The sequence below is a fragment of the Zingiber officinale genome, chromosome 11A (assembly GCF_018446385.1).
Source record: "Zingiber officinale cultivar Zhangliang chromosome 11A, Zo_v1.1, whole genome shotgun sequence".
In the NCBI taxonomy this organism is placed as follows: domain Eukaryota; kingdom Viridiplantae; phylum Streptophyta; class Magnoliopsida; order Zingiberales; family Zingiberaceae; genus Zingiber; species Zingiber officinale.
The window spans coordinates 16,735,308-16,797,650 of NC_056006.1; the positions used below are offsets into that span (position 1 = coordinate 16,735,308).

Below are 62,343 nucleotides of genomic sequence, written 5' to 3' on the forward strand. Positions count from 1 at the left end.
ATGCCGTTATATCAAATGTATCACTTAAGGTTTTATATTTACAAAAAGAAAACGAATTTACTAAAGACACTCTATTCCCAAAATATTCTTATAATTTTCTGTATATTTGTAAAACTTTTAAAATATTTTGATGATATTTTAGTGATCAAAATCAACAAGTAGGGGGCACAGATAGAATATTATTTTAAATTTTTAATCACCAAAAGACCTCAAATGCATTTCTTTCACATTCTTTTTGAAAATTTGAAAACTAAAGACCATTAACATATGAATGTATTTGGCTTGGCCCTTCTTAATATATTAAAGTTAGTCATGTGTTTGCCTCTTCTAATATATTATAAATAAAATTATAATTAATAATAAAAATATTTAGAGGAACAATAAAAGAATTAAAACTGAATTATAAATTGCATGATATTTTAAAAGTCAATTTATTTATAAATGTTGATATTATAGATTTATTTGATAGATCAATTAAACAAACATCAGAATTAATCGATTGAAGAAAATAAAATTGTTGAATACTCAAAGGGCCAAACTATAGGACTGTCCGCATGGTATAACTCCTTGCGCCATCTGGTGCTCCTACTCAGTCAGATCCCGTAGTCTTTACTTCTCCTTCCCTTTCAGCGTCTCAATCGAGGAGAGAGGAGGAGGAGGAGATGTTCAAGTTTTTGAAGGGAGTGGTGGGCGGATCTGGGACGGGCATCAAGGATCTTCCCTACAACATCGGTGAGCCCTACCCCTCCTCCTGGGGCTCATGGACTCACTCTCGCGGCACTTCCAAGGTTCCGTATTTAATTTTGTCGACTCTGCTCTTCGAATTCCTATCTTGATGCCATTTAGCTGCTCTTGCTGATTATTTACCTTCGTAGTTTAATTGGGAACTGTTTGGTTACGATCTGGGACTGGGAGGAGGTTAAAATTGTTTGATCTATTATCTTCTGGAATAATGTATTATTTTATTCATTTTCCTTTTAAGTTTTGCGCTTTGGGTGAATCTAATGGAGTTGATCACTTCTCTTCTCTTCCTCTCGTACTTCCGTTTATGAAATAGGATATTAGTGTCTAAATTTAAATAGATGGCCAATCTTTTGCACTAAGTAATAAAAATTCTAGAACAAGTTTAGTAAACGTGTATCTTATTGTATAACATTGTAACTGAGAAACCCGATGTAAACAATCTGAGTAAATAGCAGAAACAATTGGAGAAAAGATGAAATACATTGTATTTAGAGAAAAACGAAACATTACATATGCACTAAACACTTCCCAGCTAACCGTGAGTAGCAAAACTACAAAACGAACCTTATGAAGGACACATAAAGGTTTTACGATCTAAACCAATCTTTAGTAAGTTCAAATCCAAGTTACCATTGATTTGATCGAAACTAACAAAAAGCTATTGTATCAATTGCTTATGTTGATTAAAATGTATTTAACTATATTTTGTTTCTTATGGTATTGGATTGCTTAGTTTGTGTAAATATTTTAACATGGAATTATGGATTGCTAAGATTAATTAGTTGATAGTTTACGTTATTATGTATACATTTTATAAATGTACGAATTGCTTGTTGATTAGTTTGATATCTTATAATGTAGATGTAAACATATACATTTTTTTTTTGTTTTTTGTCAATATTAGTTAACAAAAATGAATATTTCTCTGATATGGGCGATATATGTACCGGTATATATGTTTCCATATTGCCTCCATGTGCCGATGAAATTCTTGCTTGTTTCCATCCTTCAGCACAGTACAAGCACCCTTCCTCTTCATCAAGAAAAAATCTAGGACATATTTATGTGTAGTATTTTGTACAACCTACTTGGAGTATACTAGAATCCTATCAACGACAATTGACTAACTTGCCTTTACTCATTTTCTTTTGGTTATGATAGGTTAAATCACAACAAGCTAATTCACATTATGTACTCATATTTAGCACTACTAATTAATACATCACTAGCATAAAAAACATACCCACATCAAAGAAAAAGCTTCTTGACTAATTTCTTGCAAGGATAAGGCTATGCCTACCATCTCAAACCTTGTATTTGTTGATTGTGTCCTTAGTCTAGTTGAAGTTACCTAAGTTTGTAAGGCTTTTTAGGTCAGTAACACTTTGTATTTTGAGCCCTGCCATGCTGTCACTTTAACGATTTTGCAGAGAAGACAACTCGAATTAGGAAAGCAGTATCGATTCTTACCCTCATTGTTCCTATTTTGTTAGCATAGAAAAACCATCAAAACATTCTCTGTTAACTGTTTGTTTTCAATTTGTTTTTGTTATAGTATTTATGTCCCATTCTAAAATTTGTTAGTTTTCCTTCTGGCTTTGTTGGTTCATAGCTTTGTTGGTTGTGTTTCCAGGAAGATGGATCGGCAGTATCAATTTTTCTTCTTTCAGGAAGCAGTAGTCAAGATGGTCACTTGGTAGCAGGTCGTAATGGTGTTAAACGCTTGCGGACAGTATGCACTTATATGAAGCTTCCACTTGTAGATTTATGTTGCAAATCCTTTTTCTTTTGATCAGAATGATATAATATGTTTCACTTTTCTTACGTATAAAGGATGAGAATTCTTAGATGGGAATTCTTAGTTCCTTTTCTGAAACTTCTCCTTGTTCACTTGAATTACTTCTTCCTTTTTGCATAATACTGTTTTGCTGAAAATTACTCTGCTGCAATTCATGGCATCATGTTTTCACTTTAATTTGATTGGACTATTTTTTTTTTTTTTGCCATATTTCTGTCATGTCAATTGAATGTGTCAATGTCATGTTCTCCATAATCATTTTTCATGCACTCTTTGCACACATTCGAGTTATAGTTCGCAAAGTTTATGTGGTTTCTTTCAGGTTAGGCATCCGAATATACTATCCTTCCTACACAGCACTGAGGCTGAGGTTTCAGATGGATCTACTATGAAACATACTATTTACATTGTGACAGAGCCAGTTATGCCTCTCTTAGAAAAGATCAAGGAATTAAATTTAAATGGTACACAGAGGTAAGTGATTTTTCTGATGGGTTGTCTGAAAATATTGTTGTTGACACGAAATATTTATGCAAATATACCTATTTAGATTCTGCTACTATACTCTCTTGGCTAGTAGGTAACTCTTTTTTTGAGGCAATATTTTCTTCTAATGGCCTGTTCTATAATCAACTTAATACAACTTTATTCTTTTTAACAATAACCTAATAATAAGATAATTGTTAAGATAGAAGATGGCGAGTTATCTAAAAATGAGAGTTTTAAGTACTTATGACCATTTTTGCAAAAGGATAGAGGGATTGAGAGATGTCTTACATAAAATAGAAACAAGATGGTTGAAATGAAGGCAAGTTCATGTGTTCCTTGTGATCGTAAAGTACGTCTAAGAAATAAAGGAAAGTTTTACAAAATAATGGTTAGACATCTTATGCTATATGGAGCTGAATATTTTGTAAAAAATAATGGTTAGACATCTTATGCTATATGGAGCTGAATATTGGGCTACAACTCGAGCACATGAGTAAAAAATTAGAGTTGCAGAGATGAGGATATTAAGGTGGATGTGTGTACATACAAGGATGGACATGATAAGAAATGAAAATATTAGAGAAAAAGTCGATATTGCACCTATTGAGGGAAAACTCTTGAAAATATGTTTAAAATGGTATGGATATGTACTTAACTAATAAATGTTCCAATTAAGCGATGTGAAATTATAACAAATGTGCACATCTAACAAGGATAAGGAAGATCATAAAAGACATGGTTACAATTATAAAATAAGATAAAATTTATTTAAATATAAATAATGATATAGTAGGGGATAGAGCTCAATGGCGTAGAAGAATTCATATAGTCGACCCCACCTAGTCGGATAAGACTTGGTTGTTGACAATAACCTAATAATGCATATTCAATAAGATACACATTATTTTTACTAAATACTAATATCACTTACTTGAATCTAGAAAATTAATAAATATTTTTTTGTACAATTTTGATTTTTCAATAGAATAAATAATATATTGACTTAGGTCCTAAAAAATTTGTTTTATTCCTGCATTTCTTTATTTGACAGTTTTCGTGTGTGATATTTTAGTAATTTTTTATGTTACTTCCAAGTTGCAACTATGACACATGACCTATTCAAGCATGATTATTAAAATCAGTATCAATTTTGGACTATCAAAAAACTTAAGTTTTGTCTATATTACATCAGTAAGATCGATTGATTAATTTTAAAAATAGGTTGCTAGTAGTTCTCGGAAGTACTACTACAAGAACATATAACTTATAAGCTATTCGAAGCAACAAAATGATTATAAGTGGACTACTTATTGCATATATTACTTACATCTATCTATTTGTTGCCTCCTATAAGAATACTAGATGGTAAAGATTTATGTACCGACCAAAAATAATCAGGCCATCATGACTTTTTTTGTGAGATTTTTTTTCTTTTCACATTGACTATGAGTTTTTGCATGTAGTGTTGTCAACACATTACTTCAGGATACACCTTTTTTTAAAAATGTGTTACTTGGTTGATAAATAATGCTTGTATTTGTAACTATAGAAGTCATGCATGGACCATCACTGCTTTGTTAATGAATATCCTTTGATGTATATGCCTGATTGATTGCAACCAATTATCTCATGGATTACGACTGCTGGTTCCAACTTTGCCATGAGATTGGTATCTGAGCAACATAAATGATACTTGACATTTTTGTGTGTTGCTCGATAAGTGATGATAATGGTTTGTGAAGCTCCATAAAAGTGATCAAAATACATGGGCTATGAAGCTCCATAGTAATGATATAAAATTTAATAAAGGCAATAGGAAGCTCAATATGGTGATAGGAAGTTTTGTACCCACAATGCAAAAATGTTTGGTAGAAAATTGATGACTCAAATTCAAATGAAAATTCAATGTGCATTTTTCAGGGTTTTAAAATAAAATTTCAAGTTGGTTTATGCCTTCTGAAATGTGATATTCAGTTCCAGATTAACATTTTCGCCTATTAGGTATTTATAGGAAAACTTGAAAACCTAAAACTTAACCTTGTTATGTACTATATGCAGAATGAAATATATATCATATATATATCTTACTATTTTATTAAAAATCTCCCCCCTTTATTAACTAACTTTGGTGAAGTCTAAAATGAATTTACGTTAATATCCTTTTTTCTATTCACACTAAAAATAATTCCAAGATTTATTAGTAATTTCACAAGCGAAACAATCAGTGATCTAGAGTTCGAGACTCAGCTGCAGCATATTATTATGAATTTTTCTCATCATTAATTTTCTCTAGTTGTTTTATATAAAAAAATATAGTTTTCTTTAGTCTCACATCTTAGAATTGACAACACTATGATCAAAGAAGCTTCTATAAATATTTTAGGCCGACAATGTTAAAAAATATACTTTTCTTAATTTTTTTTGCTAAGATAAGTATAATATTAAATTAAATTAATTTTTTTCATAGGGAAGCCATAAGGGTGACGCTCGAAAATCCAAACACTTCGGATTTTCAAAGACCCAAATAATTCAGATTTTCAAAAGTCGGGTACTTTACCCTAATAACTCTACTAATGACTCTACTTTAGTATTTTAATACTAAAATGCTTTAATTAATATAATTTCATTATAAAGGGTCAATATGATTTCAATGTATTATATTACACACGCGACGCGTGTGCACGATCACTAGTATATATAAAATTTCAAATCAATTTGAGTTGGATTTGCAAAAAATAAGTCCACACAGTCAAATTAGTTCCAAACAATATCATGTATTGATATGTGACCGGACTACCACTGGAATTGAAATTGAGATGCATTATAAAAAGGGTAATTTTCCTTTCCATATCTAGAATTTACCTATTTGAGTTTTGATGCATTAGAAGGATGAGATTTATAAAATTGAGGTTTAAGAGAGTATTATTTTCTTACCTTTCAAGTGAATTTAGCCATCTGAATTTTTGTCTTATGACTTTGTCTTTGGTGCCATTGAACTTTGTGTTTTTACCAAGTTATGTTGTTTTTCTTCCCTTTTTTCTTCACCTGAAAGCCTTTTCATGCAGGGGTGAGTATTTCGCATGGGTATACATCTTGTTTTTCTTCCCTTTTTTCTTCACCTGAAAGTCTTTTCATGCAGGGATGAATATTTTGCATGGGGTCTACATCAGATATCTAAAGCTGTGAGCTTTCTGAATAATGATTGTAAGCTTGTACGTAGTCTCTTACATCTTAGACCTGAGAAATTCAGTCTATTTTAAGCTTGAATCTCAAGACATAATTCTATTATTTTCTTATCTAAATTGCTATAATTGATCATTCCGCTGCTTTCTTCTCTGTCAAATTCTTTGCATTCCATGCTTATTGTTTACAAGTTTGTTCCATATGATTTTTTTTCAAGATATTTCAGGGCTGTCTTCATTACCATGAGAAAATGTAGCTGCTAATTATTTGTAATCGACACAGTTATCTTCTTGTGATGGATTATGAGCTATTATTCATAAACTTAGAAAGTTTGTGAAAACTAAAAAACACCATTGTGTTCTTATGTGGTAAACAACATAAGTTTTTTTTACCATTTATTTTATGCTTGGTTATCAAGTTTTTTCCCCAGAAGAAGAGAATATTTTATTAAGTGCTCCATTGACTATGCAGAAAGATTCTTTATTGTGAATCAATCTAGGATGAGCAGGAAAGTTGCTCTTCAAATTTCTGGTGCACTGGTCCTTATGTCTTGTAAAATTAGTAAAATATATACACTTGAATCTGGACTCCTGACATTATGATCTATGTATTGGACAATGCTGTTTCTTTTACAAAACTGTGAGATCATGATACTAATGATTTTCTTGATATACTTATTTTATTCCAGGTTCATGGTAATGTGTGCATGGCCAGTGTTGTGGTGACTCCAACTTTAGACTGGAAGCTACATGCCCTTGATGTGCTATCAGAATTTGATGGGAGCAGCGAAGTTTCTAACAGTGCAATGCTGGTATTTGAATCCTACCTTTTTCACTAGATTCTATTTCCGATGATTTTCTTTAGTTATAAATTATTAGTTGATCTTGGAACATGCTAGTTTGTACAACAAACTTGAAAATCATGTCTACAACAACTATTTAGCATATTTATTCTTATTATAGTTAAACTAAAGCATTTTCACAAGAGAAGTGATCTTAGGTAGATTATCGTTGGAGTTATACAAATTGAAGTATTTGCAAAGTTCATTTGCAAGAACGGATCCATCTGACATAAATTAGATTTAGGCCTGTTTTTGTGTGAGGTTTTATGGTCTATAATGACATCTAGTCCTTGTAGATTACAGAAAGTGATCTTTGTACGGGAAATGTTTTTTTGAAGCAAAAGACATGGGAAATATTAAAGCTTAAACCTGCCAAACTCGGGCAAATATCAAAGCTTAATCCCGCCAACCCAGATAGTCCGAAAATCCTTGTTTTCAGACTCAGGCAAAGTATCAAAGTCCAATCATGCCAAGCTAAACTAAAGTACCAAACTAAAACAAATCCTGGACCACAAACGGACAAGTTACATTAATTACTATTGAAGCAATCTCTTCATCTCTGTACATAGTTCGAGATGGAAGCGAGAAGTTCAAGAGTGATGTTAGTCTTAGTAGTCTAGGAGATAAAAGTTGACTCCTATAGTTCTCACTTGTTGCCATTTACTGAGATCAAGGAACTTTTGAAGTTATTCAGGACTTATCTTCTGTAGAACTGTTAATAATTTTCTACTTTATGAATTGTTTAAACACAATCCATCTTATTCTGAGTTCCCAATTATCACACCTAAACTACCACATGAACAGAAATGAACAAGATAAAATGAATTGGTAAGTTTAAGACTATTAGGGAAAGTTTGAGTCCTAGCATTTTTTGACATTTTTAACCTTGAAAAAAAGAATGGTTTACAAAGAATGTTTGTTGACCATTGTGTTACAAACAAGACAACTATTAGGTTTCTATTCCCAGAGTAGATGACGTGTTAGATTTGTTAATAGGATTACATTATGATTTCTTCAATGTAGGTCACTAAATCAGAATTAGGATACGTAGATACGATTTCTTGCAAATCACTAAATCAGATTAGGATTCTTGATGAATACAAGATCATTTTTAAAACACAAGATAAGCCATATGAATGACTGGTCATGCCCTTGGTATTTTCAAATACTTTAAGTGCACTCATAAGGGAGATGAATTAGGTTCTTTGATCAAGTTGTTAGTAGTTTACTTCAGATGTCAGTTTGATAGGCATCAAGAGATATGATAGCAACCTGAAGCATTTACAACTTGGACTTGGAACTTGGAAGCATTCTGAACCAAAAAATTTGTTTGTAATCAAGACATTTTTTTTTCACAACTTAGGTCCTGTTTCTTGAGTTCATTATGTTTGTCCTAGGTATTTTCATGAATTGTGACAAAATTAGAGAAATTAATGATTGACTCAACCCAATTACATCAAAAACATGAAGTTTTCAAGATTTGTCTATTTTAATGCCTTTCATTTAGGATTTATGTACAATTATGTTTAGACAAATTGACTCATATCAATTTGTCTAGGAGAGCCCCTCAGAGTTCCATTGGACTATGTTTGAATCTGCAACCTTTTTGATAATGCTCATGATGCATTAGGAGTAAAGGTTGGGTGCATTGTTGTCTGATTCAGTATCGGAATCACGATCAAATGGTGTAAACTATTTCATTGGCTCAGTAGAATCAATGAAATTGAAAAAAAAAAAACAAAAATGAGAAAGACATAATCAAATTATTTCACAAAACAGATTGCAAAGAAGATTATAAATTCTTACAAAGAATATATATTATATGTCAATACACATATTCCATTACATGTTATTACATATCCAATTATTAATAATTGAATTTAAAAATAAAATCATATTTATTAATATAGTTAATAAATAATAAAATAATTCATAGAAGATAATAAAATCATATGAACTTACTAACACTTGAGTGTGTATATATACACACACACATACAACAACAACCATGTCTTTATACTACTAAGTGGGGTCGGCTATATAGATCTTTTTGTCTCATTGGGTTCAATTCCCTATTATATTCTCATTTACAGTTAAATGAACTTTATCATGTTTTATCGTTGCTAACCAAATCTTCTTTGGCCTCTCTCTTCTTTGCTTATTATGTGTATTTATTATGGTCTCATTTCGCCTAATTGGGACATTTATTGGTCGTCTAAGTATATATCTTTACCATCTTAGATATGTCTCTGGGAATTTTCTCTCAATAGCTGCAATTCCGACTTTCTATCTAATAGTTTCATTTCTTATCTATTTATGCACATCCATTTTAACATCTTCATCTATGCAACTCTCATCATCTTCTTCTTCTTTTCTCAATTCATAACCTAAGTAATGTTCATATCATCTTAAACGTGTCTTTTGGAGTTTCACTCAATAGGTACAATCTTAATTTTTTATTTAATATTCTCATTTCTTATCATATCCATCCTCGTATGTCCGCACATCCTCATTAACATCTTCATTTTGCGACTCTCATCTTCTACTTGTGTGCTCGATTCATATCCTGACATTCAGCTCCATATAATATAGCAGGTTTAATCGTCATTTTATAAAACTTATCTTTGAGCTTTAGAGGTAGCTTACGATTATAAAGAACACCTGACACCCTTCTCTATTTCAACCATGCTACATATATTCTATGAAAAACATCTCTATCAATTCCTTCATCCTTTTGCAAAAACGATTCTAGATATTTAAAGCTCTCAGTTATATGAATTCGTCATCTCATATTTTAACAATTTTCTTCTTACGTCTAATGCTACTAAACTTAAATTCCTTATAGTTGGTCTTTACTCGACTAAACTTAAAACCTTTTACTTTTTCCGCCAAGATTCAAACTTAACATTTACTCCTTCACGTGTCATTGGTTAGAAGAATGTCATCTATAAACAACATGCACCATGCTAACATGTCTTGGATATGTTTAGTGAGTCCATGACTAGTGTAAAAAGATATAAACTTAGCGTCGATCCTTGAAAAGCAAGCCCATGCTTTCAGACAACAACTTTTGAAAAGGATGAAAAGGTCATTTTGTCACTGGCCCTTCCTCTTCCTATTTAGTGTTGGATAATAAATGGTCATTATGTGATATATAGTACTTTGTATTATGTTTGATAAGAAATGATGTTTGGATGAAGAGTATTTCTAATTTTTCACTGCATGATTACAAAAGATTAAAAGTTCTTCTTTACGGGTTAGTCTTCATGGAATCAAGAATCTCTCTTATATCTGTTTACACCAAAATAATGCATCTGAAATCATATTTTTCTGCATTATTTTCTTTCCATAATGACATTTTGTGCTCCTGTATAATTACAGTAAAGTATAGTATTTCATACATCTTATCCTTACAATGCAGCAATATGAATGGCTGGTTGGATCACAGTATAAGTCAATGGAGTTGGCAAAGTCAGATTGGACAACTATTAGGAAGTCACCTCCTTGGGCTATTGACTCATGGGGAATGGGTGAGTGAAGTTTACAACTAAAAACGTTTCTATTTTTTTTCCCTGTGCATGCTGAATGATCTCATTGATGTACTTCTAGAAACTATGGAGTGTTTGATTAAAGAAAGGCTTTCTGAAAACTTACTTCATAATGCCGTTTTTATGTACCTACCATTAATGAACTATGGATTCATTGTTAGCATAATGCATAGAATGCATTATTATGCTACTGCAAGTGCACGTCTACATCGTCAGTAATAAAAAATATCGAACTCACATGGATTGGGCATAAGCACTAGAGACTTAGCACAACGAATTAGCTAAATGATCAAGAGTTGTGAATTTACACACTTAAAGGGAGAAGTAAGAGAAGAGAGAGTAAGAAAAGAGAGTTGGTTGGAGAAACTTGGTATAGGGGAGCATTCTAAGAGTTCGGTTTAGTTGTGATGCTAATTAACATACTAAGAATTGCCCATATTTAATCCTCTATCTTTATGCACATGTAGGAAGTCTAACTCAATACCAACACTGCCCCTCGACGGTTCTGCTGGTCTATTGATATCCAATGCTACTAAGTAGATGTGGTTACCTAGGAAGTCTGGTTGAAGGGATACCCTTGTCGCTAGGCTCCCCGGTCATACGTTCACTAGGATACACAAGACACCTTCTAATATAGGATTAAAAATAGCCCATTAAGCCTAATTCAATGCTTCCTTATAGAGAATGGTTCTCCCTTTCGAGGCAATATTCTAGATATTTGGTTAAAGGGATACCCTTGTCACTAGGACCCCTAGTTATACGATTTAGAGCATCTCCTTTACAAGGCGAACAAATCAATACAATCATTCATTCAAACATGAGATCTAGCACAAATACTTCACACATAAATTCAATCAAATAGATACAAGGCATAAACATGTCACACGGATAGGAAATTGGCGAATTCAAAGAGTATACATCAATTACACTTCATAACTACTCCCTTAATCCTAGAACAAGAGAATCTACTCCATAACAAGAGGAGATGAATCCAAAGACATTGAAATTGCAAGCTTAAAAACCAAATCTAAGAAGAAGAGGAATAAAAGCTTAGCCAAGACGACAAGAGGTCTTCGGATCTAATCTTATTCTTCTAGAGATGAAGGAGAGGGCGAAAACATCTTCAGATCGTCAATCAGAGTGCGAAGAATCAATAGATCTAGATTAAGTTCAGTCCTCCCAAAGGGAAGACCTTTCTCCTCTTGAAAAGGGGAAGAACTCTCCTTTTATAGAGCAGGGCACGACCCGGGCACGGGTTGTGTCACGACCTTGCCTTTTAGCACGACCAGCACTTGAAGAGCCTCTGGAAGTAGTATACGGCTGTGTGCTTTCACACGGCTTGGGTTTGATTGATCTCTGGACGAGAGACACGACCATGTGAAACTACATAGCCAGGACTTGACCAAGCTCTGTTTGGAGGACACGACCATGTGAAACCGCACGACTGGGACTTGATTGAGCTCTGGTGAAGGAGCACGATCGAGCTCTGCTTGCCCACGGGTGGGGAGACACGACCATGCCAGGGGCACGACCGGGCTCTTTTTTTATTCTAGGGTTGTTCCACAACACGTCTTAACTCTGGAATTACATCCTATCAACAACAAAACGAGCACGAGCAGATCTCCGACAAACAGAGTAATTATGATGAAAATATGATAAAAAATGAGTGTAATGACATAGAACATACTCAATGAAAACAAATGAATGTGCGTCAAAGTATGCATAAAAGTGTATGAAATCTACTCATATCACACCCCCAGACTTAAAACTTTGCTTGTCCTTAAGTAAAATTCCACAATCCAAATTCATGTGCTAATATAGTGCATTATAATCTCTAGTGAGACATTCTAACTTTGTCAACTAGTTTCATTGGTGAGCATGATCATGGAGTAACCCAAATGTGGCCTAAATGTAAGTCCTCATGCGCAGTGCAATGAGTGACCTAACGTTTTCAAGTTTCAATCTCTAATCATAGTCAAGTCGTTATCTAACTGAATTCCTTATGTTCCCACGCTTGGTTCATCTTTTGTAATCTACCCAAGGTCTCAAAGGTGTGCCCAATATCAAGAGAAATAGTATTTATTTCCTCAGTAACTTAACTAGGTCTTAAAGGGGTAATTTGCTAGTTTTCACTTGTGAAACTATTTTTTTATATCTCTTATTCTGTTTTTTTTTTCTTCTCAAAGTAATTGCATTCTACAATACTTGAATTTCATTCATTTTTTTTTGGTGCTTTAGATGTAGCCCTAACAAATGTAGGGATATTTTGATTTTTCCAAACAAGCTTAAATGACACGAGCATCATCCAGTAACCAAGATGTAGTCTAAGAAATCACTATAAAAACCCAAGTACTAAACAAGTTTGATAAATCATGACTAATCTCAGAGTTATCTATTATTCAAACTTAGGCAAGTGAAATGAGATCCTTAAAATTAGGCCACAACTCAAATTTTTCTCGATACAACATATTGCTTACTTCGTGCTACCAGAGATAGAGAAAAGAAGTTCACTAAACATACTAGCACTATTCCTCACAACAACATGAATCAAGAAATGAATGTGTTAACAATTTTGCTATTGGACAAGTCAAAGGGTAAGATTGATGTTCTCAAGTGCCTCAGAGACAACTATTCTAAACAAGCCAAACAATCAAAGCAACTGAAGATCAAAGAAAATGAAGAAAATTGCATTCAAATTGGAAACTAACATGAAAACAAACAACATACAACTGAAATGAACTAAAAAGTCAAGAAACTAAGTCTATGTATAACTCCCCAGACTTAAACTTTTCATCGTCCCGATAAAATCAATATGGTGGAGGAGGGGGAGGTGGAGGACCTTGTGGTGGAGGGTAGGGGTAAGGAGGTAAACTATAAAACGAGGAGAGTGTGGCCGAGGAGGGAATCTAGGCACTCCAGGAAGATGACTAATATGCTCGTGGTACTGGAAAAGAGTGGCTACCCGCTATCTGGTAATGTCTATAGAACACCTAAAGTCCTCCATTCTTTCCTGATCATTGGTATAGTCAGACATAAATTTAGTCAATTATCTTTGGAAGTTCCTCGTGAATTAAAAATGATCACGAATATCTTGGAATTAGTTGTCAAACATTTGAAAGTGACTCTCCAACATTTGTTGTTGGGCACTTTGCTTCTCATGAAGAGAATCCAAAGAAACCCGAAAATCTGAAAAATCGAATCTAAAGGGACCTGTGCCATCAGAAAATGAATGCATAGCTAGATCTGGATGGCCTGTCGGCTTCGAGTTTCTAGAAGACAAGGGTTTAGAGTGCAGAGTGGAGGCAAACTTAGGAGCAATGTCCCTAATAATCCAGTTTCCCGGGGTTGCGAACTGTGGTTCGTTCGGGATTGGGTAGAGGGAGTGGGAATCCATCCTTCTTAGGAAAGGCAAAGTCGTTCTCATCCCGACAGATCATTCTCATAGCAAGGCAAGTATCAATATCAATTTTGGAATTGCCATGAATAACATTCAAACCATAGAGTTCGCATTATAAATTTAAATCTATTTGGGTAATCAACCTGCCAAGGACTATTGATCCCGTAGTTGTCTTCCCAGATTTTATAAGAGTTTGTAAAAAGTAGAACCCTGAGTCAAAGTCAATTTTATTTAACATCGCTCAAAACAAGTAAAGCTTCGCCTTTCTAACCACCCTGTCACTTTCTCGTCTATCGAAAATGATTTTACTTATTCCCCGGTGGAGGTATCGAAATATGGTGTTTTGCATGCTTGAAGCTTTAGATCGAGAGGGGTCGTAGGGTTTATTTAAACTAGTAATTGAATTCTAAAAAATATTGCTATTGAAATTATATGCGAATCTGTGAGATCCCCCTTAGGTAGGCCGAAGCAATTGTTAAAGTCATATAGAGTCCACCAAAAATCTTGATTCATTAACTGAAACCAGATTTTACCATCATAATCTGACAAAGTTAGTGAACTCAAAAACTCTAGGGTAATGTGGGGATAAGTTGGTGTGAGTACGTCATGTCATTCCAATCGAAAGCACTAATTAACCAGTCTATATCATCCTTAATCCCTCATACTTCCATAGTAGTAGGATCTAAATATCTAGTGCAATCCAATTTGCGAGTAACGAGAAAGTCAAATCTAGCTTTTTGTTCATTATTTCGAAAGATAATACCAAATTTATTGTCGTTACCTTTGTCACGTGCAATCTATTTGTTTTTGTCCTTGGAAGAAGCCTTCCCTTTGCCTTTGTTTTTCCCCGGGTCATTTCCTCCACTTGATCCTCCACTTCCACGTCAAATCCTCTTCAAAATGTTAGACATGGTTGAAAGAAAAGTAGGGGAGAGCGATTATTGAAGACAAAAGAGTGTGTTCTTAAAGAAGGAAAGAGGGATCTTGAGAGAGAGAGAGAGAGAGAGGAGAAGATCTTGAAGAGGAGTGGAGCTCTGGGAGAAAAAAGGAAGAGGAGAGCTCTTAAATCTAGATCTAGGTCTTAGAAAGAAGAGATCTTAGACATAAGGAGGTCTTGGAGAAGAAATTCGAGATGGAGACACTGAGGGAGAAGAAGGTTGTGGAATCTTACTTAGGGATGAGGAAAGAGGAAATACGGTCGTACCTTATAGGCACGACCAAGCCAAGCCGTGTTGAGCTTGGTTAGTCAAATGACATGGCCGCAACATGAACACCCTCTGCCAGTATCACAAGGTCGTGTCAAATGATATGATCACCTTGAACCTTCTCGGCTAAATTTACACGACTGTGTCAAATGACACGACCGTAGCTTGAATGCCCACAGTCTTGCACGGCCATGTCAAATGGCACGACCAGTGTCTTCTTAGGAGAGAAGGCACGACCGTGTTAAATGACACGGTCATGTCGTGAGGTGTGTGCTTCGTCTAGTTTCTCTACGACATTCCTCCTTTCCGTCTTTAAGGGTGCTTCCACGCCCATGGGAGGGTCATGGCTAGCTCGTGGAGGTCACAATAAACCTGAAAATAAAATTAAAAAAGTGCATTAGACTCGATGAAAAAGAAAAATTAAGACAAATGAAAAAGAAATTTTTGGGTTGCCTTCCAAGCAGCGCTTGTTTTAGGTCTTTAACTGGGCCTTGTCTCATTCTAACTCAGAGCTATGCCCTTAGAGGGATGGTTTTCCCCTCCAATGATGGACATTTCTTGTTTTTCCATCATCTTTGCTCTCGTCGGACAGATGTATTTTTCATTTTTTTAGTTGGGGGCCTCGTTTCATTATTTGTTGGACTAGGGACAAACATCCGGCAGCCTCCTGTGTGGGTGAAACATCATTGCATCTTGTTAGAATTCATCCAATCTGTTACAACTGCTTTTTAGACAAGTCAAATTCTAGCATTTCCTCACCTATCACCAAGGATAATTTATGATTTTTCACATCAATTAAAGTTCCTGCAGTGGCGAAGAATGACCTTCCCAGAATTATTGGGATCTTTAGATCTTCTTCCGTGTCTAACACGACAAAGTCGGTGGAGATGATGTAGTCCCCCACCTCCACTGGCACATCTTCAATGATACCCATTGGGTATCTACAAAATTGGTCCACAAGTTGCAATGTCATAGTGGTTAACTTAAAGTTTTTTTGAGACCCAGCTTATTACAAATTGAAAAAGGAATGAGGCTAATACTAGCTCCCAAATCACAAAATGCTTTATCATTGACTACAGTTCCTATCTTGCAAAGAATCGAAAAACTTCCTGATCTTGGAGCTTTGGAGGTACGGTGTCCAACAATAGAGCACTGCACTCCTCGGTCAATGCCACGGTCTCATAGCCTTCTTTCTTTTGTTAGACATGATTTCTTTCAGAAATTTAGCAAATTTCGGCATTTGATACAATGCATCTATCAAAGAAATTTCGATGTAGAGTTCTTTGATTTTCTCAAAAAAAAAAATTACCAAATTCTTTGTCCTTCTTGATGTTGGCAAGTCTGTGGGTGTAAAGAATTGCTTGACTTTGGATTATTGGTGGAGGAAGCTCTTCAACCTGAACAGTACTCTCCTCCTTTTCTTGAGTGCCACCTAAGTGAGATGAAGAAGGAGAGGGCTCTCCATGAGTGTTAATTCCTTTCTTAGAAGTAGTCACTTGGGGATCTCCCAAGGTTCACCCGTTTCGAAGCTCGATTCTATTACAATGCTCAACAGGATTTACATCTAGCTTTCCCGAAAAACCCCGGGTGCTCTTGAGGGATGAAGCTGTCTGTGCCACCTAACTATCAAGCATTTTCAAATGTTTTTTTAGATTTTTTTTTTAAACTTTGATTAAGTTGCTTGATGTCATTTTTGATCTCCAATTGTGTAGCTAGAATCTCCTCAAGAAATTTATTTGTTCGGAAGGGTTAATAGTTGGGTTGTGTTTCTTGCGGTGGATAACTCTGTTGTTGTCCCGGTTGATAACTTTGACATTGCCCAATGGGTTGCCTTGATCTTGGTTATTTTTTAGGAGAAGTTGGGGTGATTCTTTCAACCCAGATTATATGTATTAGAGTATGAGTTATTCTGTCGTGTGTTGAAGTTGTCAATAGCGTCACATTGTTCAATTTGAGCTAATTGAACAAAAATAGCTCCAAGTGGGCAAACTTCTTGAGCATGTTTCTGTTAGTGCAGGGAGCACAGACGATTGAACCTGTGCTTTGATAATGACAAAGGAGTTCAAAGTTAAGTTGTCTTGTTGTCTAACAAGTTGAACTAAGTGTGCAAGAAAGTCTTAAGCGATCTTAGGTAAAGGAAAGTTCTAGCTGCGGTTAGACAAGTAGAAAGTTCTAGTTGCAGTTAGGCAATGAAGTTCTGGTTTAGGGGACTGGGCGAAGTATTGGCTGGTCGAGGACTTTGGGTAAAATCCTAAAATCGAGGACTCTAGGTGAAAATCTTGGGGGTCGTGGACACCAGGTGGAAGACTGGACGGGTCGTGGATCCGACATTCAGCTTAAAGTCCTTAAGTCTCACAAACTGAGAAAAAGTCCATATGGTCTAGAGGATCGTTCTGGCAAAAGGTAATTTCTCCTGAGAGGAGTAGGTGAGGACGTGTTCTCTGAAGAGGAACAGTAGACATTGTCCGACCTAGAGCGAAACTCAAAGTCAGGACTGGACAATCCGAAGGCTGTCAAATCTTGCATTCTTTACATATTATTTGCCTGAACTAACTCTTTTTTGCAGGAAAGAGAAGTGCGAAAAAGGGGAGTCCGGGCGCTCGGAGCTGGTCCGGGTGCCGTAGGCACCCGGGCGGTCCGAGCGCTCGGACCAGAAAAGTTATCTCGAAGATGAGTTGGAGTGCGACGACTGACCGAATCCACGTCAAGGGTCTAGGCAACCGGAGGGGTTCTAAGCACCCGGAATGGGCTATAAAAAGAGGCTTCGACCAGTGGCTCAAAAACATTAATCCAAAAAAGTTCTTCTCTTGCGCATTGCTTAGAAAAAGCTTCCGCAACGCCTGAAAGTTGCTCCGATGATGACTATGCTGAAGATTTCATTCTCCAAAGTCGTCTGTATTTTTATTGTTCAAATTACTTGTAATCATTCGAAATTATACTTATACTCTTTACGATTGATTAGTGATTGCCCATTGAAAGCACTCTCACTTGCGAGCCTTGGAGTAGGAGTCGTCACAGGCGCTGAACCAAGTAATTCTTGGTTGTGTTAGCGATTGGATTGTTTTTCTCTTTCTGTCTTTATTCCACCGCCTTTACTCCGATTGATTATAAACGAGCGCTATTCACCTCTCCTCTAGCGCGTCTCGATACTACAGTTTTGTGCTTCCACATGATTCGATACTCCTACAATTGTGTTCATCATGTTGGTCCCTATGGACTCAAGCTTCTTTGTTAAGACATCTATTTTTGCTGATATTAGACTTAAAGCATTAACGTCATATTTACTAGGTACCTTAATTGGATTTCCAGGGAAAGAACTTCCACTTTTTTCTGAAGCCCATTGATGATGGTTAATAGGTACACTTTTAATTATTTCTTCGGCTTCATCAAGACTCTTGTTTATAAGTGCTCCTCTGACCGCAAAGTCGTGATACCTTTATATGATAATTGATTCCATTATAGAATGTGTGGATCACAAACCATTTTTCCTAGTCATGGTGTGGGCATAATCTGAGCATATTTTTGAATTTATCCCATGCTTCATAGAGAGATTCGGTGTCAAACTGTCTGAAGCTAGCAATTAAATTCCGTATATGCGCTGTCTTGCTTGGTGGGTAGAATTTATCAAGGAATAATTGCTCACATTGTTCCCGAGATGTAATGTTGTTGGCAGTAGTGAAGAGAGCCACAGTTTAACTCTATCCCTTAAAGAAAAGCCGAATAAGAGAAGTCTAACCACTTCAGCTGGTACTCCATTTATTTTTATGGTTCCATATATTTCATAGAAAACCTCTAGGTGCTGATTGGGATCCTCGTGCGGTCCTCCAAACTGATGTTGTTGCACCATAGTAATTATGACAGATTTTATCTCAAAATTATTGGCTTCGATAAACGGTCTTGTAATGCTAGACCGAAGTCCTCGAGCATAAGGTGCTGCGTAATCTTTAAGAGGTTTGTTTGTCATCTCCGTTTTTGCTTGTTCTTGTTACTTCTGTAAGTTTCTTCTTCTTCGGAAAGTCCTATCGATCTACGGATCAAGAGGTAATAAATCTCCCGCAGGGTTAGATCTATTCATGCAAGAGCAAGACTTAATCAAATCGAGATGCAAAAATTAAATTGCAGAATAACAAATGGAGAAATTAAAAACAAAAATCAAGATGCAGAATTAAAGTGCAGTAAAGAAATTGCAGAAATTAAAATAGGAAAATGCAAGGTATATACCAAAAAGAAAATGTAGAAATATTTACAAAAAGGAAAGAAAGCAATGCTTAGACTAAATCAAGTGTTTGTCAACTAATGTTATACTCATAATCCCCGGCAACGACGCCAAAAACTTGTTACGCTACCGTAAGTGCATGACTATGTGATAAAAGATATCGAACCCACAGGGATTGGGTATAATCACTAGAGACTTAGCACAGCGAATTAGTTAAACGATCGAGAGTTGTGAATTTACACACTTAAAGTAAGAGAGAAGTAAGAGAATAGAGAGAGTAAGAAAAGAGGGTTGGGGAAACTTGGTCTAGGGGAGCGCTCTAGGAGTTCAGTTTCGTTGTGACGCTAATTAACGTACTAATAATTGCTCATATCTCATCCTCTATCCTTATGCGCATATAGGAAGCCTAGCTTAATACCGACACTATCCCGTAATGATCGTGCCAATGTGCTATCTTTATTTGTATCCAATGCTACTAAGTAGATGTGGTTATCTAGAAAGTCTGGTTGAAGGGATACCCTTCTCACTAGGGCCCCCGGTCATACGTTCACTAGGGTACACAAGATACCTACTAACATAGGATTAGAAATAGCCCATTAAGCCTAATTCAATGCTTCCTTGTAGAGAATGATCCTCCCTCTCAAGACAATACTCTAGATGTCCGGTTAAAAGGATACCCTTGTCACTAGGGCCTCCGGTCATGCGATCTAGAGCATCCCCTTTACGGGACAAACAAATCAATACAATCATTCAATTAAACATGAGATCTAGCACAAATACTTCACACACAAATTCAATCAAATAGATACAAGGCATAAACATGTCATACGGATAGGAAATTGGCGAATTCAAAGAGTATACATAAATTACACATCATAACTACTCCCTTAATCCGAGAACAAGGGAACCTACTTCATAACAAAAGGAGATGAATCCAAAGACGTTGAAATTGCAAGCTTAAAAACCAAATCTAAGAAGAAGAGGAAGAAAAGCTTAACCAAGTCGATGAGAGGTCTTCGGATCCAATCCTATGCTTTCGGAGATGAAGGAGAGGGCGAAAACGGTTTTGGATCGTCAATCAAAGTGCGAAGAATCAACATATCTGGACCAAGTTCGATCCTCCCAAAGGGAAGACCTTCCTCCCCTTGAAAAGGGGGAAAACTCTCCTTTTATAGAGTAGGGCACAACCTAGGCATGGGTCGTGTCACGGCCGTGCCTTTTGGCACGACTAGAGCTTGAAGAACCTCTGGAAGAAGCACACGGTCGTGTGCTTTCACATGGTCTGGGCTTGATTGGCCTCTAGACGGGAGACACGATCGTGTAAAACCACACGGTTGGGACTTAACTCTGGAGGACACGACTGTGTGAAACCATACAACTAGGATTGGGATAAACTCTGGTGAGGGGCGCGATTGTGCCTTTTGGCACTTCCGAGCTCTGCTTGCCCATAGGTGGGTAGACACGGCCATGCCAGGGAGCATAGCCAGGCTTTGTTCTTCTTCTAGGGTTGTTCCACAGCATGTCTTAACTCCGTTCGCTCTGGAATTGCATCCTGTCAACAACAAAACTAGCACGAGCAGATCTCCAATAAAAAGAGTAATTATGCTGAAAATATGATAAAGAGGAGTGTAATGGCATAGAACATACTCAAAGAAAACAAATCAATGTGTGTCAAAGTCTGCATAAAAGTGTATGAAATCTATGCACATCATGCAACAATATTCAGGATATTACCCTTTTGGCACTAGCTATTAGCAGACGGAAGACATCATTTGTTTTGTTGATACAAGCTAGCATGTATCTGTTCTTAATTGATGACAATTATACTATGAGTGCTTAAACCATACATCTAAACGCTTACCTTAAAGCCTTAATTTAGTTGCTATTGGAACATTTCTGATTTAGATCTCAGGTCATGGAAGCTAAATGGAATATCCACTTTGATTCAGTTGAAAGTAGGATCATGATAGTAGGGTAGATAAATGAAGCTGATAGCTAATGAAGCACATGTATCTAAGTATATCTAACAACAACCAAACCTTATCCTACTAGGTGGAGTCATTTAAGTATATCTAAGCGCATTTAAAATGGAACTGAAGAACCCTGGGGTAATAATCTTCTGGGTTTTAGGATCTGCCTATTCAAATGACTTAATTGTAAAATTAGAAAGTTTAATTTAGCATGTGAATGAATTGGCTATATACTTGTAACGTCAAGAGTTCTTGATGTAATTTGAAGTCAAGGCTCAACTAAAAAATTATAGTTGATTGATTTGATTGTATTGACATCCATGTAGCTTTCATTCCTGTGTGATGCTTATTATCAATGAGTGAAATTACAATCTTTGTTGGTATCGTGGCATTTACCTCTCCCACCTCCCAACATCATCAGAAAACCATGTCCATTACATCGGTTAGTGACCTAAATTGAAATACCAGCAAGTTTATGGTTATATTATCAATGCATATGTTCACTTGGGAAATACTGATATGTTATTGTTAATGCTTGTCCGATGTTTAGTGTCTGAAGTTCCATTTGCAATCGTCTATTTTGTTAGTGCATATTCTATGGATCTGCATTCAATTTAAGTTTGGTTAGCTTGGTGGAATTTTTGTATGGTAACTTATCATCCCTTGTCCAGGGTGTTTGATTTATGAGATTTTTTCTGGGATGAAATTATCCAAAACAGAGGAACTTCGGAACACCTCTTTCATTCCAAAGGTTAGCATTGATAACTTGTTATTTGTTGCATTGTAATTTTGAAAACGTTGATTGTTTAATATTTTTACTTAAATCTATCACACCTTTGTACGAACGAAGGTTTACTAAACAACTAGAAAAGGTTATTTGTTGTTCTTTATATTTGAATGCTAAGCTACTATTAAAAGACCACTATAACATGCGTGTTTTTTCATTTTCATCCCATAGTCTCTGCTTCCAGATTACCAGAGGCTTTTGAGTTCCACACCATCTCGCAGACTGAATCCATCAAAGCTTATTGACAACAGTGGTGAGTTCTTTTCTAATTTATATGAACTTGTCTTTTGGGATTAACATCTACTAAATCTAAAATTCAATGCTTAAATAGAAGCTTCCATACTAGAGGGATTCACTTTTATAACTCCTTAAAGAGCATAGGATCACCAAAATATAGTTTTTGTATATGTTAGATACCAACAGCTGCAGGATGGGTCTCTTTCTTATTCATGTCTCATCCTGCCCTCTCTGATGTAATTTATTCAAATCTAAACAGAATTCTGACATTTTTGATAGTGCACATGTACTTTATTTAACATTTCTTAGGGTGGCAAATGGTAAATGCCAATTTTCAAGCTATTTGAAATTTTTTTTTCCATGTTTTGTTCAGCTTCTTTTTCTTGCACTGTTTTTTCCTGAAATTTTCTTGCCAACTAATTTTTTCATTTACTATCTAACCATATTAGTTACAACAATTGACTAGGTTATATTACCTTATACTTTTTTAATCTTCATATTCATATCTTCCTATAAAGAACTTTAGTTAAAGATATGCTAAAATAGACTACATGTTTCAAAGAAAACTAATCTACAATAGCTAACTTACCCCTCCATTGAAAATGCTTCAAGAACATATCAAATCAAAATGAGAAAAACATTATTGACATGTTTGAAAACTTCAACATAAAATTATTAATATTTAAGCAAATAGAACAAATTTACAAACAATTTTTAATGTTTTTTTTCAAACCGGTATTCACAATATAAATGCTAACCTTGTTCAAATAAAAAATTGATAGTGTGAAAATGGTTGGCCAGAAATTGTTTTCAACTGCAGGAGAGAAATGATAATAAGTAAAAAGTTGCCAATAGTTTGGCAAATAAAAATTCGTATATATAATCCGAATGAATGCATTTTACAGTTTCTTATTTCATTTTTATTTTCACTATATTTGATAAGCACGTTAACTTTCTAATTTTCAAGTGATATGAACCTGTACTCAATAAGACTTTTTGTAGGTTGATTTTTGAAAATAATATTGTATATTTATTTTTATGTAATTTTTAAATTCGTTGTATCATGTATGTAGTTAATTATGAAATATAAATTCAGATGACATGATTGGCAAGAAATTGTTCTTGGGTAATCCACTTTGTGGCAGCAAGAACTTGAAAAATTATAGGTAGCTGGCTAGAAAAAATTTAGATATTCTACTTATGTTTTTGACATTTTTTTGGATTTTTTTGTTTTTCAAATAATGTGAATGCATGTTATAGATACTCATTTTCCTCATCATGCATGATCTTTTCGAAATTGTTTTCCTAAATTTGATGTTCTAACAAAGTCTCTTGTAACAAAACCTTTTGGTCTAGAAGGTTTTTCTGTAAGTCATAGGCAGGGACTCAGATTGTATACTTGGCTGTTTCAGATTTGCAAAAATTGCAATCATCAGCCCCAATCTGGAGGCATTAGTCTCAGGCATTTGGGAAAACGTGCAACTTTCATGGGATCTGTAAGAGAAAAGTAACTGTTGTCATCCTTATAAATAAGCTTTTATATTTTTTATTATCACTAACAACCTCCACTCGCTTGTAAAATCTGTTATTTCAATGATTCACTCATTCATTCTATTATGATCTTTTAAATATTTTATTTAAAATCTGCCTCTTTAAAAGGGAAAAGGACTCAGTCTGACCCAATAATTCTTTCTTATTAGAATATTTTCATAATAAGTTGGTGGAGACTATTCAGTTCATGGAGATCTTAAACTTAAAAGACAGTGTTGAGAAAGATTCCTTTTTCCGCAAGCTTCCTAACCTAGCAGAACAGCTTCCTCGCCAGATTGTGCTGAAGAAGGTTTCTGAAATCTGCACTGTCATTTGTTTACACTTTACAGTGTCTTTTACGTTGAACACTTTAAGATATCTGCAAAAGGCTAACCTTATCTTTTGGTTTTCTACTCTAGTTGCTTCCGCTGTTGTCTTCTGCGTTGGAATTTGGTTCAGCTGCTGCTCCTGCCTTAACTGCATTGCTGAAAATGGGTTCATGGCTTTCAGCTAAAGAGTTCAATATCAAGGTAAATCTGCCAATCTTATTTTATTTTGTTTCACCATCATTCTTCAATTAAAATACATTGTTAAATTTCCACTGTAATGCAGGTATTACCAGCTATTGTGAAGTTGTTTTCCTCAAATGATAGAGCCATTCGAGTTGCACTTCTGCAACACATAGATCAATTTGGAGAGTCATTGTCCTCTCAGATTGTTGATGAGCAAGTATGTTTCCAAGATCAATGTCCATTTTATCTCAAAGAAAGTTTTGATTTTTTTTCTAATGGAAAGGAATTTTCTAAACAGTATGTATATGCTAATTAATTGTGGTTGTACTTAATAGGTTTTCCCTCATGTTGCTAATGGTTTTGCTGATACCTCTGCACTCCTACGTGAATTGACATTGAAGTCTATGCTAGTTTTGGCGCCAAAGGTGTGGACAGAAGTTATCCTTCATCCCCTTTAACTTTGTTTTGGTATCTTTGGAAGTTGGGTCTACTAAGTTCTTACATAAAATATGGTATTCTTGTATGCTAAAATTTCATGTGTTGTTATTCCTCATAGTGTGCATTATTGTTTACTTCAGATTATTTTTGTTTGTAGCTAATATTTTGGTTTAGATATAAAAACATTCCCCTAATGACTCATATTTCATTCAGGATAATCTTTTTCTTATGGTTAGCAAACTAGAGTATACCTTTTGTAGGCACAGCATGACATGTTGCTGATGTTGATTGACACCTCATCTAATCTACTACCTATAGGCATCATCTAGATCTGCATAATCTTAATGAAAAACTATTAAACTGGTTTTTAGAAAAAACATAATGGAAACAATAGTAGCTTTATTAGATAAACTCATTAGCATTTGAAAATCTAGTGCCTTCATTTCAACATTTGCTCATCTTGAACATATTTGTCAAAATCGGTATCGCGTTGTGATTGAATGGATATATATATATATATATGTGGAATCTACCACCCAGCGGCCCCATACGGTTGACCCCATGACCATATGTGAGGAGGTATAAATCAGGAAGCTATAGTTAGCCAATACAGATAGGTCTTTTTTTCCTCAGTTTTATTGAGATTCGAACCCTTGCCCTATTAAATATAGTGGTCATATCAGATCAGTAGGATCAATGAGATTGGAATCTTTAAGAACAAAAAAAAAGATACTTCCATATATGAGATGACAAATTATATTTCATGATAATAAAAAGATTCATTATGTTTTATCAAATATCATATAATTAACAACATATATTATAAATAAACACCAACAATAACAACCAAGCATTTTCCCACTAGGTGGGGTCGGCTGTATGAATCCTTTTACGCCATTGAGCTCTATCTCCTATTATATCATCATCTATATTTAAATAAATTTTATCTTGTTTTATTGTTGCTAACCAAGTCTTTTTTGGTCTTTCTCTTCCTCGTTTGATATGTATGTTTATCATAGTCTCACATCGTCTAACTGGAACATTTATTGGTCGTCTAGTACATGTCCGTACCATCTTAAACGTATCTCTCTGAGTTTTTCCTCAATAGATGCAACTCCAACTTTCTCTCTAATGCTCTCATTTCTTATTTTATCCATCCTAGTATGCCCACACATCCACCTTAACATCCTCATCTCTGCAACTCTCATCTTCTACTCATGTGCTCGAGTCATAGCCCAACATTCAGCTCCATATAATATAGCAGGTCTAACTGCGGTTTTATAGAACTTACCTTTAAGTTTAAGAGGTACTTTACGGTCACATAAAACACTCGACGCTCCCCTCCATTTCACACATCCTGCTTGTATTTTATGTAAGACATCTCTCTCAATCCCTCCATCATTTTGTAAAAATGATCCTAAATATTTAAATCTGTCGGTTCCGGGCAACTCGTCCTTTCCGATCTTAACAATTGTTTCATTACTTCTAATATTGCTAAACTTAAATTCCATATATTCTATCTTTAATCTACTAAGCTTAAAACCTTTCCCTTCTAGTATTTCCCTCCAAGATTTTAGTTTAGTATTTACTCCTTCACGTGTTTCATCTACCAAAATAATATCATCTGCAAACAATATGCACCACGGTACTGTATTTTGAATGTGCGCAGTGAGTTCGTCCATAATTAATGTAAAAAGATAGGGACTTAAAGCTGATCCTTGATGTAACCCTATCTTTATTGGAAATACTTCAGTTACTCCGCCTGAAGTCTTTACTCTAGTCGTTACATCCTTATACATATCCTTAATTAGTTTAATATATGTTATCCTAACACCTCTCTTTTCTAAAATTCTCCATATAATTTCTCTTGGGACTCCATCATAAGCTTTTTCTAAGTCAATGAATACCATGTGTAGATTTTGTTTTTGCTCCCGATATTTTTCAATTAATTGTCTAAGAAGATGTATAGCTTCTATTGTCGACCTTTTCTGTCACTGTGGTCTCCTTCCTTAATCTTTTTTCTATTAATTTTTCCCAAAGTTTCATAGTATGACTCATTAGTTTAATACCCTTATAGTTTGTACAATTTTGTATGTCTCCCTTTTTCTTATATAAGGGAACTAGAGTATTTATCCTCCATTGATCAGACATTTTTTTCGTTTTCAATATCATGTTAAATAATTTTGTAAGTCATTCAATACCTTGTTTCCCTAAACACTTCCATACCTCTATCGGAATATCATCTGGTCCAACGGCTTTTCTATTGTGCATCTCATTTAAAGTTTGTTTTACTTCTGAAGTTTGAATTCTATGATAAAAATTAAAATTTCTATGCTACCTACTTAAATTACCTAAGTTAAGTTGGTCACCTAAACCTTCATTAAAAAGTTGATGAAAATACTTCTTCTACCGCTCTTTTATTTCTCCATCATTTACTAATACCCTATTACATTCATCTTTAATACATTTTATTTGGCTAAGATCTTTTGTTTTCTTTTTTCTCACTTTAGCTATTCTATAAATGTCTCTTTCCCCTTCTTTTGTATCCAATTTTTGATATAACCGTTCAAAAGTTTCATTTTTTTGCTTCACTCATTAGTTTCTTAGCTTCTTTCTTAGCTATTGTATATTTTTTTAAGTTTTCCTCGTTCTTACAAATATATAATTCCTTATAAGCTACTCGTTTTTCCTTCACTTTCTCTTGTACTTTCTCATTCCACCACCAAGAATCTTTACTTAGTGGTGCATGCCCCTTTGACTCACCTGAGTACACTCTTAGCTACTATTTTCAACTTTGATATCATCTTATCCCATGTTGTATTAGAGTCATCGTATATTTCACCTAATGCTTGTACTTCTACCTTCTCCTTAAATATATTTTGCTTCTCATCCTTTAACTTCCACCACTTAATTCTAGGAATTGTGTATATTTTCTTTATATTGATATTATGTTTGAGGCGTATATCCAACACTACTATCCTATGTTGGGTAGTTAAGCTCTCTCCATGGATGACTTTGCAATCTTTACAAATCTTTCTATCCTTCTTCTTAACCATAAGAAAGTCAATTTGCGATTTATTATTCCCACTTTTGAATGTGACTAAGTGTTCTTCTCTTTTCTTAAAAAACGTATTAGCTAATATAAGGTCATATACTATTGCAAAATTTAATATAGTTTTCCCTTCCTCATTCCTCGTTCCAAACCCATAATTCCCATGCACTCTCTTATATTCCTCATTTTTCACTCCGACATGTCCATTTAGATCACCTCCTATTAAAATCATTTCATATGGTGGAATATTTTGTAATATTTCATCTAAGTCCTCCCAAAACTTTGATTTGGTAGTTTTATCTAATCCTATTTGTGGTGCATATACGCTAATTGTGTTCATAGTTTCTTTCGCCACTATTATCTTAAGGGCTATAATTCTATCCCCTTTTCTAACTACTCCTACAACTTCATCCTTTAACAAACTATCTACAATAATATCCACTCCATTTCTTGCTTTACTCTTTCCAGTGTACCATAACTTAAAACCCGAGTTCTCTATCATCTTTGCCTTCTCGCCTGCCCATTTTGTCTCTTGTACACACAAAATACTAATTCTTCTCCTAATCATCATATCTACTACCTCCATTGATTTACCAGTGAGAGTTCCTATGTTCCATGTTTCAAATCTTAGATTATTAGGTTTCCTATCATATTTGTTCTTATCCAACCTATTGTGTGAGAACTCTTGCCTATTTAACACTACACCCAAGTTCTCATGGAGATGTAGCGGTCCTTGCGAACCCTGTAACGTGAACTCTTGCATATTTAGCACTACACCCGAGTTCTGGAGATGTAGCGGTCCTTGCCGAGACGTTACAGTCGGACCCTGCAACACGTTCCTTCCGAGGAACAACCTAGCATTAGCACAATAGTTTAATGGATTCATTCATTGAATATTTGCCATAGTTTGACGCTGGCTGGCAACCTAACGCAACCCTTCTCCTTTATCCAGGCTTGGGACCGGCCATGACCGATCGTCATGCGCAGAGTTTATAAATAATAAACATAGAATTAATTTAGAAAAATTAGTAATACACAGTATAATATCACAATATTGCTAGTCATATTATTATCATTATCAGGCTTTGCCAATACTTTTTCAACTTGGGTGATCAATATTAGTGTCATTCGATCTTGACAACTATGCTCTTAAAATTAGAGTCAAGATAATCAAACTAAAGTATAAATGTAGAAAGTCAATACGAATATCATCAATGCAACCTACTCTATAGTTTGCATAATTGATATCTGAATCAACTAATCAAAATATCTAGTGGCAGTCTATCTGACAGCGAGCATTGATATGATCTGAATTGGTAGTAAAAATTCAAAAATAATAACAATGTAACTTCTTCAATGTATAAGAAAAAAAATGAAAGTTTAAAAACATAAAACCCGAAACATTATGCTTCATTAAATGTTAAGAATGCTTTAGTGATATAAGAAGTTAAGAAACATAAATATCACATTTCACCTAATCAAAGAAAATACAACTTCTTCCTAAATTCTGACCAAAAATTGGTTTTTGATAGATAAATAGAATTTTAATGGTTTCTCATTAAACTTCATCTTATTTGCCTTTGTCATTTTTCAAAGATATTAAAATCCTATCTCCCTTTTTTATGTCATTACTTAATGGAAATTTCATATGAAATTAAACACGTTATCACTTGCAGCAATTGATAGGCTTATTAAATTTTGGTTTATAATATGATTATTATTAAACAGAAATTCTTTGAGAATATTCATATATAATTGTCAAAAAAATATTTAATTATTTATATTACAAAATGTTGTTATTATATTATTTTTCATACAATTAATAATTTGATTAATGGCATAAGATTTTTTTCTAATTATATTAAACTAGAAGATACAATGATTAGACATTATTAATGACCAAAATGCTACACTAATATTAATTAGTTTAGAGTATTTATCTAATAGTTAATCTAGTTATATTTATTATTATAAAGATGCTAAATTATAAATTATAAATTATAAATTATAAAATGAAAGAATAATTTCCAATTTGTTAATGAATAAGCATAAAGTTATATTGGGTGTTAGGAGTATTGTATCAAACTATTATTTAAAAATTAAACTATCAGTTCATAATATAATCATATTTGTGCATCAGAATAATAGTGAAGTTATCTAATTATATTAAACTAGATTAAAATATAATTATTAAATTTATTATTAATTGTTAGATTTTCTTATTAAGAATTGGGGGTATCAAGTTGTCACCTATTAAGCAATTTATAATTACTAGAGAGCTAATTTATAGATGTAAACATACTACTAATTTATTAAAGCCTACACCTGAATTTTAGTTTACTGGCTTGACCAACCCCACCTGCCAACAGTGGTGCATGCATGTTAGGAAGAGGAAGGCTTAGGTGTGTCTTCCCTCTTTCATCATTTATCATTCTCCAAAGCTTACAAGCTCCAGTCCAACTGTAAGGTCAGTATATGACCCTTGAAAGCCCGCTACTCAGAGAAGTCTTCTCTGCCTTGCTTGTCCTTCACCTAACCTCATTGCTTCTACCTTCTCTGCCCCTTTTTCTATTGATTTTTTTTTTTATTTCTGTTGATTCCTACCTATTCTTGCTAATTTTGTATGTTGCCTTGGTCTTTACTTCAAATTCTCTTGGTAATATGTGAGTTTTTGTAAGGTCTCAACAAATTGAATCAGATTTTACCAATCGTGATCCAACTCAGCCAATTTGTAATAGATTTTCAAAATATATCTAGCCTGCTCATCAAGCTGAATGTGGTTGTCGAACTACCAACAGTTGCAAAGAAAATACAATTAATGTAACCTTGTAATTAGTAGAAAATAGAAATTCTAACAATAACACTAATGATAAAGTGATGACTAACTCTAACATATGCATTACAGTGTAACCAAAATGTAACCTATCTATGTGAGTGCATGATCAACAAAACAAAACAAAAATTCAGTCTCGCAGACATAAGTGCATGACTGTCTTGCCACAATGAACTTATATATGCCACAATGATAAAATATTGAGTGATAGTAGATCACAAATTAGGTTTTCTCCCAATGCTACCTTATAGTGTCAGCTCTCTTTCAACAAGGGTATGACTGGATGCTCAACAGTCTGAAAGTTGTAAAAGATTTTGCCCTAACCTCAAATCTGAGAATGGCCAAGGATCCTACGTCCAATCACAATACTCCCATTGAAATTGAATCACCCAATACCTGCTAGCATTCATCATTAACCAAATAAATACACAACCATTCACCCCCAAGGTCCAATCCTAAATCAACCTTGATTGCCCGAGCTCAACATTGTTGCTCCTTTGGTAATAGAAGCTCATATAAATCCAGTCAAACAATTAATAATTTTTATTTCAAGCATATGATAGTCAACTGGGTTTGTCCTAACTAGTAACTGAATACTTTGCCCCAACTTGTAACTGAATACTTTGTCCCAACTATTGGGTTGGCTATATGAATCTTGTCCCTCCATTCAACTTTATGCATGAAGCTAGTTTTTTATAATTATTTATTATTATGATTATTATTTTCTGTCATTTAGACCATATTAAACTCTAGATAATAACATAATGACAGGGTTGAAGTTGTAAGCTAAAGGAAAACCAATTATCTTTTTTGCTTCACGTTACTCGTGTTCATTTATAAAGACTTGGAAGTGAGGGACTGGAGAGGCCATAAGAAAAATTAATGAACTCAAGGAATATATGATTAAGATACTAGCCGACCAAAAAACAAGGAGCCTGCAGACCCCTGGTTAATGGAAGTAATAATAATAGAAAGCGAGAAATTAGAACTTATTGATGAACTTAACTTATTAGTTATTTCTTGTAAAAATTGAGAAATACAAAAATTTACATGACTGCTTACAGTGGTGTTGAGATGGTTGGCTAGGGGAGCCTGAAGGAGGGCTGTGTTTAGGTAGTCTGTCTTACTAAGTTTCTGAAGTATGGCTAAAGGTTGGAGATGATCTGACTATGAAACAAACAAACAAAAAAAAATTGAAAACAATAGTGATATTGCCCGATTTATTTGTCTAGTTATTGCGTGCAGTACTTCATCAAGCACCAGAAGTTGAATCATGTTATTCTTCTGATGGATGCACATATGGTTCTGGATTGACGTTTCTATTGCACGTGCTCAGTTTTTCATTTATACTCCGCCAAAAAAATTAATTTACAAAATTTCAGGTTATAAGAAATTGGACCCTTTCTTTTATTGCAGTTCACTTCATAAATTATGATGGTTTGATTTTTTATATTGATAAAATTTTCTGAACAACAGATCATTTCATGTTGTCCTATCAGTTTGACAGTTTGATTGTCCCTGACCTATAAATCATTAATCTGATTGCAGTTGTCTCAGCGTACAATGTCAGGATCTTTGTTGAAGTATCTATCCAAATTACAGGTATGTTTAAGTTAAAGGAATCTTTGAATGTCTTTAGGATCTAGAATTATATTTTCTCTCACATGTAGCATCATGGCAAATGGAGTTTAGCTGAAGATTTTTTTGCTTGATAATCTGAATTAACTACATGGATTATATTGTTGGCAGGTGGATGAAGAACCTGCTATTCGAACAAATACTACAATCCTTCTGGGAAATATTGCTAGCTACCTAAATGATGCGGTTTGTCTTAATTTCATTTTGTTTTCTTTTAACCTGTTCTCCTTTAGTTGTTAAGTCTGCATCAAAATGTGTCACATTCTGTTTAAATGAAAATGACTTTAGAGAGTTTTAGAATCCATTATGCTTATTAAATTTACATACCAACGAGTATGTGCAATATCTTGTGCTTATAGGTTCATTAACAATGGATACTAAAAGTGCCATGCCTCATGCAGACAAGAAAGAGAGTGCTAATTAATGCATTTACTGTTCGTGCTTTGAGGGATACTTTTTCTCCAGCTCGTGCTGCAGGCATGTGAACTTTTACAGAGGTTTATGTCTGTATCTTAGTACCTTTCTGTCTTAGTTATTCTAGAATTTATTGTTTTTTTAACTAGATTATTGCATTATTTAACCCTGAAGATGGATGCACTTGCAATTGTCCATATGCAATCTTATACTTGCTTGTATGTGACAGGAATCATGGCTTTGAGTGCAACTGTTTCATACTATGACATGACAGAGATTGCTACACGAATACTTCCTAATTTGGTTGTCCTAACAATTGATCCAGATGGGTGAGCGCATTAGCACTTTTTTGTGCAGATTTCCATGCTTTTTTGCAAACTGCATGGACTCAGTTTGTTTGTTCATTAGTGTCTTTGGGTACTACCTCTAGTTATGATCATTATATATTTTGGTTATCAAAGTTTCTCAAAGAACGATAACCTGAGATAGTGAAAAGGGAAATGGTGTAAAATAGTCTAATATGTGAGTGTATTGGTCTGAGATTTAAGTTTAAAATTTGTATCTGCCAAACCTGAAGCATGACATATATAACCAATTCATGTCTTCCAATTGCAGAGACCTTAACCACTAATATGATCCATCATTATACTTGTCATGCTCGATAAATCATTATGGGTGTAATATTCATAAATGCTACTTAGGACTGTTCAAAGATGGATTCATATGATTTTGTGTTTTGATACAAGGTTACTACAACTAGTATTAGTATTGTTAGAAATATAAATGTATGAAATTAATTATTTTCTTAATAACTGGACAGATGGAGCCTAGAGAAACTAACCTAGGAGAGTACTCCCTACTTCCTAAAGAGAGCCTCCAAGTTGATTTTTTTCCCAAACAAGGCTACCTCCTTCACTGAATAGACGAAAATCCCTTCATCTTCTTCGTCCTCTTCCACTTCCTCCTTCCTGCTCTAGTGCTCTTGCTGCTGGTGTCTTTGCCACTTGTCTCCCTCTGCTCTCTCATCTCCAACCGCTCTAACTCCATCTGTCCGGTCTCAGTTTCCGTCTCCATCTACAACTCTGAGCCAACCGCCCAGAGATCCTCCACTGGCAGCAATGAGACCGATGATGGTGTGACAAGGAGCGATAGAGCAAGAGGGAGGAAGAAGAAGAAGAGCGGCAGTTGCGGGAAGGAAGAGGAAGAAGAGGAGGATTTTTCATTCGTTAAGTGGGGGAGGGAATCTTGTTTTGGAAAAAAAAAACAACCTGGGACCTCTTTAGTAATTTTACTGGTTAGTAGGGAATATGCCTCAGTTTGGCCCAATTATTGATATGCTTACTGTTTTTTCCCATCTTCTACATACAGGAAAAACCATTAATACAACAATGTTCACCAACTGCTGAATCTACATGAAAGCAAAATAGTTAATACAGAAAAAACTTGCTGTTTTTTCTTTACTTTAATTGTTTTGTTTGCTTCAGTGAGGCGAGGACAAAGGCATTTGAAGCTATTGATCAGTTTATGCTTATTGCAAAGCAACATCATGAAAAGGTGTGTTGGTGGGAAAAACTCTTAAAATTGAGTTTTTTGGTTCTCATGAATGTGTTGCTAATGCTAAGTGGCCTTTTCTTCCATTTAAATGTTTTTAACTTACTCGAAGTCACAATATACCTAGTTGGTTCAATTAATGCATGATGTGGTTGATCAAGTTTTACAGTCAAAATAACATTAATGGTGAGCACTAAATGATAGATAAATTTCTGTCTTTCTTACTTGCACCTTGCACGAACATCCTTTTTTAGTAAATTTTCAACAAGATATGTACAAATAACATCTAGCTTAGGTTTGTACGTGTTAATGATTATCTATTTGTCACAGGCAGAGTCTTGGTACATGGATCTATTTTCCATGTGCATGGGGTTTCTATTACACCGGGGAGGATCATGGCATGGATTGTTTTCACTATTTGCATCCTATTTCTTTTTGAAGTTGCACCTTTCATTGCATGTACATTATTATAAAAGGATTTTTTATGCATCAACAGGCATGATGAGAGTTAATGTTTTAAGCAATAAGTTGGTCCTTTGTATCGATGTTAAACTTCAGCTTTATTCTGTCTTTTCTTTTATGTAGCTTGTCACTGGAGAAACAAATGAGAGTGGACTTTCTGGAATACCTTCAGCGAGCGGCAATTCTAGTTTACTGGGGTGAGTTACTGGTCCTAGATTATTCTCTGAAATCATGACTGTTTTCTTGTCTATTTATAAAATAAAGAGATTGTTTTCTTGAACAAGATGTGCTATAAGGTTAAACATTTTTCACAGACTTGAGGTATTTGGGAGTCGCCTTTTGATTGAAATAGATCTTTCTCATTTTGTTATACTACCATACAACACAAATAAACTGGAGAAGCGTCTTATTAGTATGTAATCTGTCTAATGATCATGCAGTGCCAATGTGGCGCAAAGCAAGCTTATGACTATTCTTATCCTCATTCCCATTTTTACTTGCACCATAAGCGATTTCTATTATCAGGAGGCATGCATAAGTAACATGGGTACCAGCATGTGATGTTTATTATATCAATCATATATTCTCTTCTGGTATGCAAGTATTCTTCTACCAAGACAATTATTTCGAACAAACTTATGCAGGTGGGCTATGAGTTCCTTAGCATCAAAAGGAAAAGCCTCTGAACATGGTTCCCTTGCATTGGCAAATGCCAGTACAACACCGGTTCTGGTAACTTCAAATAGTAGCTCTGGTATGTTTCAGTTATCTATTTTACCTTGGTTCTATAATTGCTTAACCCTTGTTTTTTTAATATCTTAGTTTTGTTGGAAATAATTAGTGGATCTTCCATTCAAACTGAAAAACTGATCCAAACCAAAAAGCTATTTTTGGTTGGTTTGATTCTCTACCAAGTATTTTTCTTTGAGTTCTGATTAATTGAAGCATTTTAAAGTTTTGTTTTGGTTTCAGTTAGGTTATTGGAAAACCGTCATTCATCATGGAGTTATAATTTAAACAACTCAAGGTTTCTAAACTTTATTGTGAAAATGACACGATATGTTAATTTGATACTTATTATTTGGAATAAATTTTTTGGCTCATAAACATTTGTAATTTCATATTAAAATTCAAAAAAACACAATGTTTAATTGCAAATTTGGTTCAACTGAACTAAACCAAGACTTTTGGTTCAGTTGCAATTGAGTCGACATGCTAGTTCAGTTTGGTTCTTCAATGTTAGAAAAATTAACAAAAGAAAATCTTAGGGTGCGTTTGGTTTGCACCGTTTTCATTTTCATTTTCTGGAAAACGCGCGTTTTCTAGAAAACAGAAAACGACTTTTTGTCATTCTCTGTTTTTCTAGAAAACGATAGCCAATTTTTTAGAAAACGCGCGCGGAAAACACAAACCAAACACCATTTTCTAGAAAATGCGCGTTTTCCAGAAAATGAAAATGGAAAACGCGCGTACCAAACGCCCCCTTAGTTTGATTCAACTGGTTTGATTTGAACCAAATAGAAATCCCTAAGTACTTGTGTTATCCTAATTGCTATTATTATGGTAAAAAATGTTTTAATAACTTGAGGAACAAACAATGCCATTTTTTTTTTTTATAAGAAAAATATCATATCATAGATTAAGAGTACGAAAAATGGTCTATAGTGGATACTTATGTCTGACATTACATCAGATCATAGAACACCTCTAAAGACCTGCATATATACTCACACTCCTGAAAATCCTCTCAATATTCAATTGTTCATCCTCAAAAATACATTTATTTCTCTAGTCCCGAAGTCTTCTTATTATCTCCTGCATTAGAAAAATCTCTTCCAACAGTGTCCCAAGATTGCTTAAAAAACCAAGACCCATAGCCATCTGAATTGGGGCATGCTGATCTCCTATGTCAAAGAGCGCCTCCTTTGTCTCCTCAGCTGTGGGAAACTGGATTAGCTGGTCATGCTGCGCCTTTTGAATAACCACCTCACCAAACTGCAAGCAAGATGTTGGGAATTCAGTCCTACCCATCCGTGTGTCAAGTCGGTTTTGAAAATAATTAGTAAATACTCCAACAACCTCTCCAAATGATTCAGTAAGATTGCCATCCTCCCTCTCCACTGCTGTGATTTCATTGCATTTGTTATTCCTTTTTACAAGCGCATGAAAAAAAAAGAGGAGTTACGATCTGTTTGAAATATCCTAGCTTGGCACGTTGCAGGCAGAAATTGTGTTCAGCAGCATTTAAACGAAATGCAGCCTGTTGAATTTCTTTGTAATTGACATCCATAGTGCCACAGGATAGTCCAGCTTCTTGGGCCTCCTCCAATCTCAGTCGTGCAACTGCTGCTCATGCTGAAATGTGGTGAAAATGCACAAAGTTCTCAAATCTGATTTCAGAAGTTTCAGAACTGCACAATTATGTACTGCATTGTTCCTTGGCCAATTTGTTGCTTGTAGGCTGTCCACTTGGTTTTAACCAGCTCTGAGAAGGTGCTATGCTTGGCCCACATATTAAAAAAACTTGAAAGGCTTAAGAATTTGAACGTCGCTGTTCAGAATGGAGACGGTGCATGCCAAATGATCTGATAGACAAGCCGGAGGTGTGAAGCTAGCAAAATTCTATAACTCAGCCTCCATCCAACGCTTATTCACTAAAGTTCGATCAAGTTTATTGCACATGTGACCATTGGAGATATGGGTTGAAGTCCTCTAACCAATGCTTTCCTAATCATTGCTTATTTCATGATTTTTTGACGAAGAAGATTATTGGTAGAGGACATGAGTCTGGAGGTCTTTACATTCTTGATACATCGCTCCCAAATTCTTTTGCTTGCTCAAGTGTCACTTCTCCATTCGAGGATCATTGTAGGTTGGGACATCCATCTCTATCTTTGCTCAAAAAGCTTTGTCCACCATATGACAAGGTGTCTTCATTAGATTGTGATTCGTGTTAGTTTGCAAAACATCACTATCTTAGTTCGAGTCCTAGAGTAAGTAAGCGTGCTACTACCCTTTTTGAATTAGTTCATTCCGATATTTGGGGCCCTTGTCCTATTTTATCTAAATCTAGTTTTAGGTATTTTGTTACTTTTATCGATGATTATTCTCGTGTAACTTTGTTATATTTAATAAAAAATCGTTCTGAGTTATTTTCTCTATTTTGTGCTTTTTGTGCTGAGATTAAAACTCAGTTCAATACATCCATCCGTACTTTGCGAAGTGATAATACTAAGGAGTATTTGTCCAGTTTATTCCAGTCGTATATGAGTTTGAATGACATGTTTCATGAAACCTCTTGTGTTGACACTCTATCCCAAAATGGTGTAGCTGAATGTAAAAATAGACATCTTCTTGAAACTGCACAGACCCTTTTATTTCAAATGAATGTTCCCAAACTTTTTTGGGCTGATGCAGTTTCTATAACATGTTTTCTCATTGACCGTATATCATACTCTTGTTTTTCATGGTGAGATCCCTTACAACATCCTTTTTCCCAATAAGTCGTTTCCTATTAATCTTAGGATATTTGGTAGTGCTTGCTTTGTTCGGGATGTTCGTCCACATGTCACTAAATTAGATCCCAAGTCTTTGAAATGTATCTTCCTTGGTTATTCTCATCTTCAGAAAGGTTTTAAGTGTTATTGCCCCAGTATTAACAAATATCTTATCTCAATTGATGTTACCTTCTTGGAAGGCACACTTTATTTCCCATCCTCACCTATTCCGACTCATCAAAGGGAGGATGATGATTTATTGGTGTAGTATATCACATCCTCCACACTTGTTCCAGAATCGGCTCCTGTCAAACCTCCTATTATTCAAAACTACTCCAGGCGTCACCCTCTAGATTCATATCCTGCACCTACTACTTCGTCATCAGATCCAGTCCCGAGCGATGATCTTCCTATTGCATTACGTAAAGGTAAACAACAGTGTTCTTATCCTACTTCTTTTGCTTCTTATAACGGCTTGTCTTCTTCCTCTTGTTCTTTTATTACTTCACTTGATTCTATCTCTATTCCTAAGATTGTACATGAGGTCATATCTCATCTTGGTTGAAAAGAAGCAATGATAGAGGAGATGAATGCTTTAGATAACAATGACACTTGGGACTTGGTTGATTTACCTTTAGGGAAACAAGCTATTGGATGCAAATGGGTATTTACAGTTAAAGTTAATCCGGATGGGTCAGGTGCCAATTAAAAGTTCGTCTTGTCGCTAAAAGCTATGCTCAGATCTAGGGGTGGATTATTCTAATACTTTTTCTCCTGTTGCAAAGTTGACATTTGTTCGATTATTTATTTCGATGGTCGCTACTTATCATTGGTCTTTACATCAACTTGATATCTAGAATGTTTTTCTTCATGGTGATCTTCAGGAGATGTATATGGAGCAACCTCCTGGTTTCTTGCTCAGGGGAGTCAGGGCAAGTTTGTCGTATTCAAAAATCTTTATATGTTTTGAAACAAAGTTCTCATGCTTGGCTTGGAAAATTTAGTAAGATTGTTGAAAAAATTGATATGAAGAAAAGCAAGTCTGATCATTCTGTGTTCTACAAGCAGTCAGGAACTAGTATCATTCTATTTGTTGTATATGTAGATGATATTGTTATCACTGGAAGTGATACTACTGGAATCTCATCTCTTAAATCTTTCATTCATACTCAGTTTCATATAAACGATTTGCGAGTGCTAAAGTATTTCTTGGGAGTTGAAGTTATGAGTAAAAAAGGTATATTTCTATCTCTCTTCGACTTATTAACTAAGACGGGAAAATTAGGGGCGAAGTCTTATAGTACTCCAATGACTCAGAACATGCATCTCACAGGAGATGGAACTATTTAAACATCCTGAGAGATATCGAAGATTGGTTGGGAAGTTGAATTACCTTATCGTAATTTGTCCAAATATTGCATATTGAGTCAGCGTTATCAGTCAGTTTATGTCATCTCCAGCCATTCATCATTGGGTAGCATTAGAGAGATATTGAAGGTTAGTTGGGAAGTTGAATTACCTTAGTGTAACTCATCCAGATATTGCATATTCAGTCAGTATTGTTAGTCAGTTTATGTCATCTCCAACCATTCATCATTGGACAACATTAGAGCAAATTTTGTGTTACTTGAAGGGATCACCCGGAAGGGGTATTGTATATAAAAAATCATGGTCGCACTCATATTGAATGTTTTTCAGATGTAGATTGGGAAGGTTCTAAAATGGATAGAAGATCTACTTCAGGTTATTGTATCTTTGTTGGAGGAAATTTAGTTTCATGGAAGAGCAAGAAACAAAACATTGTGTCACGATCTAGTGCAGAGTCATAATACAGGACTATGACACAGTTTGTGTAAGACAATATGGATATATCAACTCTACACTGAAGGACTTAAAATTTCAGTACCAACTGTTGGAGCAATCCCGATGGTCTGTGCGACCATGTGTTTTGGTGTTTAGACAGAGACAATATGGATATATCAACTCTACACTGAAGGACTTAAAATTTCAGTATCAACTGTTGGAGTAATCCCGATGGTCTGTGCGACCATGTGTTTTGGTATTTGGACAAAGGGTTTAAGTTAGGATTACCCTCGTTATTTGTTATGTGTATGTGAGTGTGCAGGTTTGCAGGATACACATATGACTCAGCTTGATGGCTTCGGGTCCGGTGAAGGATGAAGCATCCAAGGGACCGTGGACAAGGCAACAAGGACAAGGGCCGAGGGAAGTGACTTCGAGGCATACGCGAAGGATGACATTGGGGACGAGCCGCGGGCTTGAATGCATCCGAGGGATGAGAGCCAAAGGAAGTAGGCTTGAAGGCAAGAGGTCAAAGCTGCAAAGAAGAGTCAAGTGAGTCGTGAGGGTCCGAGTGCGAGAGAAATGTACTCGGGAGGGAAACCCTAAGTTTAGGGTTGTACCAGTCGATTGGTACTGGACCAGTCGACTGGTGGTGAGCACAGAGAGCTTCTGTGCCCGAACGGCCAAGCACCAGTCGACTGGTGCAAGGACCAGTCGACTGGTAAAGAGCCGTTGGAGTGTCGTTAGATGGATGAAGAAGAATCCAAGACGGATGAAGAAGAGGTCTTGGAGGTCAACTTAGTGAGCGTCTCCACCGAAGTCAAGTCAAAGGACCATATCATTTGCTTCGGATGCAATGACAAGGGATACTACAAGAGTAGGTGTCCAATGGGTAAGAAAGAGGTATCTCCTAAACTCAAATCAATTCCTTTAGAATCTAATTTGAGTTGTAGGGAGAAGAAGCACTTAATGTGCTTCACGTGTGATGAGCGGGGTCACTACCACACCAAATGCCCAAGGAAGAGAGAACTCAAGAAGTTGGAGCATCTAAAGAATGGGAGAAGAAGAAGAGGAGCTCAAATCAAGGGGGAGCTTCAAGGGTGAGGGAGGTATACCCTAATTTGAAGTGTAATTCAAATTTAAATTCTTATAATCTCATGCATGCTAGGAATAATTCTTATTATTTACCCATGCAAAATTTTGATTTTAGATATCATGATAGGAATAGGGTTAATATAGATCAAAACCCTAGGAAACCCGTGCATGATAAACCTAGAAATGGTAGACCTAAGGAGAACCAAAGCATTAATTCCTAGAAGGGGAGACATATGCCTAGGAAGGGTAGGTCTAGGAATGTCCATGGTGGACATGTTGACTCTAGGTTTAGGAACCTAGAAAGGGAAAATCAAGCTTTGAAGGCAAACCTTGATAAGTTAGAGAAAACCCTAGAAAGATTCAATGTTGGATATAAGGATTTAGATATGGTGTTGGGTAGCCAAAGACCCAACAACAATAGATCGGGTTTGGGATACTGATCTAATGTCTCCAAGGCTAAGGGAAAGTCATATGCTAGGGTTACATATGATTATAGCAAGGAGAAACCAATAAATGGCAAGGGAAAGTCATTTAAAAGTAAGGAGAAGTTAACCAAGGACAAGGTGTCCAAGGTTAAGAAGGTTAGGTTTGTAGGTCAAGTGTCACCGGAGATGCACCGATATGGCCTAGCAATTGTGAATGAGTCACCTAGGGAGGTGACTAAGGTTAAGAGCTTTAGGAGGAGCTCAAAGAGTCAATTTGAGACCCATGGCAAATGGATCTCAAGTGGGTCTTACTTAGGATTCTAGATGGGTTATGGAATGTGTCAAAATGTTTAGAGACGGATTTGAGTCTCAACCTTAGGGATTTGGCACACATGGTTTATGTGTCATGCAAGAAATATGACATTTGGGGTCATATAACATGATAATTGGTTTTAGATATATAGATGTCATATAAACCAATGCTAGGGATGCATTATGGGTTGGTATGGGCAAATACATCAAGAGGAAGCTAAAATTAGGACTTTAGGTCAAGGTTCAATTGAACTGTTAGAATAAGTAAAAGGGTATTTTAGTCTTTTAGTGTATATCTTCTTTTCTATATAAAGGCCTAACTCGTGGGGTTATAATACGAGATTTTAGGTTTTACTTTGAACATGGTATCAAAGCCAAAACCCTAATTTTTTTTTCTCTTCCCCGCGCCGAATTTCTGTTCTCTCGCGCGCCGCCTCCTTCCCCGCGCCGAATTCCTCGTTCCCCCCTTTTGAGAGACGATCGCCCTCGACACCGAACCCGCGTGGAGGTCGATCCTGGCCCCTTCTCCTTCGGTTTCCTTCAAGATCCGGGTTCTTCAATCCTCCAGAACGGCCTTTCCCGTCGCGTCCTCCTCTGGATTGGATTTGCCGCCGCCTCTGACTCCGACTCCACCTCCGCCTCTGTTGCTGCCCTCGTTGGTGGAGTTAGCCGCGTTGAGGAGGACGAGGAGAACATCGACCCGGCCCTCGGGCGCGCCTGCGCTGTTGACCACGCCCTCTTCTCAGGTATGGCTATTCTGAATACCTCTGGTGGCCGAGTCGCTGAGGATCCCTTAGCCAGCGACGTGGTCTTCCTCCACGTCACTGCTACCGTCGCTGCGATCTTGATCTCCTTCCGCCTCTTTGCGATCGTGATCTTGAGTTTCCTCTGCGCGCTCGTTATTGTGCTCACGACTCAGCTATTAGGTGACATTCCATGCGTGGTTCCTCGGCCTGGCGTCCTGCAGCCTCCTGCTTCCCAAGTGCCTGCAGCCTCCTGCTTCCTAAGTGCCGGCACACCTGCAGCCTCCTGCTTCCCAAGTGTCTACAGCCTCCTGCTTCCTAAGTGCCGGCACACCGGCTGGAATCCAACTCCAGCTGATTTCCTCTGTGCCAGCAAACCTAACAGCACTCTTTATATCCGCATATCTGCTCCAAATTAGCTACTAATATCAGTTTCTGTTTCTCCTCACTTCGTATATTCCAACAGCCGGGTTCACAGTTCTATTCATGGCTACATCTAGTGTCCCAAAACCAGATACCTCAATCTTTACTAACCATATCACTGCACCTCTCTCTTCCGAGCAGTTGGATGGTAAAAATTATATCTCTTGTGCATCTCACATTGAGCTTTGGCTTGTTGACAGGGTTATGAGACACATCTCACTCAAACTGAAGAAGATGTTCAAGACGTCGATCGTCCTCTGTGGAAGAAGGTCGACGCTCAGTTATGTTGTATTATCCGAGCCACCATCCATCTGTTGGGACCGAAAAATAGCTAGAGGAGGGGTGAATAGCTCGTCGAGTGCTCGTTGCTCGGCGTTGCTTGTTTCTTCAAAGATGCACAGCGGAAAATACAGAAACAAACCACACAACGCTAACAAGGTTGGTTTACTTGGTATCCACCTCACAAGAGGTGACTAGTCCAAAGATCCACACCTACACACACACCCTCCACTAATAAAACTCTCCTTTATGGTAACTACCAAGGGCGGAGAAGCCCTACAAGACTCAATACAAGAAGAAAGGGAAAGGTAATGAAATACAAGCTTACAAGCTTACAATGAGAGCAAAAACCCTAACCCTAGTTTCTTCTTCTTGCTTTAATCCGCCTCTTGACTTGGAAGAACCTCCAAGAGCCTTCAAGAACTGGCGATCTTGAGCTTGAGAAGAGCTGTGAAGGCGGTGAAGATCTGAAATGAATCGGTGAAGATATGCCGATGGAAATGAACGCCTAAATCGACGCAACGGTCGAATCCCGATCGATTGGAATGCTCCCGATCGATCGGAGGCTTTGGATCGATCCATCCAGGGCGCCTCGTGCTCTGGAAACGCTGGATCGATCCACGGATCGATCGGCTATTCGCGAAGCGAAGTCCTCAATCGATCCACCGATCGATTGGGACGAAATCGATCGCGATCCAGAGCGGTTCTGTTCGCGAGGACTCACCGGATCGATCGGCCGATCGATCAGATCTTCTGGATCGATCCACCGATCGATCGAGGTATCGGCTGATCAATCCAAATCTGCTGGATCGATCACGGATCGATCCAGATCTTGGTTTTGCCCAAACCAAGTCCAAGCCCCAAACCAACATCTAGTCAACCACGACTTGTTGGTACATAAGACCTAGCATCCGGTCACCCTCGACCGGCTAGGACTCTCTCACCAAGTCCAGTCATCCTTGACCCACTTGGACTTTCTCTTCTTGCCAGTATCCGGCCATCCCAAGACCTACTTGACTTTTCTTCCTCACGTGCAGTATCCGTCGATCCTTCGACTACTTGGATTCTCACGGATGTCAGTCAACCTCGACCTCTCGGTTTCTCTGCTGGCCACTCACGGGACTTTCCCAATTGCCTAGCTTCACTCACTGGGTCTTTCACCGGCTTCACTCACGATTTTCCTCCGCCACTCAGGGACTTCCCATTGCTGGCCACTGGACTTTCACGGCTTCACTCACCAATCCTGCCTAGCTTCACCACTAGGACTTCCTTCTTGCCTAACATCCAGTTAGACTTCCACCAGTATCCGGTCAACCTTGACCTACTTGCCTCTTTTTCATCAACCCGATCGGACCACGATCGGAGGAATCGCACTGACAATCTCCCCAAACTGCAGCATGCGTTGTCAAACATGAAACTCAAACCAAGACTCGAGCTTGGTCAACCAGTCGACCTTGACCGAGGGATGTGCACCAACAATCTCCCTTTTGATGTTTGACAATACACATTTAAGTTAGGCTAATCCCATCGCACCTCCTTCTTTAGGTAATGAAGACATAAGTTAAACCTTCTCTCCTCCCAAGAGGGCAACTCCCTCTAGGTAATGAAGCCTAACTTAAACCCTTCATTCTCCCCTATTGGCACACAAACCATGCCTCATTTTTGGACACACATCAACAAATTTACTTGTTGAAAACTCTCCCCGAAGAGTTGCTCATCGTTGTTCACAACTTCACTTGTTGTGATCAACACGATAATGAAGATCCCATACCCCATTATCCTTAACCCTACATACTCCCCGATGTAGGCAAATGCCCGTCCTTGAGCATTATCCACTGAAACCACTTGAACAATGAGGATATCCACTCCCGTTTAAAGTTCAAACGCTCAACTTCGAAGCGTGTTCTTATGAAGGTTAACCACCTTCGAGTTCATGAAAATAATTTTCATGTCTTTAAAGAGTCCTCCCCCTAAATACATGGTGGTAACTTCCGTCATTGCAATGACTTGGAATCCCCAAAACTTTAGGAAACCCAATTTTAGAAGTTTTGAGGTTCAAATATTCAAAATTTGAAACAAACCTCAACCTAAACTTCAACTTAGCCTTCCTTAACCAATCCATCCTTGTTTTCCACAAAAACACCATTTTATGTATACAAATGTATTTTGCGGGGTTTGGAATGGTTACCTAGACTAAAATAGGTTGAAATGCCGAAAATAAGCTTTTCGGCCAAAATCAGCATCTTGATCGATTGGGTTGGGTTCCAATCGATTGAACCTCTGAATCGATCCTCGATCGATTCGGTCTTCTTGAATCGATTGGCTGATCGATCTGAGCTTCGCACAAAATCTTCTCGATCGATCACGATCGATTGAGACTCAATCGATCCAGCGATCGATTGGAGTCTGAAATCTGAAATTGATTTCTGCAACCAATTTAAAATTCTACAAAATTCCAAAAATCGTATAAATTTGTGTAGACATTATTTAGGGTATAATTTATCATGGAAAAATAGTTTTTTATGAAAATACATCATATTTTCAAAGATTGACACAAACTTGAGAACTTGCAAAAACTTTAGTGTTTTCTTCAAGTTTGTGTCTAACTATTCAATGGTGATTACTATCAAAAAATAGCCTTCTCCAAGGTTTTCCAAAATTATTTTAAAAAAAAATCATTTTCAAAACCAATATCCCACCATGTTCCTTGGGCTTAATGCACATGACTTGTACATTAGCTTTCCCAATGATGGGAAAACACATAACTATGTGTTTTGATGAACTTAAAACTCAAAGAAATGCACTAAATCAACATGTTGAGTTTTGTTCATCATCCTAACATCTCATTTGTATCTATTGTGGACAAAACACATACAAGTCATCTTATAGGTCTTTGTGAGATGTAAAATTTGGTTTTGCCCTATTCTAGGGATCATGCATATCTATCTAGGCATTTTAGAGATATTAGACATCCACCTAGGATGTCACTTGTTAATAAGTGTTGTTAAATGCCATTTGTCCTTAAATTTAGGAATTAAAACATAATGCATACATCAAAAGGAAATAATTTTCAAAAGAAAATATCCTATAACTACATGATGTATGAATGTCATGACATGGTATTTTTGAATTTTTCATAATAAAACATGAATGCAAAAATAGACATGATGTCATGGCATATGATGGGCAAACAATCATGGCAAGGTTTAGCATAAATAAAATATACCTAGATTTCCTTTTTAAGTATCCTTAACCACTTAGCTAACTCAAAATATACCACTTGTTTTAACTTAAAACGTTAAACCTAGATTGCCCTAAATTCTTCAAAGAAATGCCAAAACCTAAATTGGCATTTCTATTTCTCTTGATTTGTTTATGCCACTTAAAAATTAAGCATATCCTCAAATGTTTGCATTTTCCATTTTTCCTCAAGAGTAATCACATAAATCAAGGTCCGGATTGCCTTAAATTTTTAAGAGAATACCAAAATCTCAACTTGGTATTTCTCTAGGTTTTCCCAATTTATGTCATTTTAAGATAAAATCAATTTTTCCACCATTAGGCACATTTTACTCTTTCAAAGAGTAAATAATAATTCTATTTCATTTTCAAAGGTTAACAAAAACCTTGAAAATGCTCCTTGAGTGTCAATTTCCTCTAAGTTGGGTTAACTACCCTTCTAATCGGAGTTGACACTCTCTAACCCATCTATGGGGTAGAGAAGATGCTCCTAGGAACCCAACACCTATTTGTGCTCCTTGGATCCTTTAGGTATTCACTAGGGATAACTTCCCTAGATACCTTCCTAGTGACCTTGTTGGGCTTCTTAGAAGCCTTGGTCACATTTTCTAGGTCAACTCTAGGGATAGCCTCCCTTGTGACCTTATTAGTGACTTTCTTAGATTTCTTAGAAGTCTTAGTCACTTTGGTTGCAAAGATACTTCTAGGGATATCTTCCCTTGTATCCTTGACTTGACCTCTAGACTTAGGGTTTGTTCCATAACTATATGGAACCCTATGATAACTAGGCACATCATTTTTTGCTTTGGTTTTGTATCCCAAACCTCTATGGTCATTTGATGGCTTTTGTACCCCTAAACCTAGGTTATGCTCATTTTGCCCTAATAGGATATTTTCCAATCTTTTTAGGGTCTTTTCTAATTTATCAAGTCTTGACCTCAAGACTTGATTTTCCCTCACTAAGTCCTTAGTATTTGATTTTTCATTTGATCCATGAGCATTTTTCTTGGGCATGATCTATTATCCTTAGTGTTTTCGCCCAATGTATCTACCTTCCTAACCTTAGGTTGGGTAGTCTTGGCATGTAGGGCATACTTTTCCTTAATGCCCTCATGCTTCTATTCTTATGGTAAATTGCATTAAAATGATAAAAATTAGAACTATCATGCTTTTACCATAATGTAAAGGGTAGCTCGATAAATGTTACCTTCTTCTTTACCTTGGGCTCCCCTTGACTAGTGCCTCCTTGAGCCTTGACCATTTCTTCCCCTTGGGCATTGACTTGGTAATGCCCTTTTTGTTGACACACATGATGTGCTCCTTGCTCTTCTTTGTCCGGGGTGGTCTCCTTGGGCTTCTCCTTGCCCTTTTGTGTCACTTCACTTCTTCTTGGCCAAGTTGGGACACTTGTTCTTATAGTGCCCACTTTCCTACACTCAAAACATATTATATGATTTTATTTTAATTGAAACATTTATACCTTCTTGTGTAGGGATGACACTTGCTCCTCCATTTGATATTTCTTGAATTTTGGAGGTGGCACCATCTTCTTCTTCTTCACTGACCCGGATGTGGAGGCCTCTTCTTGCTCCGGGTTCATTGATCTACACTCCCCTCGATCCTAGAGGTGGAGGCTTCATCATCTTGTACGACAAGGGGTATGCTCCCTCCTTGTTCTCTTCATTGCACTCCTTGAAGATGAAGCTTCTTCTTGGACTTCTTCTTGGGAGGTGAGCGTCTCTCAACCTCCGAGTCCTCCTCTTGGTCTTGCTCAGAGTCACCCTCTGGATTCTTCTTGCTCTTGTATAGTGGAGGGATCTTTTCATGAAGCTTGGCCAATTTACTCCATAATTCCTTCGTCTTCAAATTCTCCAATTTTGCAAAGGATGGTGCTTGGCAATAAATTGACCAAAAGCTTGGTCACTGTCGTTGGCCTCGCACCTTTGGACTTGCTCTTGGCTCCACTTGCTCCTCTTGAGAACTTTGCCCTTTGAGTTTGTTGGAGTCTTGAAGCCTTTCATAAGAGCAAACCATTGCTCTATCTCCATCATAAGAAAATTTTCGATTCTTGATTTCCAAGAATCGAAACTCGTGGAAGTGTATGGTGGAGTCACCCTCGTGTCGAATCCGAGCCCATCTCGCCATCGTAGAAGTTGAGCTTTTGAATTTCTTTGACTTTGTGAATTTTCAACTTCTTCACCCTCTAGCTCTTCTTGTTATGCTTGACCCTTCGGCGATGATTCCGGTGAACAGTGACCTCGCTACCACTTGTTGGGACGAAAAGTAGCTAGAGGGGTGAATAGCTCGTCGCGTGCTCGTTGCTCGGCGTTGCTTGTTTCTTGAGATGACGTGCAACGGAACAAACCACACAACGCTAACAAGGTTGGTTTACTTGGTATCCACCTCACAAGAGGTGACTAGTCGGATCCACACACACACACACCTTCCACTAATAAAACTCTCCTTTATGGTAACTACGAAGGCGGAGAAGCCCTACAAGACTCAATACAAGAAAGGAAAGGTAATGAAATCTAAAGGAGCTTACAATGAGGCAAAACCCTAACCCTAGTTTCTTCTTCTTGCTTTAATCCGCCTCTTGACTTGGAAGAACCTCCAAGAGTCAAGAACTGGCGATCTTGAGCTTGAGAAGAGCTGTGAAGAAGCGGTGAAGATCTGAAATGAATCGGTGAAGATATGCCGAAGGAAATGAACGCTGCGGCATCGACGCTAACGGTCGAATCTCGATCGATTGGAATGCTCCCGATCGATCGGGAGGCTTTGGATGATCGATCGGGATGCGGCTGCTTCGCGCGAAAAGCGCTGGATCGATCCGGATCGATCCGGCGCTATCGCCAGCAACGGCGTCCCAATCGATCGCGATCGATTGGGACCTCTGAATCGATCCACTGATCGAGCGGTTCTGTTCGCGAGGACTCACCGGATCGATCGGCCGATCGATCCGGATCTTCTGGATCGATCCAGATGATCGGTCTCTGGATCGATCCGGAGGATCGATCCAGTTGTGATCTCATCTAGCATGTGTATCAACCGGATCGATTCAATCTTCTTGGATCAATCGGTGATCGATCCAGCTTGGTTTTGCCCAAACCAAGTCCAAAGCCCTCTAAACCAACATCTGATCGACGGCGTTGGTACATAAGACTAACATCCGGTCACCTTGACCGGTAGGACTCTCTCCCAGTGTCTGGTTAATCCCTTTGACCCACTTGGACTTTTCTCTTCTTGCCAAGTATCAATCAATCCTAAGACCTACTTGGACTTTTCTTCCTCGTGCAGTGTCGATCCTTTGACTGCTTGGATTCTCACGGATGTCGGTCGACCTTGACCCTCTGGTTTCTCTGCCCGCTCACGGGACTTTCCCGATTGGCTTCACTGGGTCTTTCACTGGCCGCTCACGGATTTTCCTCTGCTAGCTCATGGGACTTCCCATTGCAGGCTTGCACTGGGACTTTCACGGCTCACTTTTTCCGCCTGGGACTTCCTTTGCTGCTTCACTCAGGACTTCCTTCTTGCCTAACGTCCCGGTTAGGACTTCGATCAGTATCCGTCGACCTTGACCTGCCTCTTTTACATCGACTGATCGGACCACGATCGGAGAATGCGGACAATCTCCCAAATGCTGCTGCGTTGTCGAACATGAAACTCGAGCCAAGACTCGAGCTTGGTCGACCGGTCGACCTTGACACGAGGATATGCCGACACCGTCCGTCTCTTAGGAATGTCTTGGTACTCCAAAACACAGTAAAATTTGTTTGGACCTGACTCAACAACTCTTCTGAACACTTCCGGCGACTCTATCAGTGCAGAAGATCTCGCTGACCGTCCTCCCAATCAATTAATGATTGATATCGACTTATCGGGTTCGGTTTAGCCTTCTTTGTGACTTTAATGAACTGCTCCCAGCTGCGGCCGATTCTGTTGAAGAGCTTGAAAATCGGAAGAAATTTTTATGTCTTTGGCTTTATATGGTCTGCCCACAGATTATTCTCTTGTCTGCGGATCTGGCCCCTCAGAAGCTACCATGGAAAATACCGGCGACTCTTCTCCGTGTCCACAAAGTCTTGACGATGTCTCCTTCTATTCCTGCCGACTCGTTAGCTTTGGTCTCTCGAAAGGACCTCCACCTCGTGAGGGTTGCAAGGACGTCCTTGGTGTGATCATTGTCACCGGCCGGGACACACGATTGATAAATCTTGGAGTCTCTATGGTCGTCCTCCTCGCGCTGCTCAGATTATTCGGAGTTCTGTTGCTCCTTGAGCTTCCACTCCACAATTAACACTTGATTCGACCTTGACACCTTCCTATCTTGACTTTCAGAAATGGTTTGAGGATCGGCGAGCTTGGGTTCCACTTCTTTACCATTCAGAATGGTACTTCCTTCTTTGGCATATCTCGTTCTTTGGGTCCTTGGGTTCTTGATTAGGGGCCACCGATCATATCCTGGTAATAAATCCCTTTTTCCTCTCTCTTACGGTAGTTTACGATGGTCACCATGGCCAATGGTTCCCAAACTCAATCCCAGGGTATTGGTATTGTTCATCCTTCTTCATCTCTCTCAATTCATAATGTTCTTTATGTTCCCGGAGCTCCCTTTAATTTATTGTCGATAAGTCAACTTACTCGATTTCTTGATTGTGTCATTTCTTTTACTAACACGTCTGTTTCCTTACAGGACCGGAGTACGGGGAGGATGATTGGCTTCGGATGTGAATCTCATGACTTATATCGGCTTCAACAACCCTCTTTTGTTGGTTCGGCGGCGGCATCTCCACTTCTTATTCATGCTCAGTTGGGACATCCAGGTCTTAATAAGTTGAAACAGTTACATCCTCGTCTTTCTCACTTAGAGTTTTTATCTTGTGCGTCGTGTCAATTAGGTAAGCATGTTCGTAGTTCTTTTTCTCCTCGTATTGAGAGTCGGGCTATGTCTCCTTTTGCTTTGGTTCATTCTGATGTTTGGGGTCCGAGTCGTGTTTCTTCTACAATGGGGTCAAGGTATTTTGTTACTTTTATAGACGATTTTTCCCGTTGTACATGGTTATATCTAATGAAGGATCGTTCAGAATTGTTTTCTATTTTTGAATCCTTTTTCCTTGAAATAAAAACTCAATTTGGCACTTCTCTTCGAACTTTACAAAGTGATAATGCACGCGAGTATTTGTCTACTTAGTTTCGTACCTTCTTGATATCTCATGGTGTGTTCCATCGCACGTCTTGCCCTCATACCCCTCAACAGAATAGGGTTGCAGAACGCAAGAATCGTCATCTCCTTGAGACCACTCGGTTCTTCTTCTCCGTTCATGTCCCTCGTCGGTTTTGGGGTGATCTGCGTACTTCTGCGTGTTATCTCATGATCGCATGCCTTCGTCCACTCTCGGGATAAAATACCTCGTGGTACTTTATCCATCGATCCTCATCCTCTGCCACCTCGGGTCTTTGGTTCTATTTGTTTTGCTCGTGCTCTTGATCCCGGCATTGACAAACTATCTCCTCGGTCTCATAAGTGTGTCTTCCTTGGGTACCCACGATCTCGAAAGGGTACAGTGTTATTCCCTACTCTTCGGTGCTTCATCTCTGCTGATGTCACGTTCTTTGAGTCGGTTTCTTTTTGGTTCTTCCGCTTGGAGGTTTCTCCCTCTCCGTACGCACGGTGACTATCTTTTATCCTCGGGCGCCTCTATCACCTCCGTCTCGTCTCCTCCTTTGCGAGTTTATCGGTCGTCCTCGTTACGCTGCCGCCGACCACGACCTGCTGTGAGGCACGTCTTTGGAGCAGTCGCCGTTTCCTCGGTCCCGTCTCCGACTCGATGTTCCTATTTCACTTCGAAAGGGTATGCGTTCCACTCGTAATCCTTCTCCTCACTATGTTTCTTTAAGCTATCATCGCCTTTCCCCATCCTATTATTATTGTCTGTCTTCCTTGTCGTCTGTTTCTGTTCCAAAGTCTGCAGGTGATGCCTTTGCCCATCCAGGATGGAAACAGGCTATGCTTGATGAAATGAGTGCCCTACAAAGCAGTGGGACTTGGGATCTCGTTCCTCTACCTCCTGGGAAGTCAGTGGTTGGTTGTCGATGGGTGTTTACGGTGAAAGTTGGTGTAGACGGCACGGTTGATCGACTTAAGGCTCGTCTTGTCGCTAAAGGCTATACTCAGGTATTTGGATTGGATTATGGCGACACCTTTTCTCCCGTTGCCAAGATGTCTTCTGTGCGTCTTTTTCCGTCTATTGCTGCAATTCGCCATTGGCCCCTTCATCAGTTGGACATCAAAAATGCATTCTTACATGGTGACCTGCTCGAGGAAGTATACATGGAGCAACCTCCGTGTTTTGTTGCTCAGGGGGAGTCTTCTGGTCTTGTATGTCGCTTGCGGAAATCTTTATATGGTCTCAAGCAGTCGCCCAGAGCATGGTTCAGTAGATTTAGTACCATAATTCAACAGTTTGGCATGACTCGAAGTGAGGCTGATCATTTTGTTTTTTATCGCTACTCATCTACTGGTTGCATCTATGTAGTGGTTTATGTTGATGATATTGTCATCACAGGTAATGATCATCTTGGAATTTCACAAGTAAAACAACATCTTTTTAAACATTTTCAGACAAAAAATCTTGGCAAACTCAAATACTTTCTAGGGATAGAAGTGGCACAGTTTAAAGATGGGATTATTATATCCCAAAGAAAGTATGCAATGGATATTCTGGAAGAAACAGGAATGTTAAACTCAAAGACAGTCGACAATCCCATGGATCCTAATGTCAAGCTCCTACCAAATCAGGGGGAGCCTCTTTCAGATCCTGAATGGTATAGGCGATTGGTAGGGAAACTAAGCTACCTTACTGTCACTCGTCCGGATATCTCATTTGCAGTGAGTGTAGTAAGTCAGTTTCTTAGCTCTCTATGCAAAGAACATTGGGATGCAGTAACTCGCATTGTTCGATATATCAGGGGTGCACCAGGAAAGGGTCTTTTATATGGAGACAAAGGACATACTCAAGTCGTAGGGTATTCTGATGCAGATTGGGCAGGATCTCCCTCTGATAGAAGGTCGACTTCTGGATTTTGTATATTTGTCGGAGGTAACCTTATTTCTTGGAAAAGTAAAAAAACAGAATGTTGTGGCAAGATCCAGTGCAGAGGCAGAATATCGAGCTATGGCTATTGCTAGTCAAGAACTTATATGGTTAAAGCAGTTGCTACAAGAACTAAGGTTTGGAGAGGTTACACAAATGTCACTCGTATGTGACAACCAAGCCGCTATGCATATTGCCTCAAATCCAGTCTTCCATGAGAGAACAAAGCATATTGAAGTTGACTTTGTCAGAGAGAAAGTCATATCTGGAGAAATATCTACTAGCTTTGTCAACTTAAATGATCAGCTAGCAGATATATTCACTAAATCACTTAGAGGTCCCCGGATTGACTACATATGTAACAAGCTTGGTATATATAATCTATATTCTCAAGCTTGAGGGGGAGTGTTAGAATAAGTAAAAGGGTATTTTAGTCTTTTGGTGTATATCTTCTTTTCTATATAAAGGCCTAACTCGTGGGGTTATAATACGAGTTTAGGTTTTACTTTGAACATGAACCATTTAGCTAGTTTTGAATTTTGTGTCAATCTTGGGATTGATGATAGATACATTTTGTAATGTATTTTTCTCAAGTAGACACTAGTAAAACAGACATCTCCACAAAATTTGGGAATTTTTGGAGGTCTGTGGAATTTCTGGTGCATTTTTGAAAACGAGTCAAAAATGCTGAAATGGGCAGAAATAGGGTACCAGTCGACTGGTGCAGATACTAGTCGACTGGTAACAGTAGATTTCGAACACAGAATGCTTCTGTGTGTTGATTTCAATAAGAGCAGTCGACTGGTACCAAGGGACAGTCGACTGATACCAGCCTGATATTGTTTTTCAACGTTGTTCTTGACCATGTCAACTCGTTTAGATGCATGAGATCCATGGGAGATAAATACATGAGTTTATGGTCAGTTTAGACGATACGTTTTCAACAATTGGGATATTATTGGAGAGCTTTTTGAATGTTACGCAAAGGGGGAGAAATAAGGTTTAGTTGGGAAAACCTTAAGTGCCTTTGCGTAGGGGGAGCCTTGTGATAGGTTCTTAAATATCCTTGTAGGAAAATCCTAGCTCATTGGGGAGCTCAGGTGCAGGGGGAGCCTTGTGATAGCTTCCAATGCATGTTTGCATTTTGTTTCGACGGTGTAAGTCCAAGTGTGTAGCTTTGGCAACGTAAGTCCATTCGATGGTATAAGTCCAAGTGTGTAGCCTTGGCAACGTAAGTCCATTGTTTCTTTTTAGCATGTTTATTTGCTATATGTTTTCCCTAACTTAAACGTATTGCCAAACATCAAAAAGAGGGAGATTGTTGGAGCAATTCCGATGGTCCGTGCGACAATGTGTTTTGGTGTTTGGGCAAAGGTTTTAAGTTAGGATTACCCTCGTTATTTGATATGTGTATGTGAGTGTGCAGAGGTTTGCAGGATACACATATGACTCAGCTTGATGGCTTCGGGTCCGGTGAAGGATGGAGCATCCAAGGGACCGTGGACAAAGCAACAAGGACAAGGGCCAAGGGAAGCGACTTCAAGGCATACGCGAAGGATGACATTGGGGACGAGCCGCGGGCTTGAATGCATCCGAAGGACGAGAGCCAAAGGAAGTAGGCTTGAAGGCAAGAGGTCAAAGCTGCAAAGAAGAGTCAAGTGAGTCGTGAGGGTCCGAGTGCGAGAGAAATGTTCTCGGGATGGGAAACCCTAAGTTTAGGGTTGTACCAGTCGACTGGTACGGGACCAGTCGACTGGTGGTGAGCACAGAGAGCTTCTGTGCCCGAACGGTCAGGCACCAGTCGACTGGTGCAAGGACCAGTCGACTGGTAAAGAGCCGTTGGAGTGTCATTAGGCTGGCACCAGTCGACTGTAACGGTAAAACAACATGGCTGTTTTCTTCCAAGCTCTATAAGAAGGAGCATGGGATGACTGGCCAAGGTGACGAAATTAGACTTGGTTAAAACCTAATTAGTAGTCACTAAGTGTTCAAGGTTTCCCGTGTGTCTAAGTGTCTTTGGTGAGTGTTGTGGTGAGGTTTCTCCACCCACAAGGAGGTTTGAGCTAGCCGAAGTTTCCGGGGACTAATCCACCGATGAATTGAGGGATCGTCCACCTTACGGACAGCCATGGAGTAGGAGCAAGTTATCTCCGAACCACGTTATATCAATGTGTATTGGTTTGCATTTCTTTCTTGTTTATGTTTGTATTTGTATTTGTATTTGTTATTGTATTTCCGCTTGCGCACTAACAAATACCTAGGAAGCGAACAATTTGGGGGCGCCGTCTATCCAACCCCCCCTTCTAGCTGGTCGACCGATCCCCTACATTAACTAAACTGTGGTGTGATAATCAAGCTACTCTTCATATTGCATCCAATCCTGTATTTCATGAGTGAACTAAGCACATTGAAATCGATTGTCATTTCGTTCGTAAGAAAATTCAACAAAACTTGATTTCTATTAGATATGTGAAGACTGGAGAACAATTCGGGGGCATCTTTACAAAAGCTTTAAATGGGGTTCAGGTTGATTATCTTTGTAACAAGTTGGGTATGATTAATATCTATGCTCCAACTTGAGAAGGAGTACTATATATATATATATATATATATATATATATATATAAGTTATCAAATTTGTATATATTAGTTACTATATCTGTATATATTAATTACCATATTATTGATAATTAATTAGTTAATATATAAATGGGTCAATTAAGCTAATTATAAATTAAAATGGGAACTCCTATTTTTGAACAAACAAACTTTGTGAAGCTAATCCATTAGGTGAACATTTTCATGTTCAATTATGTACTCTCTCTGATCATATCCAAATGACTTGCTTTTTCAAATACAAGTTGTTCTTCATATCTGCTTAGATATTTCATTATACCCTATGGGAAAGAGTGTTCCAATTGAAACTATGATTAGCTGAGGAAATATGATTAAATTATTCTAATTTCTCCTTAGCTCTCATACCTATATTTGAACGTGATGATTTTGTGACATTATAAGATAAAATTCGTCTACTTTGATTTTAAATTATTACCTGAAATGTTTCCTTATGTTTTCTATTTGCAGATGTAAGCTCTTTTGCAAATGTCTCAGATCAACTTAGACCCTCATCCCCAACATCAACAGATGGATGGGGAGAAGTTGATAGCGAGCTTCTCCATGAGGACCATGATAGTGACAAAGAAGGATGGGATGACATTGACTCACTTGAGGAAGAAAAATCTCCTTCGCTAGGAAGCATACAGGCTGCTCAGCAACGACCAGTAGTGCATCAAAAAGCTCAGAGTACGCATTGTTTACATTTTTCATTAAATTTTGAGGGGGAAAATCCCATCTGGCTTTCGGTTGCTATTTCTCTGAGTTTCGTGTGTGATTTTCATGCTTAGTCATATCAACTCTCAGTGAGTTGATTTTCTGTGAATTTCAAAGTGACCATAATTCACATGGTTTGCAAGATGATTCAGCTCTTGCCACATATTCTTCTTTCAATGTTGATGCTTGATTAGATTTTTTTCATTCATGTCTCAGTCATGGTCGGTAAGGACCAAGATGAAACCTGGACATCTCTTTTTTATTATGTAAAATGATTTTTCATCTCAATTAGGCTGTGTTTACTGTGAAGGTAGTAAGAAAAGAGATTCAAGGAGAGAGAAGTGAAGGGAAAGGAAAAGATGGACTAAAAAAAATTATCAAACATTTGGCAAACGTTAACCAATCAAATTGCTAAATTATTTTGCCAACCAGTCATAAATCAGTTTGTAAATGTGAAAGCGATTGCATTTTCATCTTCCCTTCTTTTGGGTTGAAGACGAATTTAAGGGGAAAAAATTCATCCTTTCTATGCCCTTTTTCCCCCTTTCAACACAGAATAATGATCTGTTGCATTTTTTTTCTCTTTTTCCTTTCCCACTTCTATCAAAGGTAAAAGAGATCCTTTGCTAACTGATTTTGCCAACCAGTCATAACTCAATAAATGTTGAAAGGTTGTCTTTTTTCGTCTTCTCTTCTTTGGGTTGAACACGATTTTAAGGGAAGAATTTTTATTCTTTCTATGCTCTTGTTTTCCTTCCAACTATAACAAAGATTTGAGGTCTGTTCCTTCTTTTTCTTTTTTCCTTCCTACTTTTCTCTCTAATTAAAAAGACTGTTAATGGTGACTGAAGTGTAGTGGATTCAAGTCATCTGGCTTGGTGACTAAATCAGCTCAGAGAAAGGATTGTTGAAATAATATGGCTAAATCTGTATATCTAATGAGATACTGTGATTATTATTCTATTCTTTTCCATCTTAGTCTTTGACTTCACTTTCAATTTTTTTGCAATTGTTTCAGATGACAAGTGGGATGCCTTTGTATATTTTATTTTCAGGTTCTGGTTCCCTACGACCCAAAGTTGCAATTAAATCTTCAAAAGAAGCAGATGATGATCAATGGGACGCTGTTGCGGTTCCAGAACCAAGGACTGCATCGAACTCTCTAAATACAAAACCAGCTGCACAGCAGGACGACGATTTGTGGGGTTCTATAGCAGCGGCACCACCCAAATCAACTTCAAAACCTCTGAATAAGAAGACAACAGCTTCTTTAGATGACAATGATCCGTGGGCGGCTATTGCTGCTCCACCTCCGACTACCAGAGCAAAACCTTTGTCTCTGGGCAGAGGTAGAGGCACAAAACCAGCTACAGCAAAATTAGGTGCCCAGAGAATTGATCGGAGCTCGTCCGGGTCATAGAATTTTCGTGGTATAGATTATTGGCTTAATTTTTGCACCAGTCATCTGGCTTCATTTTAGGGCTTGCTTTCCTACAAGGTTGTAATATTCTTTTGCTAATAGAAGAATATGGTTTTTCGCCATATGCTTCGTATTCATGCTCTCTTCAGACAAATGGCGCCGTTACATTTTTGTTTTCTAATTGAGATCTTGCGTTTGTGTTAATGATATCAATAAATGTTGTTTGATACCTATCACACACTTGCAACTTACCAGTGTCGATATGTTCATTATTATCATGCTGTTTCATATCGTATGAAACTATTACTATAAGTCGATTTGATTGGATAGTAGAGTGATATGTAGTGTTGGTGTTCTTCTTAGCACACTCGGACCCCTCTTCTTTTCTTTGCAGCTGTGGATGTGTCCGTTCTTCGGCCGATCGAGCGTCAAAAGTTCTGTGAATCAAAACATGTCAGCGGCCATCAGTGTGGTCGGCATGACCCCTCCGACAGTTAAGTCAGCGCAAGCATTAGCCGGCCATCGGTGTGGTCGGCTACGGCTGTCAGGAATTGTCGAAGATTGAGATCAGAGAAAGTCAGTTCGACTGGGAGTTTTCCGCGGGAGTTCCCGTATGCAAGCATTAGCTGGGCAGGGTCCACGAGGGGAAATCTACCTCGCACCAGGGCGAAAGAAGGTGGCTAATCCAGACGGATTATCTCCCGCTACATCATGTTTAGATGCATGGATACCGAATACTCAACACTGTATCTTCGATACAGAAACTGTAGGAGACCAATTTTCCAATGGTTCTTAATTTCCTCCGGGGAGAAGTTATTCCAAACAACTTTTTATGTTAAAATAGGATTCTTAGAGATAGAGGTGGCAAGTGGTGCGGCCAGGCATAGCCCAACTCCGAGTGAGTCAGTCGCGGCTTCCCTGGCTTGAGCTACGAATGGGCTTAGGCTGCCCAACACACATAACATGAGGTCATGCCTGGCACGACAAGCCAGCCGGTTTGTCCCTTGCTGATATCCCTTCTCTTCGGCATCCTTTTATATGGTGCTTGATGGTCAGCCAAATATTTAACTTCGCAAGAGAATTTTGATCTTACTATTACCAAATGCCTAAAAAAAATTTACAAAAGAGTTTTAAAAATTCTATAAATAATCATATTTTACCATTAAAAATAGATGAAAAAAGATTATTGACTTATAAAATGAAAGATGTCTCCATTGGTATAAGACCTTTTGGGTAAACTAAATTAATTGAATTTTTTAAAATAATGGTAGATTTAATTAAAATCGAAATCAAAATTGATTTTTTTTAACAATAATAAAATCAATTACCAATTCAATTTTTTTATTTTGATTTAACCGAATATGAAATTTTAAATTCAAAATCGAACTGAATTAAAAATTAATTTTGTGAGGAAAAAAATTAAAATACCAAATTAATTGAACCAAATTTTATTCGATTTAATTGAATTATTGCTCACCCCTACTAAGCACAATAAGAACATCCGTTGGATAGAACATTAAAGGGACAAATTATCCGACTACCAAATTTAGAATGCCCTCAATACCTTAAACCTAAAGTATAAGACGATATCAAAGATATCATATTAATTGGAGAAAAAAATAATTTTCATAATAAATTAGAAAAGAAATTAATTAATATTTCACATTTTTTTTTCTTAATAATATTATTATATAGAATTGAAGGTTGAACTATAACTTAAACACATGAAAAGAAGATAAAATTGTAAAAATAAAGATGTTAAAATGAATGTACATAAGATGGACAAGATAAAAAATGAAAATATTTAAGAGAGTTGAAATTACACCTGTTCAAAGAAAACTCCCAGAGACATTTAAAATAATACGAACATATACTTAGATGGTTAATAAATACTCCAATTAAACGATATAAAATTATGATAAGTGTGGACATCAAACAAAAAAGATTTAGATAAAAAACTTAATTAGCAATAATAACAACAACAACCAAGTCTTTTTCCACTAGGTGGGGTCGGCTGTATGAATCCTTTTACGCCATTGAGCTCTATCTCCTATTATATCATTATCTATATTTAAATAAATTTTATCTTGTTTTACTGTTGCTAACCAAGTCTTTTTTAGTCTTCCTCTTCCTTGTTTGATATGCATGTTTATCATAGTTTCACATCGCCTAACTGGAGTATTTATTGGTCGTCTAAGTACATGTCCGTACCATCTTAAACGTGTCTCTCAGAGTTTTTTCTTAATAGATGCAACTCCGACTTTCTCTCTAATGCTCTCATTTCTTATTTTGTCCATCTTCGTATGTCCACACATCCACCTTAACATCCTCATCTTCTGCTCATGTGCTCGAGTCATAGCCCAACATTCAGCTCCATATAACATAGCAGGTCTAACTGTGGTTTTATAGAACTTACCTTTAAGTTTAAGAGGTACTTTACGATCATATAAAATACTCGACGCTCCCCTCCATTTCACCCATCCTACTTGTATTCTACGTAAGACATCTCTCTCAATCCCTCCATCATTTTGCAAAAATGATCCTAAATATTTAAATCTTTTGGTTGTAGGCAACTCGTCCTCTCCTATCTTAACAATTGTCTCATTACTTCTAATATTGCTAAACCTAAATTCCATATATTCTGTCTTTAATCTACTAAGCTTAAAACCTTTCCCTTCTAGTGTTTCCCTCCAAGATTCTAGCTTTGCATTTACTCCTTCATGTGTCTCATCTACCAAAATAATATCATCAGCAAACAACATGCACCACGGTACTGTGTCTTGAATGTGCGCAGTGAGTTCGTCCATAATTAGCGTAAAAAGATAGGGACTTAGAGCTGATCCTTGATGTAACCTTATCTTTATTGGAAATGCTTCAGTTACTTCGCCTGAAGTCTTTACTCTGGTCGTTACATCCTCATACATATCATTAATTAGTTCAGTATATGTTACGCTAACACCTCTCTTTTCTAAAATTCTCCATATAATTTCTCTTGGTACTCTATCATAAGCTTTTTCTAAGTCAATGAATATCATGCGTAGATCTTGTTTTTGCTCCCGATATTTTTCAATTAATTGTCTAAGAAGATGTATAGCTTCTATTGTCGACCTTCCAGGCATGAACCCAAATTGATTTTTTGTCATTGTGGTCTCCTTCCTTAATCTTTTTTCTATTACTTTTTTCCAAAGTTTCATAGTATGATTCATGAGTTTAATATCCCTATAGTTTGCACAATTTTGTACGTCTCCCTTATTCTTATATAAGGGAACTAGAGTACTTATCCTCCATTGATCAGACATTTTTTTCGTTTTCAATATCATGTTAAATAATTTTGTAAGTCATTCAATACCTTGCTTCCCTAAGCACTTCCATACCTTTATCGGAATATCATCTGGTCCAACGGCTTTTCCATTGTGCATCTCATTTAAAGTTTGTTTTACTTCTAAAGTTTGAATTCTACGATAAAAATTAAAGTTTCTATGCTCATTTGACCCAATTAAATTACCTAAGTTAAGTTGGTCACCTAAACTTTCATTAAAAAGTTGATGAAAATATCTCTTCCACCGCTCTTTTATTTCCCCATCGTTTACTAATACCCTATTATATTCATCTTTAATACATTTTATTTGACTAAAATCTCTTGTTTTTCTTTCTCTCACTTTAGTTATTCTATAAATGTCTCTTTCCCCTTTTTTTGTATCCAATTTTTGATATAACCGTTCAAAAGTTTCATTTTTTACTTCACTCACTACTTTCTTAGTTTCTTTCTTGGCTATTGTATATTTTTTTAAGTTTTCCTCGTTCTTATAAATATATAATTCCTTATAAGCTATTTGT

The 62,343-nt window shown here is 37.2% G+C and overlaps 1 protein-coding gene across 2 annotated transcripts; it reads left to right on the forward strand.

Moving 5' to 3' along the window:
- Nucleotides 1-544: 544 nt before the first annotated feature.
- LOC122031175 (probable inactive serine/threonine-protein kinase scy1) lies at nt 545-58,719 on the forward strand. Of its 2 annotated transcripts, none has more exons than XM_042590311.1 (21): nt 545-788; nt 2,378-2,476; nt 2,865-3,016; nt 6,171-6,243; nt 6,903-7,025; nt 10,477-10,585; nt 22,063-22,142; nt 22,350-22,431; nt 24,116-24,255; nt 24,365-24,475; nt 24,558-24,674; nt 24,793-24,882; nt 32,329-32,382; nt 32,530-32,604; nt 32,820-32,895; nt 33,062-33,161; nt 34,317-34,386; nt 34,969-35,042; nt 35,490-35,599; nt 56,841-57,059; nt 58,142-58,719. In XM_042590311.1, exons 1-21 carry the CDS (start codon nt 663-665, stop codon nt 58,504-58,506), a joined length of 2,445 nt encoding a protein of 814 aa, XP_042446245.1. In that variant the 5' UTR covers nt 545-662; the 3' UTR covers nt 58,507-58,719. The 2 variants fall into 2 exon arrangements, with proteins under 2 accessions (XP_042446245.1, XP_042446246.1); XM_042590312.1 differs by having other exon boundaries at nt 717-788; nt 2,378-2,447.
- The last annotated feature ends 3,624 nt before the right edge of the window (nt 58,720-62,343 follow it).

Excerpts from the sequence above, each read along its gene's own strand:
- LOC122031175 (XM_042590311.1), top strand. The coding sequence starts at position 663 with ATGTTCAAGTTTTTGAAGGGAGTGGTGGGCGGATCTGGGACGGGCATC. Across the intron at positions 22,143-22,349 it reads ACACCTCTTTCATTCCAAAG|TCTCTGCTTCCAGATTACCA; the intron begins GTTAGCATTGAT and ends TTCATCCCATAG. Across the intron at positions 35,600-56,840 it reads AACTTCAAATAGTAGCTCTG|ATGTAAGCTCTTTTGCAAAT; the intron begins GTATGTTTCAGT and ends TTCTATTTGCAG.